We start from the raw sequence: 72,089 nt of genomic DNA on the forward strand, positions 1-72,089 counted from the left end.
CCGCAACGGTTCCTTTTAACTGTCGATTTTCTCGGCAACGGCTGAGAAGTGCATCTTGGTGCTTTGCCACATTACGCCTGTGGCCATGAGCTTTTATTATGCGCAGTATGAATCGAATCTGAATTTCACAATTGGCGGCCTCCCCTTGTAAGAAAATTGCGCCAGTGCCTCTCTCTTACCTTCCAAACTTCACAGGCGTTCTCCCGCATACTAGCGCTCCTGAAAGAAAAAGTGTAGCGAAGAAACGATTTGGGGCAATAGCCTGCTAGTACTGTGGAGCAGACCGTGAGCTGTGCTTGGATACTTAAGTCGGCACAGCACTTGCCCGCGAATGGGAAAGGTCCCACATTTGAGAGGCTGCAGTCCATTACCCATAACACTTCTCACGCGAAGGGAACTTGACACTTCATCTGAAGATGACGAGTGGAAAACTAATTGAAACGTTCGCTCAAAATGACTGATAGTTATTTCATTACATGTAATGATGTATGTGCCCTATACGCTGTCACAAACGAGAGTGGGCAATGATTTACAGCAGCTCGAAACTTCCCGTGGATTTCAATGCGAGATGACTTTAACGACTTACACAACGAAACTTTGTCTCAAAATTTTGTAGAAAATATAAAAGATTCTGGCCGTATGTGACTCTCTCAATATCGTTACAGAGCAATATCAGTGGTAATGTTAGCGATAACAGCGAAACTAAAATGGAGTTACTGAATACGGTTTTCCGAAATTGGCTCACAAAAGAAAATGTAGTAAATACTCCTGAATTCAAATAAAGAACAGCTTCCAACATGAGTAATTTAGAAGTAGATACACTCAGTGTAGTGAGGAAGCTTCAGTTGCTAAATAAAGGGGGCTCAGTTGGTCTTCTTTGAGAGTGTGTAGATGAAACAGCGCCATTTAAGCAATCATACGGAACCACTCTCTCTATGAAATATCCGTCCCTGAAGCTGAAACGTGGAACGTAGGGATTTGGCAATGTATGCTAATTCGAACGCTATGAATACCTCGAAGAAAATGATCTATTGACAGATAACGAGCACTATTTCAGAAGGTATAATTCTACTAAAAGACAACTGTGACTTATTCATACTTGATTACTATCACAGGAGCTCTCACCTTGATTCCATATTTCTAGATATGCGGAAGGCTTTTGGCACAGTTCCTCACAAGTGGCTTCTAATCAAATTGCGTGTGTGCTGGGTTACGTGTCAGTTATGCGGCAGCATTCGAGGTTTCCTGTCAGAAATATTACCGTTCGCAGTAACTGACCGGGAGTAACTACTAACGCAGAAGTGACACTCGAATGTGGGGTTCGCCAATGAAGTGTTAGACGCCCTCTGCTGTTGTCCATCTATAAGAGTTAGGGGGCAATCTCAACTGCACTCTCAGTGTGTTTAACAAATCATTCGGTCATTTATCACTTAGTTAAGTCATTAGAAGATCAAAACAAATTTCATAATTTTTAACATTTTTATGCAGCGACAGCAACTGATATTGTTAATATAGGAATATAAAGCCTACAGTTGCAGGTTAACATTAACGTTTACCTAGGTTTCAACGTTAGTAATAACGTCTTCTTCAGAACCTGCAACAAGTTAATATTAAAATGCGTTAGTGAATTGTATTAGATATGGTCATCCTACAGGATGAAACGTGTAGTACTTACGTTGCATCCTGTAGGATGACCATATCTAATATAATTTACTAGCGCATTTTAATATTAACTTGTTGCAGGTTCTGAAAAAGACGTTATTACTAACGTTGAAACCTACGAAAACGATAAAGTTAACCTGCAACTCTAGGTTGTATATTCTTATACAATCAAAACAAATTGCTAAACTATTTACGCAAGTTATTTATATGGTGCGAAATGTGGTAACTGACCACAAACAGTAGAAAGTATGAAGTCCTCAAATTTAAGAGTTGTGATTCAACTAAGGAGCTAGGGATTACAATTGCGAACAACATAAATCGGGCCTTCACATGGAAAATGTTGAGGGAAGCGAGACTATGTTTTATTTGCAGAACACTTACTAGATGCAGCAGCCCTACTAAAGAGGCTGCCTACACTACGCCCATGTGTCCTATTCTGCAGTTTGGGAACCTAACAGACAGGGCTGAAAAGGAGAACATCGAAAAAATTGGCAGAGAGTCACCTAGTTTTTAACATCGAGATATATGTGTCGCGGGTATAAAAAGCCTGTTGCAGAGGCACCATTAAAACAAATACTTTTTCGTTGCTGCAAATCTTTTCAATAAAATTCAAACAGAAAATTTCTTCTCTGAGTGAGAAAATATTTTATTTAGTGCTACCTGCGAAGGGAGATATTACCCGAATGAGATTTTCACTCTGCAGCGGAGTGTGCGCTGATACGATACATCCTGGCAGATTAAAACTGTGTGCCGGAGCGAGACTCGAACTCGGGACCTTTGCCTTTCGCGGACAAGTGCTCTACCAACTGAGCTACCCAAGAACGACTCACGGCCCGTCCTCTCAGTTTTACTTCTGCCAGTACATCGTCTCCTATTGCGGAGACATGGCTTAGCCACAGCCTGGGAGCTGCTTCGAGAATGAGATTTTCACTCTGCAGCGGAGTGTGCGCTGAATGAATCTTCCTGACTGATTAAAACTGTGTGCCGGACAGAGCCTCGAACTCGGGACCTTTGCCTTTCGCGGGCAAGTGCTCTACCAACTGAGGTACAAGCACGACTAACCCCCCGTCCTCACAGCTTTACTTCTGCCAGTACATCGTCTCCTAACTTCCAAACTTTACAGAAGCTCTCCTGCGAACGTTGCAGAACTAGCACTCATGAAGGAAAGGATATTCCGGAGACATGGCTTAGCCACAGCCTGGGGGATGTTTCCCGAATGAGATATCCACTCTGCAGTGGAGTGTGCGCTGATATGAAACTTCCTGGCAGATTAAAACTGTGTGCCGGATCGAGACTCGAACTCGGGACCTTTACCTTCCTCGGGCAAGTGCTCTACCAAATGAGCGACCCAAGCACGACTCACGCCCCGTCCTCACAGCTTTACTTCTGCCAGTACATCGTCTCCTATTACAGGAACATGGCTTAGCCACAGCCTGTGCGATGTTTCCAGAATGAGATTTTCACTCTGCAGCGGAGTGTGCGCTGATATGAATCTTCCTGGCAGATTAAAACTGTGTGCCGGACAGAGACTCGAACTCGGGACCTTTGCCTTTCGCGGGCAAGTGCTCTACTAACTGAGCTACCCAAGCACGACTAACGCCCCGTCCTCACAGCTTTACTTCTGCCAGTACATCGTCTCCTAACTTCCAAACTTTACAGAAGCTCTCCTGCGAACGTTGCAGAACTAGCCCTCCTGAAGGAAAGGATATTGCGGAGACATGGCGTAGCCACAGCCTGGGGGATGTTTCCCGAATGAGATTTTCACTCTGCAGTGGAGTGTGCGCTCATATGAAGCTTCCTGGCAGATTAAAACTGTGTGCCGGACCGAGACTCGAACTCGGGACGTTTGCTTTTCACGGGCAAGTGCTCTACCAACTGAGCTACCCAAGCACAACTCACGCCCCATCCTCACAGCTTTAGTTCTGCTAGTACATCGTCTCCTAACTTCCAAACTTTAGAGAAGCTCTCCTGCGAACGTTGCAGAACTAGCACTCCTGAAAGAAAGGATATTGCGGGGACATGGCTTACCCACAGCCTGGGCGATGGTTCCAGAATTAGATTTTCACTCTGCAGCGGAGTCTGCGCTGATATGAAACTTCCTGGCAGATTAAAACTGTGTGCCATACCGAGACTCGAACTCGGGACCTTTGCCTTTCGCGGACAAGTGCTCTACCAACTGAGCTACCCAAGCACGACTCACGCCCCATCCTCACAGCTTTACTTCTGCCAGTACATCGACTCCAAACATCCAAACTTTACAGAAGCTCTCCTGCGAACGTTGCAGAACTAGCCCTCCTGAAGGAAAGGATATTGCGGAGACATGGCCTAGCCACAGCCTGGGGGATGTTTCCCGAATGAGATTTTCACTCTGCAGTGGAGTGTGCGCTGATATGAAGCTTCCTGGCAGATTAAAACTGTGTGCCGGACCGAGACTCGAACTCGGGACGTTTGCTCTTCACGGGCAAGTGCTCTACCAACTGAGCTACCCAAGCACAACTCACGCCCCGTCCTCACAGCTTTACTTCTGCCAGTACATCGTCTCCTAACTTCCAAACTTTAGAGAAGCTCTCCTGCGAACGTTGCAGAACTAGCACTCCTGAAAGAAAGGATATTGCGGAGACATGGCTTACCCACAGCCTGGGCGATGTTTCCAGAATTAGATTTTCACTCTGCAGCGGAGTGTGCGCTGATATGAAACTTCCTGGCAGATTAAAACTGTGTGCCGGACCGAGACTCGAACTCGGGACCTTTGCCTTTCGCGGGCAAGTGCTCTACCAACTGAGCTACCCAAGCACGACTCACGCCCCGTCCTCACAGCTTTACTTCTGCCAGTACATCGTCTCCTAACTTCCAAACTTTGCAGAAGATCTCCTGCGAACGTTGCAGAACTAGCACTCCTGAAGGAAAGGATATTGCGGAGACATGGCTTAGCCACAGCCTGGAGGATGTTTCGAGAAAGAGATTTTCACTCCGCAGCGGAGTGTGCGCTGATATGAAACTTCCTGGCAGATTAAAACTTTGAGCCGGACCGAGACTTCAACTCTGGACCTTTGCCTTTCGCGGGCAAGTGCTCTACCAACTGAGGTACCCAAGCACGACTCACGCCCCGTCCTCACAGCTTTACTTCTGCCAGTACATCGTCTCCTAACTTCCAAACTTTACAGAAGCTCTCCTGCGAACCTTGCAGAACCTGCACTCCTGAAATAAAATGTTCAAATGTGTGTGAATTCCTAAGGGACCAAACTACTTAGGTCTTCGGTCCTTTGACTTACACAGTACTTAAACTAACATGCTAAGAACAACACACACACCCATGCCCGAGGAATTACTCGAACCTCCAGCGGGAGGGGCATCGCAATCCGTGACATGGCGCCTCAAACTAAGCGACCACTCAGCGCGGAGGAAAGTACTCGTCAAACATTTCAACGATTTACGTGGAACTGATAGTGTAACACCTGGACAACGTAAAAGAAGAAAATAAGCGAGGACAAAATAGGTCCCGCCTTTCCGTCAAGAGCTGCGTGGAAAAGATTATGAGAGTCGTGTTAACTTCTGTGCATGGGAATTACGACAGTATACTCTAGATGTCTGATGTATTTTGTTCAGTGATGAAGTCGCATTTACCAACCATGGCCATGTAATGCACCGAAACATGCACTATTTGTCTGTTCACAATCCCCGTTAGGTTCGTCAGGTAGAACGTCAGCGTCCATCGACTGTAAACGGGTGGTGTGGGATAATGAACCGTCCAGCTCATAGGCCCGTTATTCATAAACGGAACAATGAACACACACAAGTACTGCAGGCTCCTGATGGACCATTTCCCAAAGATGTTAGGAAACGTTCCTCTTTAGACTGGGAGGAACATGTTGTACCAACATGAAGGCTCTCCAGAAGTACTACGGCGTGTCTTCACGAATTGTTTCCAAATCGTTGAATGGGACGCAGAGGACCTGTACGTTGGCCGGCCTCTTACTTGGATTTGACACTTGTAGACTCTTTTGTGTGGGTAAAGGTGAAAGACGTTGTGTACAAGGACATACCAACTATTGCAGCCTGCTCGGACATCACTCAAATGTTAGCACGTATGTGGCAATCATTCCACACCAGACTGGAAGGGTGTACTGCCGCTGCTGGTGATCGTTTTGAACACAACCTGCGATAGTCAATTGTCTTACCAATGATCAGAATCCGTACGACCAGTGTATGCGGTTGTGTTGTTCTTTAGTGTATGCCACCATAGGTATTGTACAAGTGTCGCTGCGGGAATACTTCAAAATACGACAGCTCGTAAACGTCTCGCACTAGAATCCTGCATCAAACAATCTGATTTACTCTAATTTTAGTTTGTTAACGTCAATAGCCATTGTTCCATTTAAAAATGTATGTTTGCAGAAAAAATGCACTTTCTAAGTATTACTACAGTCTGTTGATCGGCTAACAATACGAGCCCCTACTAACACTCCATTATCAGCGTGGTGTGCGTACTGTAAGACCTTCGGTACACGCACCATCAGATTATTTGACTTGTCGCTCTAACGAAGTAGGCGAGTGTCAACAATATGTCTCGTGGTCTTATCGTGGCGTGTTTATCTTCTGCCGTTAGGTGAGACGATAGAAATGCCACTTGCACGCTTAGAGTAGCAGATTGACGGTGACGAACTTTAAACAGAACTTGATTAATTTTCACACACATTTATTAAAATAATAAAAATGATAGACATTACGTAACCTGATTCTGGGTGCTGTTTTCAATTGACAATTGCTGGAACAATATAATGTGATAGAGATGCTACAAAAATACTGGGTCATCAGTACAGGTACTGCAGTTTCTAGCCACCAGTTTATAAGTTTAGTGCAGTACTGCCCATAGTACCCTTCCCATGAAGTCACATCTTGGGTTGGCTACATGCAGGTGGCGGTGAGTAGATCGGCAGCACGGAAATTGGTGCAAGTGTGCTTCGTGAGCGCCACGCACATATAGACAATCACTACACACTCGCAAACATTTTGCTCTCACAACTACAGATCACTATGAAAATGAAACGTGCTATCAGTATGTTCCCCAAGGTCCGCCATTTCTTTCCCAGTTTCGGTATGTCGCTTTGAACAAAAACGTGGATGTTTGTTTTATGACTCACTGCTGAACATTCGATTTCTCTACCAAAGTTGAGTAGCATTTGAAGAAACAAAAAGAAAACTGTTATTTACAAAAATTGTTAAAGACTTTTTCCTATGACAGTACAAAACTTATTGGTACTTACTGGCTTAGGGTTCACTTGGCACTCAAACCAAACAGATGTTCTTTCTCTCTACCCACTTGGCGCAAGACACAAAGGATCTTCAAATTAGGTGCCACACTGTTATTTTCATGTACCACACACACACACACACACACACATACGCGCGCGCGCGCGCGCGTGCGCGCACACACACAGGGTCACTTATAATATCCATGAAAGATTTTAAGGAAATAATTACAATCAGCTGCACTGCTACGACTGACAGGAGCAGTAATGTCATAGCACAAGGATCCTAGGACAATAAACAAACTTCCGCAACCTGCTGGTTTTGTTTTTGAAGTTTTTCAAATATGCTTCACCACACAAAGTACCGTTTAAGTTTAAAGAAAGCAATTCATGATTTTATACTCTAGATAAAAGTTCAATTCATGTTACTGACGCGTTAAAATATTTTTTTATTATTTTTTCAGTTTCAAGCCTACGTGGTGTTATGTTCCACTTGTTACGTGCTGCTTCGTTATCCATGGTATGGAGATGTGGGCTACAGATTGGTGCAGCAGCTGTCTTTGTAGGGAAGGTTGACAGTAGCAGAAATGATACTGAACACCTAAATAGAGTAACCAGAAGCTTTCCTTAACTTACAGCTTTTAGAAGCATTGCGAAGAAACTTTACAGAAGAACAAACAGCGATAATCGATACTGCAGTGCCGGTGTTAATCTGATGACGGTGCACTGCGGCGACTTCAGCCGTTACTGAACATATCAGATGAATTCGCAGTTGCGAATAATCATTATCATCAGCTGTAGAGTGGAATGATGAAAAAAATGGTTCAAATGGCTCTGAGCACTATGCGACTTAACTTCTGAGGTCATCAGTCGCCTAGAACTTAGAACTAATTAAACCTAACTAATCTAAGGACATAACACACGTCCATGCCCGAGGCATGATTCCAATCTGCGACCGTAGCGGTCGCTCGGCTCCAGACTGTAGCGCCTACAACCGCACGGCCACTCCGGCCGGCAATGGAATGATGACAATGAAAATTTGTGCCAGAGCGGGATCCGGACCCGAGTATTCCGCTTATCGTTAACGGTTACCTTACCACTTGGCTAACCATGCACGACTCACGGCCAGACCCATGTATGGTTGAGGACATATGGAAGTTTGGGTCTGGCCGTAAGCTGTGCATGGATAGCCAAAAGGTGAGGCGACCGCTCGTGATACGTGGGAAATCCGGTTTAGAGTCTCGGGGTGGCACAAATTTTCATTGTAGTCATTATATTTGAAACATCCTCTTCGAAAAATTAATGAATTTCTCTGCTCATAAACCTCTGCGTTATTTGATTTTCAAACAGCTGAGCAAACCTGAACGTACTCAGACATTACTCTCTTTACTTATTCTGATCAGCACTAAACTGACACACAATATTTTTAGCGCAACCAATCTGACTTTCGATAATCCCTACAGAAGAATGGCCCTGACTAACAATAACCTATACCTTTCATGAATCACTTACCTCATAAAAATCTTCGTTACTCGAACTACTACTATACATCGAGCGCCAATACTGCCAGCAAAATAAAAGATTCTAACTACTGAAGGCACTAACTACTGATAGGCATAGTCAGCAAATGAAAGATTTTGAAAGGGAACAAACAATGTATTTACCTTAATAATGTTCCAAAGTCATTATATATATATATATATATATATATATATATATATATATATATATATATATATATATATATATATCAGTTCATGATATCCAGTATTACAAATTTACTCTTTCTGGCAGACACACGTCCAGATCGTTCGCTCTTAAAATTCTGCCATCTCTCTCCCCATATCCACCACTGCTGGCGGCTCACCTCCAACTGCCCAACGCTACGCGCTGTTCACATCCAACTGCCCAACTCTACAATAACGAATATTCCAGCAATGCCAACCAGCCACAGACTGCACACAGCACAGCCAGTGATTTTCATACAGAGCGCTACGTGACGTTACCAACATAAAAACCTAAACAGCCTACTTATATATTCTACAGCTGATGGTAGTGATTATTCGCAATAATTCATCTTATGTGTAAACATCAATAAAGTTCAGCTATTACAAGAAGCAAACTAAGGTCGTTGTGCAGTGTGAGGCTCCAGTTACTAATACACGAGAGAACTGTCAAAGGATGACAAAGGCTGAAGAGTGTTGAAGAGAGAGACTGAGACTGGGCCGTGTAGCTGTCAACTGCTATCCTGTTTCTTGGAGGATCCAGTGGAGCGGTGGTTGCGCCTCACTCGATCCGCTGGGTCCCTCAGAGGGCACTTCGGCAACTGTCAGAAACGTGGATTTCCATTGCCAATTGTGAGACGGTAGTGAGAGTGGTATCGATACTTGATACCACACCATGGTGTTTCAACTAATGAACTATTTTTCGGAGGTTTTCAATAATACTTAATGTCAATAGGTACCACTGAGGGGGGGAAGGTGGTGATGTATCGTGTTGTACATCACTAAAGAAAAAATGATAGTTTTCACTGATAGCTTTACAACATTTCTCTTCATCCAACCCATTGGCAATCACATTAGAAATTTACAAAGTTGTGTGTATGCAAGTGGAATTGCTATTACTATTTTTTTTTCATTCACTCTGTCGTCACATTACTGTTACATATTGCTATGCACTGTTAGTTCATTTTTACAGCAACTGTTTTGCAGTTTTGTTTGTAGGTACTGGAAGTCTGTGCTGGGAGAGAAAGACTTGCATCCTTCAAATGGTTCAAATGGCTCTGAGCACTATGGGACTTAACTTCTGAGGTCATCAATCCCCTAGACTTAGAACTACTTAAACCTAACTAACCTAAGGACATCACTCACATCCATGTCCGAGGCAGGATTCGAACCTGCGACCGTAGCGGTCGCGCGGTTCCAGACTGTAGAGCCTAGAACCGCTCGGCCACCCCGGCCGGCCCCTTGCGTCCTACTAGTAGTTCTGGTTGACCTACACTGTTTTTTGTCAGCAAAGGAGCAATCGGTAAATATCATTCTGATTTCCACGCCTCCTTGTGGTTTGGGAAAGCTGGATCTAAGTTAGGCTGTGGCCCACTCCACTGCTGTTGTGTGTACTTGGCCGATACTGGTGTGTCTGCTGGAAAGTGGACACCGCTTCCTAGATCCCACCTCTTGGAGCTAAATGTGGCTCACCTGCGCTTTTAAAGGCTGGACGTCGCAGCACCACTTGGATACCGTAGGAAGTTTATCTCTGTTTCCGCTCAAAAAATGTAGTTTACCCGACGACATTGTATGACGCTACCTAGTGCAGGGTATGGACGGACCGACCAATCAACTGCTTCTTCCAAGTGCCAAGCTCGTGACAGTAAACTGTGTACTGTATACACAAAGACGCATAAGTTTGTTATCCTTTCACCGATTGTTAGTAAATTTTGTGACATTTCTCGTCTGTCATTTTGGCAATATCATGGAGTTGTCTCCTCCCATTTAAGTTTTGAAAGGATGGAAGTTGAGCAGGAGTAAGAAATAATCAGGGACGGAGTATTGGAGGAGACTGGTGCTGGGAGCTATCTGGGGCTGCAGGGCGCGCTGTGCTGATTTTGAGCAGAGATAAGTTTTAGCAATCGACGGCAGTGTGATCCGTAATCTCAGCATCTGGCGTCTGACATGTTACGAATCTGCAGCCTGAATTACTCACTAAATTCCAGTTTGGATTTGGTAGCTTTAATCTTGTATCAGTGACCTGTATGGATAGTGATATCGTGGTGCTACAGCCTTCAGCCATTCTTCCCTCCTTCGGGTTCCTCTCACAGCAGTAGTTTCATTTGTTGTTAACCTAATTCACAGTTCAGTTAATCTCGCTCTTGTGATACCTTTTCATTAACTTTTATCGAACTTAAAAGGAAATGAAATTCTGTTAAAGACAGACTTCACTTCCAATTTAAGATCCTTATCTTGCCCTACAACTTTCCTGGTTAGGTCGCCTCCTGAAAGAATAAATATAACCCTGTATATCAGCTTGTGCTTTGCGGCGTTGGTGTTGCCATTTGCATACAGTGGCCAGATTAGACTCTAGGATACTGATATTTCACATTCTGCAATATCAAGTAGATTGATCGCTTGCCGTGCAGGTCGTTACATATTAAGGTGACAAAAGTCATGGGATGCCTCCAAATATTGTGTCAGACGTGCTCTTGCCCGGCGTACTGCAGAAACTCGACTTGGCGAGGACTCAAAAAATCGTTGCAAGCCCCCTGCAGAAATACAGCTGTCCATAATTACGAAAGCTTTGCCGGTGTAAGATGTTGTGCACGAGCTGACCTCTCGATTATGTCCCATAAACCTTCGATGGGATTCACATCGGGCCGTCTGGGTGGCCAAATCATTCATTCGAATTGTCCAGTATTTTCGTCAACAATCACGAACAACTGTGGACTGGTGGCATTATTGTTTGGGATCATGAAATCCATGATTGTAAATGGTGTCGAAGTAGCCGAACATAACCACTTCCAGTTAATGACCGGTTGAGCTGGACCAGAGCACTCAGTCCTTTCCATGTAAACATAACCCACACTATCATCGAGCCATCACTAGCTTGCACAGGACCTTGTTGGCTGTTTGGGGCCATAGTTTCGAGAGATCTGCGGTACATCAGCTGTTATCAACTGAAATTTGGACTCATCTGACCATTCCAAGTTTTTCCAGTCGCCTAGAGTTCCACCAATAGGATCACGAACCCTGGAGAGGCGCTACAGGCGATGTCGGGCTGTTAGCAAAGGCAATCGCAACGGTCATCTGCTGCCATAGCCCAGCAACGCCAAATTTCGCCTCACTGTCCAAAAAGATATATTCGTCGTACATTCCACATTGGTATCTGCGGTTGTTATGACGCAGTGCTGCTTATCCGTTATCACTGACAACTCTACGCAAACGCCGCTGCTGTCGGTCGTTAAGTGAAGACCGCCAAGCATTGCACTGGCTGTAGTGATATGTAGTACCTGAAATCTGATATTCTCGGCACACTCTTAAGATAGGGAATTCCTTATTTCCGAAATGGAATGTCCGATACGTCTAGCTCCAAGTAGCATTCCGCCTTCCAGGTTTGTTAATTCACCTTGTTGTGGCCATAATCACGTCGTAGATTCTTTCACATAATTATCTGAGTAGAAATGACTACTTTTCCAGTGCACTGACCTTTAATACCTTGTGTGCGCGATATTACCACCATCTGTACGTGTGCATATCGGTATTCCATGACTCGTCATCTCAGTGTAGATGAGTCCCCTTGTGTGTGTAGTACAACAAAGACCAGTCACCAAGTCACAATGCTAACATGACTCACATACAGCTGAATTACGTATCACCATCGTCATGATTATTGATTGTTGACTGATCTGAGTACATTGATATAAAGCTTACCTGTCGATGCTAGAGTTCATATGATGCTATCTTCCTTTATAATGGTTTTTTGTGTAAGTTTTTTGTACCACTAATTCTTTCAAAAGGCTGAACTACTGTATTCATTGACTGCTGTGTTGACGAATATGTCTCAACTTAATGCTCTTCTCCCATTAAATGGAAAATTTTACTTGGGATGGATAACGCATTTATCATGTGATGTTTGTTGTTCCATTGTTACTGTCCGTTTGCCTGTGACAATACGTCGAAAGACTGGGAAACAATGGTAAACCAAATGGGCATCAACACGCTGCAGAAAGAACATGGAGAAATCACATTTCCATCCCTCAATGAAAGCGCTGGCATTTGGACTGAGCGCAATGTTTGCAGATGTTAAAATCATCAATTTGTTAGTCGAGTTAGAACTAGAAACCTCTTCAATAATGTGTTTGGAAACAATAACTGCTATTTTTTCTCTCAGCAGCTATCTTATGTGCTTTGTGTGTGCGTGTGTGTGTGTGTGTGTGAGAGAGAGAGAGAGAGAGAGAGAGAGAGAGAGAGAGAGAGAATGAGAGAGAGCGTGTAGGAGGGGAAGAGGTAGAGAGAGACTTCTTCCTTTTATTTGTTATATTTCTTCGCATGCAAGTAGTACATTACGCTGGCAACATATATGAGAAAAACTGGTGATACACATAGTATTAAAACCAAGTCAGTCTTGGAATGGCTAAGTGCAGTGTAAGTATGCATTTTCTGAAGGATATTTCGGGTGATCAGTCATGTAGTATTAGTGACAATGAGCAAGCTGAGTTCATTCATATTCATCTGCCTGGGACTATTCTGACGGAGCCTGTAAGAATAGCTAAGGTTTGTTGCAGTTCAAAGGTGTCGTGATCTCGAAATCTTCAGCTTGAATATCCTTTATTGTAAGCTCAGCATCATGTTGAATATAGTGTACGATGTATTTATTATCTGCAAAAAAGAAAAAAAGTAAATTTGCATTAGTGTAGGGGTAAGAGAAATTAGTTACGCACAGAAGTACATAAAATATGACAAATATTTTCAGAATGTAAACATAGTGATAAAATATTATAAATCTTGTTTTAAACAAAACTACCATTGACTCACCACAAAATGGAAAGTTTCTACAGTAATTAAAGATCTCCCATTATCTAAATGTTGCATTTTCTCGATGTAGTGGCTTAACGCCTAAGACCACATACCAGGATGTTGCAAGTTTTCGATTTTATTGCATTCAGTTTTAATACATTTTTCGAAAAGAGGAAAATATATTATGCTGAAAAACTGGAATGAACAGAACAGACTGTGCGTTGCATTCATTAAATGATAAAACACAAAAAATAGGTAATTCGAACTACAGAATGAAATTTTCATTCTGCAGTGGAATGTGCGCTGATATGAAACTTCCTGATATATTAAAACTGAGTGCCGGACCAAGACTCGAACTCGGGACCTTTGCCTTTTGCACGCAAGTGCTCTACCAACTGAGCTACCCAAGCACGAATCACTACCCCTCTTCACAGCTTCAGTTCCGTCTGTACCTCGTCTCCTACCCTCCAAACTTCACAGAAGCTCTCCTTGCGAACCTTGGAAGAAGGGATATTGCGGAGACATGGCTTAGCCACAGCCTGGGGGAAGTTTCCAGGATGAAATTTTCGCTCTATAGTGGAGTGTTTGGGTAGCTCAGTCGCTGGAGCACTTGTCCGCGAAAGGCGAAGGTCCCGAGTTCGAGTCTCTGTGCGGCAAACAGTTTCAATCCGTGAGAAAGTTTCAGTACGAACTCTTCCTAAGACATCTCCAGAGGCCACAGTTTTTGGTAACTTACACATGTTCGATGTCAAACACACCCACGAAACCTAGGATGGTGTTTGCGGTATTTTCTGAGCACTCTGAACTAAGGATCTCGTGTTTGCTGTACGCTCATTTTATAGTAACCTGATTATGACTTATCCAAATTCTTAACCACATTACCTTTATTTTTGTAAAAAATCCTCCCAACAGTTTGTAATGAGCAATCATCAAACAGCACAGCACAAAATGCTGAGTAATGTAACAACCGTCAGACTGTACAGATTTGATGCGTCATTTCTGTCAGTGCGCAGCTCAGCTTGTAGTAAGTGAAGAACTGTCCCCTTATAGGTATTGTTCAAATGTTGTCCACCATGATAACGGCTAAATGTATAGAATCAGCTGAGGCTGGTCCCGGCGGAGGTTCGAGTCATCCCTCGGGCATGGGTGTGTGTGTGTGTTTGTCCTTAGGATAGTTTAAGTTAAGTAGTGTGTAAGCTTAGGGACTGATGACCTTCACAGTTAAGTCTCATAAGATTTCACACACATTTTTTTATAGAACCATCTGATATTTGTTTTATAGACATAAGGCTGTGGTCCAAGGCATATTTCTCTACCTGATGCTGGAGACATCATCAGAGTCTCTAATGCGGTTACAGACTCGAACAAGCTCAGCAAGCGAAACTGCAGTAGAAGACCAAACGTTAGTCAGAGAACTATGCCTTACACGACACTTACGCCCACAAAAGAAATCATCATCATTTTCTTTGAACCTTTGTCCCACTGCAACGTGGGGTCGGCCTTGTTACTATGGACTTGGCGATGTTAGTGACTGAGGGTGGCTGGATGCCCTTGCTATCGCCACTCTATAGCCCCCCCAGGACGGAATCAGTGTACCCCAGCCGTCTTCGTCTAATGTAAGCCATGAAACAGTGCAAACGGTTTTGCAAATATCGGCGAGTCGTGTAACTGAGGAAGACCGTGGGGACGAGCCCAATATTCGTCTAGTGGGATGTGGAAAACCGCCTAAAAACACATCTAGGCTGGCCAGCACACCGGGCCTCGACGTTAATCCGCCGGGCGGATACGATCCAGGGGCGGCGTGCCTACTCGAGTCCAGGAAGCAGGGCATTAACGCCCTCAGCTGACCTGGCGGCTCTGTGCCCATAAATGAAATATCAGGAATAATGGAAATACTGGCCGTGAAAGCCTGCGTGCTAAAAAGAAACCGTTAACATGAAATTCAAACCGCCAGAAAACAGACCCGAGACAAAATGGAGCAGTGCTGAATGCAAGCGTAGGGTGTAAAACGTGGCGGGCATCACTGTTGCCAGCAGAAAGTTCAAAATGGTTGAAATGGCTCTGAGCGCTATGGGACTCAACTGCTGAGGTCATTAGTCCCCTAGAACTTAGAACTAGTTAAACCTAACTAACCTAAGGACATCACAAACATCCATGCCCGAGGCAGGCTTCGAACCTGCGACCGTAGCGGTCTTGCGGTTCCAGACTGCAGCGCCTTTAACCGCACGGCCACTTCGGCCGGCCAGCAGAAAGTACCGCCACTAAGTGGAACGTATTTGTTTGCAAACAAGAAACACAGCGTGCACTGTCGATAATTGTACTGTAGCGTAGATATTTTTAGTCAAATACAGATACAGAGGTAATGGATTTAATAAATAAATGAAAGGAAACGCGTTCACTTTGTAACGAAAACACTCAGAAAATATACCAGAGCCATACCCGAAATTTTGTTTGTGGTTCATCCCGTACAAATACGCCTTCTCTGACATATTTGTAATCCGCGTATACAGGGTGAGGCCAAATAACTTATAGATTTAGCCTTATCGCTGGATTTAATATCACTCCTTTCGCAAAAATAGAAGGAATTACTTCTTCGATGTTGCCGCCCCAGTGTGGGTACTCTCATTATCCTCATCTAAAACAACACATACACACACACACACACACACACACACACACACACACACACACACACACACACACACACTCACAAATTGTTAATAATAATAAAAAAAGAAATCCATATGCTTCATATTATCCATGGCAGCTCCATCGACGAGGTAATATTTTCTACTTTATGCTCAATAAACGACATATTGTGGTGTATCAGTATAAGCCAGCTGTTGAACAGATGTAGGAAAGAGCCACTGGAGGGGTGAGTCATGTCTCACTGCTGCAGATGTCACACGTGTGAACCGATCTAGCACAGCTTCCAGATTTATTAAGCAAGCTTGCCGTAAACCATTTATGAGTCTGAGTTACGCGAAGTAATACTTGTTCAGTTTTCAAACCTATCCCAATGAAATTTTGTACATACTATTGTACTAACAATTACTTCATCCTCTGTGAATTTCAGTATTGTAACCAACTTACCGCCAAAATTACGATAAAGTACCTAAATCTCTATGTTATCGGCAGCAATTTAATCTGATATTTTCACCAAGAGAACAACAGATAGTTTACGGAGAGTGTAAGTATTTAAACAAAACAGTTGAAATTACTGCTCAGAGATATGTTTATTACTTTTGATAAAAACACGTTTTTGTCTCAGAAGAGTTATTATTGTACTTTTCGCAAATTATATTTGAAGGGTCAGGTGAAAAACCAGGTCGGTTGCCTTCTTTCGAAATAGAGTTGTTGGTACAACTCGATTCAGATTGATCGTGTGCATCTGTTGACAGGTAAAACTGGGAAAATTTCAGGAGAGTCCAGAGATACTAGCATTCAATGATTTTTATAATGGGAGAAGAACCAGGTAACTCAAGGGAAAGAAGTAAGCTAGTCAGTGGTAACTTATCCAGCCACAAAGGAAGATCGGAAATAAGGTGGCTATCTGCACACGCATTGGAAAAAAAAGGGTAGCCTATCACACATAGTAACGAATGACGTTTAGTTTAAGCGGCAGCTTTTGATGCATTCGTTAAATATCAATATTATAGCAAGAGACAATCCTTTTTTACGTTCATCAAGGTTGCAAATGAAGTGGCGTCATTCTTTTTCAGTTCATCACACATGACTTGGGAGAACACATTGAAAAGCTCCACACAGCGTGTCCCAGGGGGAATGATCAATAGTTGGGGATATAACAGGAACGACCATTAAAAGCAGAAACGTCTTGTAAACTTCAGCTCTAACATGCTTAACAGTTTCACGCATCGAATATGAAGAAGTGCTCGTAGCTACTAAGTATCCATTTTAGATCCCATGTTTCCTCGAGTTTTTCTGTCATATCCCTGAATGATGACCACTCCTCCTGCGACATCCTGCATATTTTACTGGTGGTCAAAATAAAAACTTCACCGTCTTCGCCTTCATTACGTAACTCCCAATCAAATTAGCGGCTTGAATAAGAAAAAAATGCATTCTCTACGCGGGGACATTCGTGGTTATAGTACTATAAAAATGTAGGATTATCTAACGGAAAGGCGCTGATGGCAACTCCTGAAGATTTTGAGGAAATGATCGAAGCATCCAGATGTAAGCCATCTTCTTTGACTGCGGTTGTTCAACAAAAGATGTGAAATACTGCTGGAGTAAAAGTACGTTGCAAAACATTCTTTCACAAACCCAGCCTATTAAGATCATCTGAATCAAGCCAGTGCAGTATGCTGAAATGTCAAACGATTTATCGCGAAGGAATGCAAACTGGTGTCATAAAGACGCCATGAGAATATGAACCAATGTGTAACCTGTTTGAACTGCCAATACCTGCTTGTTATGGCATATTTAACTTCATAATCCCTTTCTTTATTCTGGATCTCCTTCCAATTTCCACACTAAAATATAAAGATTAGCGAAGTATCATTAGGTTTTTCCCACCTGGTGATGTGAAGCTGCCACACAACTAAGTGTTCGTGATATGAGTGCTGTCGCTTTATTATCACAACCAGACATTGTAGTATGGTATTACTGCGTCTGTTTCGCTTGACGTACCTCTTTCTTTCTCCTTACAAAGTGAGGTTTCACTGCATTTTGGGAAACTGCTTTATTTTGGAAACACTCCGGATGCAAATAATTTATGAAATAAAACTGTGTATTCTTATATATTGATGTAAACAAGATCCGAACATTGAGATCACTCTTTCTGGAGTTTCACAAAAATTGACTCATCTGATTCGATCCCCTGACCCTTCATTTCATAATACATACAGTTTCATTTATTTATTTATTTTCTGAAATGTCTGAGAATGACAAGTATGAGACGGCTATGTGTGTGGAACCCGGATAAATGGTGATGTAATGAGTTATGTGTGTGTGTGTGTGTGTGTGTGTGTGTGTGTGTGTGTGTGTGTGTGTCTGTGTCTGAGCGTGGGAGCAAATTGCTTGTACGATGTGTTTGAATCACTTACATAGCGGATTTCTGATTTCTGCATTCAACCAATGTAGAGATCTAAATTTCAGATTGAGGCGATTCTGAATTTCTGCTCTTCCAATTTTGACACTAAATAATGATGTCTGGTAACGTTTAGACCAACTAGAGTGCTGGAAGTGAGATAGTCTGATTGGCTATAGTTGCCAGTATCCAATCAGAAGCAAGGCGGCTGGCGCACGTTTAGTGAAATGCACGGGCGTTTGCGTGTAACTGGAAGGCAGATGGTGCCCATCCGTGTTCGAGACATGTAAAGCTTTCGGCACATTTCTCTGCTGAAAAGATTAATTCTGAACGAATGTTTAGTTTCTCTACTTGGTATAGGCTCGGGAATAGTATGTGGAGCATGGGGATGTATGTTACGGCATTTTGGAGGGTTAAGTGACTTCGTGACTGAGATAATTAGAGTAGAAACTCCACGTGGTACACGGAGCGATAGTTACAGTGAACTTTCCTAGTTTGTTGACAGCTATTGCTGAATATGTACTTTTTCGGGTCAGGTCGGCGGTATTTGCTAAATAGTGGTTGTATGAGTGAATGCTTAAGTGTCAAAGGAAAGCGCAATGTTATACATAGATTCGGACTTGGTGGTGAAGCTGTATAACTGAAATTTGTAATATACTGAGGTGACAGAAGTCATGGGATAGTGATACACATTTATACAGATGTTGGTTGTATCGCGTACACAAGGTACAAAAGGGCAATGAATTGGCAGAGCTGTCGTTTGGACTCAGATGATTCGTCTAGAAAATTTTCTAAGGTAGTTATGGCCTAACGACCGGAATTAACAGACTTGGAACGCGGAGTGGTAGTTGGAGCTAGACGCATGGGGTTTTCCATTTAGGAAATCATTAGAGAATTCAGTATTCCGAGATCCTCATTGTCAAGTATGTGCCGGGAGTACTAAATTTTTGGCACTATCTCTCACCGCGGACAATACAGTGGCCGATGGCCTTTACTTAATAATCGAGAGATGCGGTGCTTGCAGAGAGTTGTCAGTGTTAACATACAAGCAACACTGCGTGAAATAAGCGCAGAATCCAATGTGTGACGTACGACGAAAGTTTCCGTTATGACAGTCCGGTGACGTCTGGCGTTAATAGGCTATGGCAGCAGACGACCAACGCGAGTACCTTTGCTAACAGCACGACATCGCATGCAGCACCTGTCCTTGGCCAACTCACCTGACAAATTCTCAGGATCCGAGATGACATGGACCCTGTGAACAAAGGTAAAAATTACCCCTTCACACTGAGCCGGATAGTGGTGACTATCAGACTGCAGATACAAGGCAGTGTGAGTAGTTTTCCTACAAACTGCATGTCCCAACGTATCATCCGTCCTCCTCCTGACCAACACATCGAGGCAGGGAAGACAGCCATTCCTTTTCACCTCCATAGTGAAACAAATGTCGTTCAAATTGTCACCACCAAGAGGCCAAACAACAAAGGTATCGTCTACATATCTGGAAAAAAGAGCGCGAAAGTCATAAAGCCGCCGACTTCAAGACATTATTCTCGAAATCTTCTGTAAACAAACAGGCAATAATAGGTGACAACGGGCTTCCCATCGTAACTGCATTATCTGCTCGTAGACTGCAAATGGTTCAAATGGCTCTAAGTACTATGGGACTTAACATCTGAGGTCATCAGTCCCATAGACTTAGAACTACGTAAACATAAGGACATCACATACATCCATACCCGAGGCAGGATTCGAACCTTCAACCGTAGCAGCAGCGCGGTTCCAGACTGAAGGGCCTAGAACCACTCGACCACAGCGGCCGGCTCGTAGACGAGAAACCCGTTGTCTGGTCAGATGAGTAACGATATCAATTGGTAAGAGCTGATCGTAGGGTTCGAGTGTGGTTCAGACCTCACGACGTTATGGACCCATGTTATCAACAAGGCACTATGCAAGCTGGTTGTGGCTCCGTAAGGGTATGGACTATTCTTACAAAGAATGGCTTGACTAGAAATGGTTATTTTCGGCTCCTTGGGGCTACTTGCAGCTATTCATGGACTTCATCTTCCCAAACAACGATGGAATTCTTATGGACGACAATGCGCCATGTTACCCTGCCACTATTCTGGACAATTCGAACTAATTATTTGACCACGAAGACCTAATCTAGAGGTCATTCCATGCTGAAAATCCAGCACCTGCAACGCTTTCGCGATTATGAACGGCTGTAGAGCCAGAAAGGCTCAATATTTCTGCAGGTGTTCTCGAACGACATGTTGAGTCGATGCCATGTCGATGTGCTGCATCACGACGGACGTAAGGAGGTTCTACACGATATTAGGAGCAGTTCCACGATTTTTGTGTCAGCAGTGCGTATTTGTGCCTCCAGAATTGATTTCGTCTCTTTCAGTAGTTATACGTGAACTTAAAACGTTAGGTACTCGCGCTCTGGTGAAACGTACGATAGAGTTCATTTATCGCCATAGCCTTGCAACTGAACAAGATTATAATTCGCTGAAGAAGACCATACCGAAAGATCACTGGAACAAGTTTACGAAACAGGGAAAGCGCCCAGCCGCAAAATGAATCGCGGATTGAACTGTTTCCATAACAAGTCAGAGATGTTACTCGATAAGTAGAAAATTGCGTGCCTTGTAATGATCGCAGACTAAAGCTGCGTGAGTAGACCAGTCACCATAGGAGTAATTGAGTCTCGACTGCAAATCTTGGAATGATTACCTGTATGAACGTGTTGCTGGAGAGCGTGAACAACTTGCCCACACGTATGACAAGCGGGCGCGACGTCTGCTGCATCACGATTATGAGCGACCTCTTGAACGGAGGGTTAGCGTCTGGCCAGCCACAACCGAACGCCGAGTGTGGCAGGCGCTCGCTCTGCAACATGGCGCAAACACACGTACACGCACGCGTGCACGCACACACACACACATACACACACACACACACACACACACACACACACACACACACACACACACACACACACAGTCAGCTTTAATATCTTCGCGATCTACATACACATCTACATGATTAATTTGCAATTTGCAACCATGCAACAGGCAGAGAATTCATCGAACCACCTTCAAATTATTCTTCTACCGTTCCACTCTCGAACAGCGCGTAGGAAAAACGAACCCTTCAATCTTTCCACGCAGGCTCTGATTTCTCACCCTCACCCACACCCTAAAATATTTTGGCGTCACCCTTGACCGTCGCCTCTTCTGGACCCCCAGCTCTGGACAATCCAACCCAAGGCACGCTCCCGACTCCATCTCCTCCACCTCCTTCCTGACCGCACATGGGGTCTGGACCTCTCCACCATCCTTCACACCTATAAATCCCTCATCCACCCTATCCTCTGCTATGCCCATCCCACCTGGATCTCCGACCCTCCTACCTTTTACAAATCAAATCCTGGAACGCCATGCGCTCTGCCTAGCCTATCGCATCTGCCTCCCCTCCCCCAAGCGGATCCTGTATGACCTTATTCCGTTCCTGCAACTCCTCCTTTTCCTTGAATGGATACGGATCCTCTACACCTCCCGCAAACTTGATCCCCATCACCCGCTTGTCTCTCCCTTCCTTTCCCACCCCCATCTGCTGCTACACCTGTATTCCGACATCCGACCCGCTCTCCATCTCTCCACTCTCCATACCCTTGCCCAACGTGGCTTCCGCCAGCTCCCCCTCCCTCATGATGTCCTCATCCCCTCCATGTACCGCTCCTACGAACTTTGATCGTCCCCTTCCACCCCCAGTGTTTTTCCCAAGAGCATCCCATCTCCTTTCTCTCTCTCCTCTCGTCCTCCCTCCCTCCTCTCCCACGGACTTCCCCTACCCCCCTACGTTCTTTCCTCCCCCTCCCTGCTCCTCTGCCACTGGCATCTACACCCTCCCCCTTTCCCTTCTCCCCCACTTTTTCCCCTTTGGCAGGTCCCCAGATTCGTACATGAACAGTGAACATTTGTGCGCTGGAGATCGTCGCCAGTGTTTGTGAGTGCATTCGTGTTCGTGATTCAGTGTTTCGTCGTTTGCGCTCCATCGTTCACATGTGTCATTTGTCATCTCTGTTCGTGTCCACGCTCTGAACGTTTTTTATTCGGACATTGCGCCCGTGAACGGCTCCATGTATTTTAATTTTCTCTGTCTACTGTTGTTTATCGACTATGTTTGTTTTTCGATGTCTCCATATGTACCGATTGTCTTATATGTGGCCGAAGAGCGGCGTAGTTTGCCGCTGCCAGCTTACCTGTATAAGGTATGAAAATAACAATAAAGGGAAAAAAACTCTGATTTCTCTCATTCTCATTCTCATGAACATTCCTCCGTAAGCAGGTGGGCATCAACAAAATATTTTCACACTCTGAGGAGGAAGTTGGTGATTGTAATTTCATGAGAAGATCGCCTCGCAACGAAAACTGTCGTTCTTTCAATGATTTCCTCACCATTTTGCGTATCATATCCTTGAAACTTTCTCCCCTGTTTCGCTATACTACAAAACGAGCTGCCCTTCTGTGGACTTTTCCGTTGTCCGCCATCAATCCTATCCGGTAATGATCGCGTATTGCAACAGTACTCCGGTAAAGGACGGACATGCGTAGTACATGCAGGCTCTTTAGTAGACCTGTTGCATTTTCTAAGTGTTCTGCCAATAGACCGCAGTCTTTCGTTTGCTTTATCCGTAACATTATCTGTCTGATCGTATCAACTGAAGTTATTAGGAATTCTAATCCGTAAGTATTCCGTTCAATTTGCAACCCTTATAGTTGTCTGATTTATCATCTAACAGAAATTTAGCATATTCCTTTTAGAACTCACGTTGACGTCTAACTTTTCATTATTTAGTGTCAACTGTCACTTTTCGCAGCATACCGATATCTTGTCTAAAGCATTTTGCAGTTGGTTTTGGTAATCTGCTGACTTAAGAAGATCTGCTAAATGGTCTACTCAGATTATATGCTCAATCTATTGTACAAATCAGGAGCATCAGGGGGCCTATAACACCTCCTTGAGGAGCGCCACAAATTACTTTTGTTTTACACGGGTGCAGGGAATGGCAATTTAATTTCAATGTAGACAAGTATAATGTGCTGCGAATACATAGAAAGAAAGATCCTCTATCATTTAGCTACAATATAGCAGGTCAGCAACTGGAAGTTAAATCCATAAATTATCTGCGAGTAGGCATTAGGAATGATTTAAAATGGAATGACCATATAAAATTAATCGTCGGTAAAGGAGATGCCAGATTGAGATTCATAGGAAGAATCCTAACGAAATGCAATCCGAAAACAAAGGAAGTAGGTTACAGTACACTTGTTCGCCCACTGTTTGAATACTGTTCACCTGTGTGGGATCCGTACCAGATAGGGTTGACTGAAGAGATAGAGAAGATCCAGCGGAGAGCAGCGCGCTTCGTTACAGGATCATTTAGTTATCGCGAAAGGGTTACGGAGATGATAGATAAACTCCAGTGGAAGACTCTGCAAGAGAGACGCTCAGTAGCTCAGTACGGGTTTTGTTAACGTTTCGAGAACATACCTTCATCGAGGTGTCAAACAGTATATTGCTCCTTCCTACGTATATCTCGCAAAGAGGCCATGAGGATAAAAGGAAAATCTATAGAGGTACTCAAGGTACCCTCCGCCACACACCGTCAGGTGGCTTGCGAAGTATGGATGTAGATGTAGACATAGATGTAGATCTTTGACCATTCTGAGAGGAAATCACTAACCCAGTTACATAACTGAGATGATATTCCAAGGGCACGCATTTGATTAGATGTTACTCTCCTGACATTAGTGCTCATTACTTCGTGAAAGTAAAGAGCTAGTTGCGTTTCACGAGAACGATATTTTCAAAATTCACATTGACTGTCAACAAGTGGTTTTCTTTGAGGTAGCTCATAATGTTATATGTTCCAAAATCCGACTGCAAACCGATATTAGCGATGTGGGTCTATAATTCAGCAGATTACTCGTATTTCATTTTTTTGATACGGGTGTGACTTGTGCAATTTAGGTACGGTTCGTTCTACCGCCAAGAGATAGCATATGACTGCTGAGGATTGAGCAATTATATCAGCATACTCTGAAAGGAACGTGACTGGTATACAATCTGAACCGGAAGCCTTGCCTGTTTTAAGTGATTTAAGCTGCTTTGCCACAACGAGGATATCTACTTCTAAGTTAGTCATTCTTGCAGCTGGTCTTGATTCGAATTCTGCAATATTTACTACTCCTCCTTTACTGAAGGAATTTCGGAAAACCCCCTTTTGGTAACTGAAGTTTAGAGGCGTTATCATCAGTGACATCACCATTGTTATTGCGCAGTGAAGGTGTTGATTGTGTCTTTCCGCTGTTGTACTTTAACATGCGACCAGAAAGTCATTGGATTTTCTACCAGATTTCGAGGCAGTTTTTCGTTATGGACAGAGAGAGTTTCGTAGTGAAAAAGTATCTCGCATCGAAGTTCGGGCTAAATTTCGAGCTTCTGTGAAACATCTCCAATATTGTTTTTTTTATTCTTTTAAATTTGGCATGCCTTTCTCGATGTTTCTGCAACAGTGTTGTGGACCGTTTTCTGTACCAGGAGGGATCAGTACCATTTATTACTAATTTATTTGGTATACGTCTCTTAACTGTCGTCGCTATTACTTCTTTATTTTTAAAACACATGTGGTCTACGTTTACATAATGCGTCCGGAAGGAGTGGAGACTGTTTCTTAGGAAGGCGTCAAGCAAATTTTTATCCGCAGTTTTAAATAGATGTATTTTGTGTTTTTTTTTGGCGGGTTTTGATGTTACGTTATTTAGGTTCACTACAACAACCTTGTCGTCACTAATACATGTATGCATCATGATACTTCCTATTTGCTCAGTATTATTTGCTGCTAAGACGTCAAGTACGTTTTCGCAACATTCACACTTCGAATGGATTCCTCAACTAGTATTTTCTAAGAATACAATCAGACGATTTCGGACGACGTTTTATGCCTACCATCGATTTTAAGTATGTACTATCGCCAATACATCGAGGGTAGATTGAAGTCATCACCAGCTATTGTTGTATGAGTGGAGTAGCTGTTTGAAATGAGATTCAAGTTTTCAGTTTGGCTTTAGGAAAGGTAAAGATACCAGAGAGGCATTTTTCATGTTGCTCTTGAGAATGTAAGCAAGTTTGACGGATTATCAAGACGCACACGTAGCATTCGTCGACTAGAAAAAGCGTTCGATAGTGTAAAATGGAGAAAAATATTCGAAATTCAGAGAATAATACTAATAAGCTGTAGGGAAAGATGGTAACATACAGTATACAACTTAACCAGAGGGATGGTAAGGCAAAATACGAAGTGCTCGGATTAAAAAGAATGTACGACAGGGACGCAATCTTTCGTTCCTGCTGTATAAGCTATACCTACATCGAAGTAACAATGACGGAAACAAAAGAAACGTTCAGTGTTGGATTAACATTCAGGTCGAAGGATATCAATGATAAGATTCGCTGATGATATTGCTGTCCTCAGTTAATGTGGAGAAGAGTTACAGGCGGACGAAATCAACAGTTTAATGAATGTAAAATATGGACAGAGAGTAAATCGGAAAAACACAGTTGTAATTAGATGTAGCAGAAATGAGAGAAAATTGGGGATCATGAAATAGACCAAGGTAAGGGGTTCTGCTACATTGGAAGCAAACTTATCCATGACGTAGAAAACGAGGAGGACATAAAAAGCTGACAAACGCAGGCAAAGAGAGCATTCCTAGCCAAAAGAAGTCTACTGGTGTCAAACATTGTCGGTAATTTGAGGAAGAAATTCCTGAGATTGTGGATGTGGAGCACAATATTGTTTGCTAGTAAATCAAGGACAGTGGGGAAAACGGAACAGAAGACAACCGAAGCGCTAGTGATATGGTGCTGCAGAAGAATGTTGAAAATAAGGTGGACTAATTAGACAGGGAATGGAAATCCTCCATAGAATCGGGGAAGAAAGAAACATATGAAAAACCCTTGCATGAAGAAGGGTCAGAATGATAGGAGATGTTTAGGTCTTCAGCGAATAACATCCATGGTAATAGAGTGAACTCTAGAGACTAAAAACTGCAGGGGAAGCAGAGATTTGAGTACATCCAACAAATAACTGAGGACTTTGGGTATAAGTGCTACTACGAGATTAAAAGGAGATGCCCAGGAAAGATATTCGCGGCGGTCGCGTCAAACCCGTCAGAAGACAGATGACTCAAAATAAACAAACGCACCTCACTTGTGGTAAAAGAGATGCAGGGATACAATTTCTTCTCAATATGTCAGTCATATGTCAGGTAACTGCTTGTACTAATCATTGATTCGGAACATTTTGAGGTGAAAAAGTTGTTTCTCGTCGGTGATATACAGCTGTTACGTTATGAGAATGTTTTGTGTAGTGCGTGAAGAGTGTACGTCAAGAACACATATAAAAATTGTTAATACGTCAGTACGTATAAAATTGTGCATAATGTTGTGCAATCATACAGTACATCACATACACTTGACGAATGGCATTTTTTAAATCAACTGCTATTTATGTCGAGAAAGTAATATGTTGACTTCAGTCTTTCACACACGTAAACGCTTCTTCGCTATAACTTGTTAGGATACTAAAATTATTTAAAGAATAATGACTGGTCGAGCTGGGAAAGTACCTAACTACGTGAGGGCAGCACCAATGCACATGATAACGATTTACCTCCTGCAGACAGTTGCTTGACTGTGCGTATTAACCTATTGAGGAGATGGGGTCGAATCGTCATTCAGAAAGGACTTTGCTTTGAACAGTTCGGTAAAGTCTTCTTAGAAAAGGAACAGTAAGCGGCGAGCATGAAGTGGAGATATTAATGTACGATTTATATGATTTTTCTCCGAGTTTTTGTTAGGTAAGTTGAAAATTGGGTTTTTAATAAAAGTCGTAATACCACTGGCGTATTACAAATATTTTACTTACAGACACAAGCCTGCTGAGAATTTACCTTCGTAATATTCTGACAGATATACTTAGTCACTAAACACAGTGTGAAAATTTGAGAGTTAGCAGGTTTATTTCTCTTATGGTTTGCAATCGGAATCTCATTGATTCGCTGTGGTTGCTGACTTTTAGGAAGAGTGTGCAGTTTGAGTGAACTAAATTGATAAAGTTAATATTTATAGCAGAATCTGTGCGTTAAAATCGTATACATTCGATTTAGTACAGACTTGATGGGAGTATTAGTGAATTTTCGATACGAAGATACATCATCATTTATTTTCAAAGAGCTTACGTCATTTACTCCTGAACTTTGACCTGAAGTGTAGAAGGAACTCACAGTAGATTAAATCTCCATCCGGTCATACAGATTGAGATTTTCGGTGATTTCCATAGTTCGCTTAAGTAAATGCCTGGATTGTTTCTTTCTGCTTGTGCTCGGTCTCTAATGACCTCGATGTCGACAGGATGTTAAATATTAGTTTTCCAGTGATATTTCAATGCCTGTGTTATTAAGAATAACTCTGCAATGTTCATTCTGACATGCAAGAATGTCCGAAGGGACAGGCACTGCGGTGACGGCAGCGGTTATGGAATATGTGAAACGTATTCGTTTTTTCGAACACTAACAACCATCAGCTGTGTAAGGGAATGATGACAATGAAAATTTGTGCCCGCCCGAGACTCATACCCGCGTTTCAGGCTTTGGTTATCCGTTCAGGACCCTCGGCTAGACCGAAACTTCCATGTTCTTCGTTTCTGCCTGACAGTCTCTTCTTGTACACATATTATGTAATTCCCGTACAGGGGAGGACATTTTTTAATTGGAATATGATATAGTAGTGCTTGTGTCGTTAAGATTAACGATGTTAGGACACGCTTGCATGTGCCGGACCAGGAGTCGAAGTCGTGTTTTCCGCTTTTTCAGCCCAGATAGGCCATTTAGAATTGTTGCTGTTTCAGTATATGCAAGTCCGAACAACGGAGATATTTGGTATTTTGTTGCCACTCTTCCCGAATGGTTATTAAGTGGTGTCTTAATTTCTCGACTGTATGAAGGGCTTAATCTTTCCATATGAAATGAAAATATATGTCTGCAATAAGGGATAATAATCAAGTTATTAGTGACAAAAATAATCTATAAACTGGTGTAAAATAATTGTAAATGCTGTATGTAATTAACAAATTGTGGTTATTATAAAGTGTACACACAAGTAGCGTTCGGCTAAAAGCATTACTTCTGTGGTCACACGTATAAGTTATATATAATGGGCTCGCACAGCTAATTAAAATATCAAACACGATCCGAAGCAACTTTGACGGTGCCGTTCTCAACTTTCGAGGTCTCACGGTGCTAAAACTGTATATTAAGGGGCAGGAATACCTCCCTAGAAAATTTACGCATAGGTGTTCTGCACAACATACTAAGTATTGACAGTGTACTTTCGTACATCCTGCACAATGCTGTATATTCCTCGGATGTACACCCGACGCCGCTCCCAGCGCTTTCATTCGATTGTCCGGATAGCTTTGGCCACATGCAGTTGCGTTCATGCTTTTTACAGTACGTCCACTGTAGAAAGAGTGAGATGACAGATTGTAAAGATTGTGTGCGATTAGTTTGCTGCGTGGCAAGTGGCCGGGTCGTGCAAGTGTTGGAACTTCGATTATTTTGCGAGTCCAGTTAACATCGTGACAATCCACAGATGAGAGCATGGAGCTGCTAAAGCCTTTATAGGGAAGTATCAAATACGCATTGTAGAACTAACTGATCGTTTAGTCACGGATTGCGAGTGAAATTTTGAGTCAGTTTTTGTGCGTTTCGCCGCCTGCTAGAGTTACTGAGGTAACTGCTGGTGATACAGTAAAGTTATGTTTTAGTGAATTAACTGTTGAATTTCAAAGTAATCCCTTGTGTCATCTAGCTGAGTTGATAAAATCAGGCCCAGGTGCATTCTTTTAATTATACTGTAGTCTGCAAGTAACTTTATAATCTTGCATTTTTTTTAAAAATAGGAACTGTTTTGTAGTGGTAGGCGACCGGTCTCTATACAACAATTCATAGAACAAAATTAATTCAGCTAAATCCGATCGTGCATTTGTGTTTCCTTTCCAAGAAACGTATGTTAAACAGGGCAATAGCTATCAAATGCTATACGTAATGCATTGCATACTACAACGATGAAGAACTGAAGCGTTAAAATGATAAGCCATATTGTGATCGTTATACGTGCCGAAATTGACCTTTCCACATACCTGGTCAGTGACTGCCTGTCCGAGGAAGCAGAAGAGGCCATTGTGCGCCACGTAGACTAGGAAACCAACTATCCTCTTCACAACCGCTCCTCGTGATGCAGCTCCCTGGAACATCTGTCAAACGAATGCAAAATATCGAAAAACGAGTTTGAAATAAAGTTGCAAACAGTTCGCGACTCACTAAGATATGTTTCATTTAATTTAACAAAAACCAAGTTTTTCAATGAATTACCTTTGGTTACAGACAAAATAAATCAAATATCCTAAATGAGGCACATGATATTTTGGTCCAGGTATCAGAAGTTATTGACTAATACACTGACGGAAGAAAATCACAATACCAACAATGGTTGTGTGACAGAAGCGAAAGTTGGTAGTTGTGTTTCTACATCTGAAACACGCTGTCTATTCAAATTTCACGCCATTGCCTAAGAGTCGCTCCTAGTAGCGCCACGAAGAGGATGTAAATCATGTTTCCTTTCAATACACGCTGTAGCGGTCGTGAACAGGAAGGAAAAGAAAGGAAGACTGGATTTAACGTCCCGTTGACATGTACTAGAACCAAGGGGGAACAAGACTGGAGTACCAAGAACTAAGTGCTCGTATTAGAAATGGTGCAAGACAGGGATGCAGCCTTTCATGCCTAGTGTTCAATTTATACATCGAAGGAGCAATGATGAAAGTAAGGGAAAACTTCAAGAATAGGATTAAAATGTAGGGTGAAAAAATATCAGTGATAAGATTAACTGATAACATTTCTATCCTCATTGAAAGTGAAGACGAATTACAGAATCTTTTGAGTGGAATTAACAGTCTGAGAAATACAGAACACTGATTGAGAGTAGACTGGAAAAAAGGTAATAGTAATGGGAAGCAGCAGAAATGAGAAAAGCGAGAAATTAACATTGTAATTGGTGATCACGAAGCAGAGAAAGTTAAAGTATTTTGCTACTTTCGAAGCAAAGTAACGCATGTCGGACGAAGCAAGGAGAACATAAAAAACAGACTAGCACAATCAAAGAGGGAATTTATGGCTAAGAGAAGTTTACTCGAAGTGAATTGATCCTCAGTTTGAGGAAAGGAATAAATTTATAACAATGTGCATTTGGAGGGCAGCATTGCATGGTAGTGAAACATGGATGGTGGGAAATTGGAACAGAGGACAGTCGAAGCATTTGGTATGTGGTGCTACAGAAGAATGGTGAAAATTAGGTGAATCATAAGATAATAATTACAGAGGAAAGCAAAATGTTAAAGGCACTGATACGAAGATGGGACAGGATGCTAGGATATATGTTAAGACGTCTTGGAATATCCTCTATGGTACTAAGGCGAGGTATAGAGAGTAATAACTCTAGGGAAATACAGAGACTGGAATACATTCTACAAATAATTATGGACGTAGGGTGCAAGTGCTACTGCGAGATGAAGACGTTATCACAGGAGAGGAATTAGTGGCGGGCTGCCTCAAACTACACAGAAGACGGATGACCCAAAACAATAAATAAATAAAAATAAAAATAATGGCTCTGAGCACTATACGACTTAACTTCTGAGGTCATCAGTCGCCTAGAACTTAGAACTAACCTAAGGATATCACACACATCCATGCCCGAGGCAGGATTGGAACGTGCGACCGTCGTGGTCGCTCGGCTCCAGATTGTAGCCCTTAGAACCTCACGGCCAGTCCTGCCGGCAAAAATTAAAAAAGATTATGTTCTACTGTTCATCATTCTTTTTAGCTAGAATGATTTTCAGACCTGTTCGTGTGCAGAATGGATTGCAAAAAATAAGTGGTTCTTTTGATAACGATCTACTGTATGCAGATAATGAATATATTGGCCTAGGTCCAGACTTGTCACATTTAAGCTCGGAGAAAGCATGATGCGTCAGTTGCAGAACAAAGCAAAGCAATAGGTTAGGATGTACATTTAGCGACCTAGCAGGGTTGCATACAAATTTGAATCATTTTGAGACACTCCAGTACGTCAGTCCTAAGACATGCCTCTCACAATCATCAAAAGAAAATTTCAAAGATTTGCCATTTGTACATATTTACATAACAAATGATACGGATGTTACTTAGTGTCAATGTAGCTCCATCGTTCAAGTTAACTGTGTTGAGTTACTAGGACGCGACATTTTGACAAGTGTGTACACATTTTGGCCAACAGTATTGCACCTTATAAATCCTGGACGCTGTTTAATTTTCAGAAAGTTATCTGCATTTGTATTACTGCTAATGTCACTAAGTACATCTAATATTATAATGGAAAGAATGTTCAACGTTATGTATGCAGCAAAAACACAAGTCAGAAATAGAATGAAATCAAAAATAGCTAGTGAATTCCCAACTCTAAGTGTTGTAACCGTCCTATGTCTACTAAAGAAAAGTTTGGAAGTTTAAATAGCTCGGTTCATTCAATTTCTTTAAACCGTAATACTGAAGAAGATGAAAGTGACTGTTTTATAATCGAAGCTAGGGATGAGATTACACCATGCGTAATTTTGGTATAACGATTCATGAACCACTTCATGTTATAAGTTCTTGCATTAATAAATATGATAATTACATGTCACTGTATTTGAATTTAATAACTGTTCTATCTTCTAGACCACATTTTGGTGTCCGTTGGTTCAGTTCCACCTGGACTCGAGAAGTTTTTCTTTGAAGAAGAATGTACCTCGGCATGTCCAGCCTCTCACTTGTGAATGTGAGTGGGTTGGAGTGTGTGTTTCCGGTTACTGAATAACCAGCACGCTTCTGACCTTATTTCCGAACTTTCGCTGTCGAGTCACATGACAGTTTAGTCTAGAATTACAAAATTAAGTTAACTGAATAAAAACGGCGCTGTTTTGGCTATTTTCATTGATAACAATATAACTATTTTGGTTCTTTTTTTGTTCAACAATTGGCTCAAGAGAAATGGAAATGCCTCGTAAACACTGACACGAGCTGTATCGTCATTTAACTGTGTTCAGGCAGAGGCGTGACGAATTTATTGGGTGTCTGGAAACGAACTTTGAGATTGACAGCTCGTTTCGAGAATTGATGCACGGTTTCATGATCCCATTTTGCATAAATTACATTTCGTAACTGTTTTAGTTAACCTGTTTCGTCTCTTTTTAGAGTCATGTATCTCAAGGTGTGAAAAACTAAACCCTTTTACTACCATTATGTTGTCCATTTCTTTGTCTGTCTGTCTGTCCGACTGTTAAGAACCTCTTTCCTCAGGAATGGCCAGACGTCTCAAGTGGAAATTTATGTCACTTACTAAGCTCTACGATCCATTCGTGGTGTAAAAAATATAAGCTTGTAAGTCAATGCAATCAAAAGATACGACCCTCTATATCATAAATTTTGATACTTACAAACTCACTCATCAAAATATATAGGATACTTCCCGTTGACCTAGAATGAAATTTGTCAAGAAGCAAGATTTCACAGTAAAAGTAAAGGATAAAATCCAAAAATTGTTAATTTATAATTATATCACACGAAAAAAAATTTTTCATTCTTTTAACTATGAGTGTCTCTCCGTCTGGTAAGACCCCTATTCTCAGTAACAGGTTATCGTGTTAAGTTCAAATTTATGTCAAATAGTAAGGTGTACGGCTCATTCGCGGTGTAAGCTTCTAAGCCAATGCAGTCGAAAGAAACAACCATTTATGTCACATATTTTTGTACTCAAAAACTCACACCAAACCCTTTAGGACACTTCCTGTTGACCAAGAATCATGAAATTTGGCATGAAGCAAGTATTAACAGTAAGAGAAAAGGAAAAAAAAAATACAAAAATTGGTAATTTGTAATTACATCAGACGAAAAAAATTTTTCTTTTTCATTTTTGTAGGACTGTCTGTGTATTTTTGTTAAGACCTATTTTTCTGAGCAACGAGATGTATCAAGTTCAAATTTATGTGAGATTGTAAGGTCTGCTATCACTAGGTGGTGTAATAAATTTCGGCTTCTAAATCAATGCCGTCATAAGATGCGCAGTTTACGCCACATATAATGATACAAACTCACTCATCAAAACCTATAAGGTACTTCCCAGTGACCTAGAAACATGAAATTTGACAAGAAGCAACGTATCACAGTACAAATAAAGGAACAGTCCAAAATTGTAAATTTGTAATTATATCATCAGACAAAAATTTTTTGTAGTTTGTTGTAAGTCCCATTTCTCTAAGGGACGGGTAAAGTAACAAGTTGAAATTTATCTCACATATTAAGGCCTACAGTCCCCTGACGTTGTAAAACAGTGAAGTATCTACGTCATTGTAGTCAAAAGATACGGCAGTTTACGTCGCATATTTTGAGACTCGCAAATTCATTCATCGAAACCTATAGAGTTCTTCTGATGAGCAAAACTCATAAAATCTGGCAAGAACCAATTTTTTACTTTACAATTTAAAAAATCCGAAGATTGTGAAATTCTAATTATATCGCATGGAAAAATATGTTATCATTTGTTGTCAATCTGTCTGTATGTTAGTCTGTTAAGCCCCTTTTTTCTCAAGAACTATAGACATATTACGTTGAAGTTGATGTCACATACTAGGGTCTGTCGTCACTTGGCAGTGTAAGAAATGTTAAGCTCCTAAAGTCAGTGCTACCAAAAGGTAACGGCCATATGTCACATATTTTAACATTCGTAAACTCATTCCTCAGAACCTAAAAGGTACTTCCCGTCGACTTCGAATCATGAAATTGGCTTATCAGCAAGGTTTCAAACTGCAACAAAAGGAAAAAATTCGAAAATTGTGAATTTTGCAACTATATGAAAGGAAATTTTTTTTGTCATTTATTATTCATCCGTCTGTCTGTCCCTCCCTCTCATAAACCCCCTTTCTCCTCAGGAAGGCGTAGATACGCCTATATCAAGTTGACATTTAGTTCACATACTGGGGTCGATAATCTTTTAGTGATATAAAAAGGTTAATCTTCTAAGTTCACAATCAAAAGATATGGCACTATATGTCAAACACTTTGATGCTGGCCCACTCACTCATTAAAATCTATAGAGCACTTCCCTTTGAAGTGGAATCATAAAATTTGGCTAGAAAGAAGGTTTTACAGCACAAGTAAAGGAAAACAGTCAGAAAATGGATAATTTGTAATTATATCACACGAAAGTAATATTTCTTTTATCATCTATTATCAGATTTCAAACCTGATATTAAAACATTGTTGAGAGTCTTGGAATCCCTGGGGACCGATATCCTGCCAGTATCAATGTCGATAACAGGCAAAAATCATCGAAATCTTCGATTCCCGAATGGATTCAGTTTCTAAGAAATCCACAGTGCAGAAGTCCCATTCGCAGCTGCCCAGTTTTTTGCTACGGAAATATTTCTAGATATTGGGATATAGGCTCAAGGGAACGACACAGAGTCACCCCACATAGACGTCAATGAGCCACGTAAAAGTTTGAGGCCACACTGTACCCACATTCACTAGCATGTTTTATCCAGTAATAATTAAGTGTGACTCCTTCAGGGATTGTGTAACGGAATTTTTAAGTTACGTTGTAAGGTTCAGGTAAAACAAAGATAGTTTGAAGTGGAATGGTCGTATTTAAAAAGCAGTCCTCAACATGATTCAAATAATTTAACCTCTGTATTCTAAGTAAACAAATCCGTATACACTCTTCGTTTTGTCTCTCCTGTGACATCTCCTTTACTAATTTTACTGTAGTTAAAGGCCTTACCATTTTCAAATACTATTGCTTACCGTGTAACCTGCTTACCTCCACAAATCCGAAAGCATTCAAACAAATGACAAAAGTGCTAACCACCAGCACAATCGTGATAGATTTACTCATCGCTCCCTCCAGCTCGTCGGTGCATCTGTAACAGTAATATTTCATTCCATGAGAGCTCACATTGCTCCAGAATGAGTTTAGATGCTACGTTCTTATAAATATTTAGAGAAAATAAGAAGTTAATCAATATTTCTGTCTCACCGTTTCACAGACAAGAAATTTCACAGTGGTTACTCTAGATAAAAAAACGAAATTCCTACTACACTGTCGGATAAAAAGTCGCAGCACCAAGGAAGCGTTCTGACAAGAGGAGGCCACGACGTTTGGAACGCGCATTTACTGAAAACTTCGTACACCCCTAGTACTCCATTAGGACAACAAAATGTGTAAGCAATAGCGCGTACTTCTCAAGCGTTATTGAGAAAATCGCAGAATAATTTCGACCGTCAAATGTCAAATATGTACACCTGTGCGTGGCAACTTTTACCAGGGAGCACCGGCTGCACGGTCATCAAAGGTATCTGTTCTTTCGAGAACAATTACTATCTCCATATACACAGGCTGTTACAAGAAGGTACGGCCAAACTTTCAGGAAACGTTCCTCACACACAAATAAAGAAAAGATGTTATGTGGACATGTGTCCGGAAACGCTTAATTTCCATGTTAGAGCTCATTTTAGTTTCGTCAGTATGTGCTGTACTTCCTCGATTCACCGTCAGTTGGCCCAATTGAAGGAAGGTAATGTCGACTTCGGTGCTTGTGTTGACATGCGACTCATTGTTCTACAGTACTAGCATCAAGCACATCAGTACGTAGCATGAACAGGTTAGTGTTCATCACGAACGTGGTTTTGCAGTCAGTGCAATGTTTACAAATGCGGAGTTGGCAGATGCCCATTTGATGTATGGATTAGCACGGGGCAATAGCCGTGGCGCGGTACGTTTGTATCCAGACAGATTTCCAGAACGAAGGTGTCCCGACAGGAAGACGTTCGAAGCAATTGATCGGCGTCTTAGGGAGCACGGAACATTCCAGCCTATTACTCGTGACTGGGGAAGACCTAGAACGACGAGGACACCTGCAATGGACGAGGCAATGCTTCGTGCAGTTGACGATAACCCTAATGTCAGCGTCAGAGAACTTGCTGCTGTACAAGGTAACGTTGACCACGTCACTGTATGAGGAGTGCTACGGGAGAACCAGTTGTTTCCGTACCATGTACAGCGTGTGCAGGCACTATCAGCAGCTGATTGGCCTCCACGGGTACACTTCTGCGAATGGTTCATCCAACCATGTGTCAATCCTTATTTCAGTGCAAACGTTCTCTTTACGGATGAGGCTTTATTCCAACGTGATCAAATTGTAAATTTTCACAATCAACATGTGTGGGCTGACGAGAATCCGCACGGAATTGTGCAATCACGTCATCAACACAGATTTTCTGTGAACGTTTGGGCAGGCATTGTTGATGATGTCTTGATTGGGCCCCATATTGTTCCACCTACGCTCAATGGAGCACGTCATCATGATTTCATACGGGATACTCTGCCTGTGCTGCTAGAATATGTGCCTTTACAAGTACGACACAACATGTGGTTCATGCACGATGGAGCTCCTGCACATTTCAGTCGAAGTGTTCGTACGCTTCTCAACAACAAATTCGGTGACCGATGTATTGGTAGAGGCGGACCACTTCCATGGCCTCCACGCTCTCCTGACCTCAACCCTCTTGACTTTCAGTTATGGGCGAATTTGAAAGCTCTTGTCTACGCAACCCCGGTACCAAATGTAGAGACTCTTCGTGCTCGTATTGTAGACGGCTGTGATACAATACGCCATTCTCCAGGGCTGCATCAGCGCATCAGGGATTCCATGCGACGGAGGGTGGATGCATGTATCCTCACTAACGGAGGACATTTTGAACATTTCCTGTAACAAATAGTTTGAAGTCACGCTGGTACGTTCTGTTGCTGTGTGTTTCCATTCCATGATTAATCTGATTTGGAGAGAAGTAATAAAATGAGCTCTAACATGGAAAGTAAGCGTTTCCGGACACATGTCCACATAACATATTTTCTTTCTTTGTGTGTGAGGAATGTTTCCTGAAAGTTCGGCCGTACCTTTTTGTAACACCCTGTATAGTTAAAGGCTACCCAGCCACTGACCTTCGTCTGTGCGAATGCGAGCAGGTTGCCCGAACTCTTACGGGAATCGCCGAAGTGTGCGCGAGTAATGGGTGGATGGGCAAATATCTATTAGGTTCATTACATATGTAGAATTGTGGACAGTTGGGAATGTGGGTCTCACGGGAAGTGTGCAAGGGATTATTCCCTGCAGTCGCACTATTGATCTGTGTCCTCGGTGGCTCAGATGGCTAGAGCGTCTGCCATGTACGCAGGAGATTACGGGTTCGGGCCCGGTCGGGGCACACATTTTCAGCTATCCCTATCGAGGTATATCAACAACACCTGTCGGCAGCTCAGGGTTTCAATGAATTACCAATTAGTCAATTAACTTGATCTAAGAATATGGGAGCGAATTAAATGCATGTGATGGTGCAGATCATTGGAGCTTAAGGAAGGCGGTACGGAATGAAAATAAGTGCAAGGAAAACAAATATAATTCCATTAGGAGGGAATATAAGATAAGGTTAATTATGATTAGAGAAACATTAGAACATGTGCAAATTAATATAGAAGCCAGCTAAAAGCGCTGCGCAAAAATGAAAACCGGGATCGAAATGGCCAAAGAGGAATTTGAGTTTTTCTGCAGATATATGGACAAATATTTGGTGTGTAAACGTGTGAAATGAGGAAAAACAGCACTGCAGGAGACATTTGAGATGTGCGGGTGGGAATTGAGGAGGTGCTGAGAACAGTACGAGAGCAGAAGGAATGAAGAATGATAAGAGTTTAAAGTCCCGTCGACAGTGATATAATTGAAGATGCAGCAGAAGATCGGATTTAAGAAGGATGGGGAAGAAAATCGGCAGCGACCTTTCTAAGGAAGCTTCCCGGTGTTTGCTTGAAGCAATTTAGGAGGTTAACTGAATACTTAAATCAGGATGGTCGCACGCGGATTTGAAATGTTGTCCTGTCGAATGCAAGTCCAGTACGATAACCACTGTCCCATTCCGCTCGGTGAGAGAGCGGAAAAATCCATTTGACTGGACATATAAAGAAGGGAGGCGCTCTTAAAAGCAGCTGTGGAAAGGAAAGGGGGGGGGGGGAGACTTCAGACCTTGGTCGATATACAGGAAGACAGCACGAACAGCCGTATTAGAAAGGCACCATTGGATATGGAGATGCGAAACACTGTCTGATATGGGACAAACCTCAAGATGATGATGCCTCTAATCTTCGCAAACCTGAATTCTCCTCCGATCAACATTGTATTCTGGAAAACATAAACATTTACCGACAAAAGGCAACGTTTCCGTCTTCGAATCTCGGTAGGACCTACAAGTCTAAACTGCCAAGAAGTTTCAAATCAGCTAACACTCCACTGCAGGGTGAATGTTTATTCTGGAAATAATCCCTTGCGCTGTGGCCATTTCTCCGCAGTTCCCTTTCTTCCAGGAGTGCTAGTTGCACAAGGCAAGCAAAAGAACTTCTGTGAATTTTGGTAAGTAGAAGGAAGGTATTGGAGGAAGTGATGTTACACGGGCGGGTCGTAAAAGGAGTAAGGATAGCTCAGTTAGTGGAGCACTGCCAGCGAAAAGAAAAAGGCTCCTGGTTCGAGTTTCGGTAGGACACACAGTTTTAATCTGGGACAAAGTTTCACATCAGCCCAAATTCCGCTGCAGAGTGAAAACTCATTAAGAAGAAATACCACCTTTTACGACAGACAGAGAAAAATGAGACTCACAGAGGGATGAGTAGGAATGGAAAAGTAATTTTAATAAGGAGTTGACTGCGTATACATTTGTTGATAGGATGGTATGAACTTTTTCTAATGTATGCGCAATCAAAGTCTGAAAGAGAGCTATACAATCTGAGAAGAATTTTATGTATGTCAACGGTCGCGACCTAACACTGTAATCATGGTTACTGGATACGGGCGTGAATGAGAAATCTTGCTCTTCTTCCTTTCGTTAGCGTTTTCCCCGTTGTAGATACGGGCGCCGCTATACTGAAGATTTGGCAGTTTTTAATTTATTTAACTTTGCAGCCGGATGTCCTTCCTACCGCTACAGACGTGAGTTACCTAGGTGAGGGAGGCGTGTGCACCCCCTGTCTGTGAATTGTGTGAACTTTGTTGTGCGTGTGTGCGTGTGTGATCGTATTGTAACTGTTTACGTATCGAATTTCATGAGGCGGAAAGTGGAGCCCTGCGTAAACTAGCGTGGGAAACACAAACTAGGATGTTCATATTTTTAAAAATATCTGAAATCCGATATATCGATATTTAAAAATATGTCACTCCCGGTCTTCGAAGTACCGAGAATGTTATCGATACATCGATTATCGACGGAACAAATATCGACATACCTGCCTATAAATATATCGGCTGTACATTTGCAAATATACTGCCAATTTTAGAGCTGAATGTTTAAGTATTGATTTATTATTAGGTATTCTGTACATCAGCAAGCTAGCAGCCTGACTATCCCCTTAGCGCAAGAATTGAAAGGAAAACGATGCACGTTCACGCTTGGCGATAACCATTTTGCTAACAATGGAAACTGCATCTAAGTGGCACAATAAATGGCGTCCGATTGGTCCGCGTTCGGTTTCGCCACGTATCGGATTTGTCCGGAAGACTTCATGTCGATCTTCCTGTTTTTTTTCATTTCTGCCAAAGCTAGTGACCTAGCAGTTGTAGTGTGAAAACTGTATGGTGGTCTAAACGTGTCAGTTTCTGTTGGTAGAGCCGACCGCCAATTGCTTCACCATTTTCACTCACACGTCCCCGCCCACCGGAAAGAACAGTCTTGTCATTTAGATTTATGTCCATCATTTACAGAAGCTGTTTTTGAAGAATGCCGATGTGAAGAAATAGTCCGATAGCTGCGTTAAAAATTGTTTTTAAATGCCAGTGGTCTGATATTTGTTCACCTCGTAAATGTTGTTATTCCATTCACACCGCCACTCCGCATTGCAATCAGACTTCTTCTTCTTTTGTGCCACATGTACTTGCTTCACACAGTCAAAGTGAAAGACCTGTTGTGATGAAAGCTCAAAAAGTAGGAAGACTACTCCACACAGCGAGAGTAAAATTATGTTCTACAACAATTTCTAAAGAACAACTTCAGATATCCAGAATGAGATTGTCACAATGCAGCGGACTGTGCGCTAATATGAAACTTCCTGGCAGATTAAAACTGAGTGCTGGACCGAGACTCGAACTCGGGGCCTTTGCCTTTCGCGGGAAAGTGCTCTAACATCTGAGCTACCCAAGTACGACTCACGGCCTGCCCTCACAGCTTCAGTTCTGCCATCACCTCGCCTCCTACCTTCCAAACTTTACAGAAGCTCTCCTGCGAACCTAGCAGTACTAGCACTCCTGGAAGAATGGATATTGCGGAGACATGGCTTAGCCAGAGTCTGGGGGATGTTTCCAGAATGAGATATTCACTCTGCAGCGGAGTGTGCGCTGATATGAAACTTCCTGGCAGATTAAAACTGTGTGCCGGACCGAGACTCGAACTCGGGGCTTTGCCTTTCGCTGGCAAGTGTTGTGCCATCTAGCTTCAGATATTTACCGAAAACTGTGAAAAAATATGATATAAAATCAAAATATCGGCGCTCGATATAGCCATTTTGATATCGATAGATCGGTGGAAAAGCATATTGCCGCTATATATTAATATTATAGGGAAAAAATATCGATCTATAGATGTTTTATCAACAACTCTCACTCAGACTGGCCAGTGCACTGGCAACGGTCGATAATCAGCCTTGTTGATTCTATGCTGGTCTCCCTGATCTTCCTATCTCCCATCTAGCGCGCTGCACGTCACGCTATATGTGTAAGTACGTAAACGGCAGACGTACCATTACAACCTTTTCGAAGTAGAGTGTATACCGCACTTACATCATGATCCTCTGATGATGGCGAACATTCTTCACTATGCTCTTGTAGAGTTCTCGACATGCGTCGCTTGTGCTTTCGTAGAGAGGTACACTGTTATGTGTCTCGTCTTCTGCTATTTTTTTATTCTTGTAGAAATGAATTCCTTTAGAAGGCTCTCTGTCTGTACCAGAATATTCCAGAATGGTCATGTTTCCCATCGACTGGCTTTCCATCCGTGCTGCCGCTGTCAATCGCATACGAGCGATATTTGCATTCAGGACATCCAGTTCGGCGGCTAGCAGCAGCAAAACGTGAGAGAAGTATATGTCCATCATGACGCTAGTTTGGACAGCGATCAGAATGGAGACTGCTTGGAGGACATACACTATTTCGTAATTCGGTGAGGCCTGCCCGTCCCCAGGCGTCAACATGTACAGCACGGGGCGCCGGTAGAGCTCGGTAATGTTCCCAGTCGTCACATAACGCTGTTCCAGCATCGGCTGTGCTATCCACGCCGGTAACACCAGGACTGGAGCAGCCTGGAACAAGCAGGAGGCATCCATATTGCGCTTTAATAGGTTATTTCACTATGGGATTAGGGAAAGAGTTCAGCACTGGTTCGCTTGAAATCTGGGAGGTGGGAAGCAGAGAGGTGCCTTCCAGTGTCAACAAAGATTCAAAAGATTTGTGTCAGACTGAAATACAAAGTGTCGCGTGGCATATTGTTCTTCTATGAGTCAGTTAGTTTTATTAATAAACAAGTTGCGTCTAGCAAGTAATGCAACACATTTTTTTCTCGGCCAGTTTCGGTTGAAAAAAAAATGGAATTTGAAACTTCCTGGCAGATTTAAACTGTGTTCCGGACCGAGAACTTTGCTTTTCGCGGGCAAGTGCTCTACCATCTGAGGTACCCAAGAACGACTCACGCCCTGTCCTCACAGTTTTACTTCTGCCAGTACCTCGTCTCCTACCTTCCAAACCTTACAGAAGCTCTCCTGCGAACCTTGCATAACTAGCACTCCTGAAGGAAAGGATATTGCGGAGTCCTGGCTTAGCCACAGTCCGGGGGATGTTTCCAGAATGGGATTTTCACTCCGCACTTGCCCACGAAAGGCAAAGATCCCGAGTTCGAGTCTTGATCCGGCACACACTTTTAATCTGCCAGGAAGTTTCATATCAGCGCACACTCCGCTGCAGAGTGAAAATCTAATTCTGAGTCCGGAATTTGTTGCAGTGCATTGTGGAATACTCCTGCTTCAGCCCCTATAATTTCTTGAATAATTTGAAAATGGCGTCTGTACCGTAGGGGCGTACCAAATAGAGAGCTCTCATTGAGTTTCTTTCGGCGGTAAACCAGAGCATCGCATATATTCTTAGGTGCTTCCAGAATATCTACGGAGACCTGGCAGTAAGCAAAAGCACCGCGAGTCGTTGGACAAGGCGTCTGGTATCATCGCGACTATGTCGCACAAACTTGTCCCATCTCCCGCATGCTGACCGCCCGCACACGGCTGTCAGTCGTGCTGTATTGAGACGTGCGGACAAACGAGCAGAAGGACCGTCTGTGCGGGGGTGCTTGCGCGTTGCGAAACTGATGGTGACTGTTTTACGTTGAACATCACCACACGCTGAACCATGGATTTCTTTTCAAAGAGAATTCTTAAATTTTAGTTTTATTTGCTAGCGATTCATCAAGAAGATTAACACATTTAATCACACTATGTGAGCGTGGAAGTAGTTGCCAGAGAGTAACTGATGAAATCATAATCAAAGTGCTTGCAACAAATGGGAAATTTATTCCTAAAAACTTTTTTTTAAGAAACAGATTTAAAATTATAAGCAGAAAGCACCCTCTAAATATCAATTACAATTTATTCAGAGGCAAAAAGAAACAAATTTTTGACTGTATGAGCTCTCAGGCTGAGAACCTTGCCGCTCTCTTTTGACACGGCCGTAGTCACGACCGCTCACAACAACCTCTGAAAGACTACACTGATGCAAATCTGCAACACACCAGATTACTTTAAACTAGAAGTTTTAACAACTCACATAAGCACACAAACTATGCACCCCGTAGGAGGGATGGAAATGGTACAAAACACTAAAATTAAAAGATTAACTTGCCTCCGAAGGTGCAACTTGATTTTAACTTCTAAGAAAAGTCTTAGGTGAAAGGGTGACAACTTTATATACCAAAATGACCATTTAAATAAAAGCCCATGAAATGCAATCTTATATAAAATTATACAAGGTTGGCCAAACGAGTTAACATGCTCTACAGTACACATATACCGCCTCTCAAGATGATAGTCAAGATAAAAACATATTTCAGGAATTAGGCCGTTACACTCCAAGCAATAAATTCTTTTACACGACAAATCCGACAAACATGACAGAGGCAGCTCCGAACGACAAACATACTAGCAATCCGACCGACAATCTGACCGATTTGCAACCGTCAGATCCAACTGCACAAACAACAGAGAATATCGGATGATCTCGAGTAAACCAAGACACCTAGACCTTCTAACTCGGCCTCACCAAGATCAAGGCATCAAACAACACTCAAGACAAGTTTAAAAGAATACAGAAAACACAAGTCACAACTTTCAAATCACTACAGAAGAAGGCTGCGGGTTCTAGACGACAACACACACCACTTGTTATCACACGCGAGAACGGCTGACGAAACAACAATCCACAAATAACGAACAAATCGTAACAGTAGAGATTTAAAAAGAAGTAACTAATTACTCAACTTGAGGATCCCGTTTCGGAGCAAAGCGAAAAGTTGCTCTCGCAGATAGCGCCTCCAAATGCAACAGCGCGTGCCCGCCGCCAAAAGCGCCGGCCTGGCTTTGCGCTGTGGAGACTGCGTCGCTGCTCAGTTCCGACGAACTAGCAAGGTCCAACCACATCCCGACTCGAAAAATGGTGTTCGTCCTGAGGATCCAAGACGTCGTCGGCTAAGACGACCGGCCGAGCAAACGACCAACGGCAGCCCACTTTCGCCGACAGCGGTCCCAGCGAATACTAACACCACACGGACCCGACTGTTGCTGGCTGCCAACTGTGAACTGTTCCCCGACTGATACTGGTGTCTTGCTCAGCAGACCACATGTCGCCATCCGGCGACCAGCCAACCGATCGACCAACGGCCTTCCGTCTGCGTCGACCACGGTCCTTGCAACGTGCGGACCTGCCTGCTGCTGACTGCCAGCTCGTCCAACAGCGGAGTAACGACGAGCCCGACTCATTCCAGAACCCAACAGCGACTGAGACTTAGAGCCGACTGACTAACATGCGAGTGTCTGCCTTCCGACTGACTCTGTGAACTCACTGCACCGACTCCCAGACTGACTCCGACTGTCCCACACTCCACTCCAGACTGACCAACTGGCGAGCTCATAGCGCCCCTTAAATGCACGTGAACAGGTAACCTTTCCCCTTTCCCACCAGAGGGAGTCACCAAAGCTGCGATTGCCACAGCGGCGCCACCGCCAGAAACGGATGGCGACTGCTTCACACTATGCACTGCGACGCGCTCTTCAAAACAAAAATTTTTACCACGGCTCACACGCGATGAAACATGGGTTTATCACTTCGCCCCGGAAACAAAACGTCAATCCATTAAGTGACGCCACACCACCTCTTACCGAAGAAAAAATTCAAAGTCGCATCTTCAGCCGGTAAAGTCAAGGCGAGAGTCTTCTAGGACTCTGAAGAGGTTATTCTGTTTGGCATCTTCCACCATGGTCCAACCAACTAGTGTATTGCTCTACCCACAGGAAATTAAAGAAAAGACATCAACGAAAACGAATTTCTCCTTCTCCATGACAACGCAAGGCCACTCACAAGTTTGCGAACCCTAGAGGATCTTACAAAACTTCATTGGACTGTTCTTCATCATCTACCCTACAGCCTGGATCTCGCTCCCTCCGACTTCCTTCTCTTTGGAGCAATGAAGGACGCACTCCGCGAAGAGCAGTACGTGGACGATTGGGAGGTTATTGATGGTGCAAGACGTCGGCTGCAACATCCAGCAGTAATGTGATACCATGCGGGCATGCAGGACTTCCCAGCAAGGTGGCGTAAGACCATCTCATTGAACGGGGATTATTTTGAAAAACAGGTTTTTGTAGCCAAAAGAATGAGGAATGATATGGTGTACTGGAATTCTGAATAAAACCAACCCGCTTCCAGAGACAACTTGTTGCATTACTTGTAACGTCCCTCGTACACCAATGATATGCCACTAAGCATGACATATGCAAATCACACAAGCATTTTTGTGGAAAATGTAATGTAACTGATATGGTTAAAAGGGTAGTTGGTACATCTACATCTGTATCTATACTCTGCAAGGCACTTTACAATGTGCGGCGGAGGCTACTTTGCGTTCCAGTGTTACTTTTCCAGTTGTATCATGTAGTGTTCGTGGGAAGAACGATTGCTCGTAAGCCCCCGCGTGGCCTCCAATCTTTCACGTTTTACCTTCACGGTTTTCCTTAGCGAGATATATGCAAGTGGAAGCAATGCATATGTTGATTCTTCTACGAACGCACGCTCTCGAAATTTTTAATAGTAGACCATACGATGGTGCAGAACGCCTCCGTCCCAAACTCTAGCATCCCAAACTCTAGCACCGCATTTGGCTGAGCATCTCCGTGACGCTATCGCGCTTATTACACGAATTTTTGACGAAACATGCTGCTCTTCTTTGGATCTCTCTTTTCTCTAACATCTCTATCAGGTTCCAGTAAGACGCTGGAGAGAAATATTCAAGTATTGGTCGGACGAGTGTATTGTAAATTTTTCCTTTGTTGACGGAATACATCTACTGACAAGGGAACCTGCCCATCGCACCACCCTCAGATTTAGTTATAAGTTGGCACAGTGGATAGATATTGAAAAACTGAACACAGATCAATCCAGGAAACAGGAAGAAGCTGTGTGGAACTATGAAAAAAATAAGCAAAATATACAAACTGAGTAGTCCATGTGCAAGATAGGCAACATCAAGGCCAATGTGAGCTAAGGAGCGCCGTGGTCCCGTGGTTAGCGTAAGCAGCTGCGGAACGAGAGGTCCTTGGTTCAAGTCTTCCCTGGAGTGAAAAGTTTACTTTTTTTATTTTCGCAAAGTTATGATCTGTCCGTTCGTTCATTGACGTCTCTGTTCACTGTAATAAGTTTAGTGTCTGTGTTTTGCGACCGCACCGCAAAACCGTGCGATTAGTAGACGAAAGGACGTGGCTCTCCAATGGGAACCGAAAACATTTGATCGCAAGGTCATAGGTCAACCGATTCCTCCACAGGAAAACACGTCTGATGTATTATATTCGACACTGGTGACGGCACGTGCGTCACATGACAGGAATATGTTGTCGACCCGCCTAACTTGTACACTTGGCGAATGGGTGAAAAGATTCCTTTACCTTGCCTGATTTATGTTTTCTTGTGGATGTGATAATCACTCCCAAAAAAAGTGATCGCATCGGACGGACAGATAATAAATGTCTGAAAATAAAAAATTAAACTTTCCACGTGAAGGAAGACTTGGACCAAGGACCTCTCGTTCGGCAGCTGCTCACGCTAACCACGGGACCACGGCGCTCCTGAACTTACATTAGCATTGATGTTGCATGTCCTGTTGGTATATTTTGCTTTTTTTTCATAGTTCCACACAACTTCTTCCTGTTTTCTCGATTGATCTGTGTTTAGTTTTTCAAGGCCTGTCCACTGTGCCAACTTATAACTAAATCTGAGAGGGGTGCGTTGGGGAGGTTCCCTTGTGAGGATTCTTCCAATGAATCTCAGGCTGGCGTCTGCCGTATTCGCGATTATTTCTATGTGGTCATTGTATTCCAAGTCGCTCCGTACGCCGACTCCTAGATATCTTCAAGGACTGCTTCCAATGATTATTCTGCAATTGTGCAATCATAATTCGTTCTCTGTATGTATTCGCAGTAGCCACATTTGTTTATGTTGAGGATCATTGGCCACGCCCTGTACCAAGTGCCGATCCGCTGCACGTCTTCCTACATTTCCCTATAATTTTCTAGCGTCGCAACTTCTCTGTATAATACAGCATCGTCCACGAAAAGCCTCATGTACCTTCCGACGTCATCTACTAGGTAACTTTTGGTATTGTGGATGGTTGTGGTGTCATAACACTTCCCTGGGGCACACCCGAAGTTACTTTTACGTCTGAAGACTTCCCTCATTCCGGAATGATATGCTGTTTTCAGATTGCTACAAACTCCTCAGTCCAATCACAGGGTTTGTTTTATATTCCGTACGCTCGTATTTCTTTCATTAGGCAGTAGTGCGGAACCGTACCGAATGTCTTGTGCAAGTCAAATAACACGGCATCTATCTATTGATTTTTAGATATTGTGAACTAATAGATCGAGCTGGGTTTCACACGATCGTTGTTTCCGGAATCCATGTTGCTTCTCACAGAGGAGATTTTCGATCTCCAGAAATCTTATAATACACGAGCATAAAACGTGTACCACGATTCTGCAAAAGATCGGCCTCAGAGATGTAGACCTACAGTTTTATACTTCTGCTGGACGACCCTTCTCCCAAACGAGAATGACCTGTGCTTGTTTCCAATCATTAGGAACACTTCCCTCCTCTAGAGGCTAACGCTACAATGCTGCCAGATGAGGGAAAAGTTCTTTCCATACTCTGCGTAGAATCGAATTGGTACACCATCGGTCCAGTAGCCTTTCCTCTGTTGAGCGATTTCAGTTGGTTTTCTATTCCTCTGTTACTTGTTTTGATATGTGTCTTTCTGTCTCTCGTCTGACGATTTAAATGAAGAACTACAGTGCGATCTTCCTCTGTGAAACAGGTTTAGTATTTCGGCCTCTGGATGACCGGAGTGGCAGAGCGGTTCTAGGCGCTACAGTCTGGAACCGCGCGACCACTACGGTCGCAGGTTCGAATCCTGCCTCGGGAATGGATGTGTGTGATGTCCTTAGGTTAGTTAGGTTTAAGTAGTTCTACGTTCTAGGGGACTCATGACCTCAGAAGTTAAGTCCCATAGTGCTCAGAGCCAATTGAACCATTTCGGCCTTTACTGTGTCATCCTCTGTTCCAAATACCGTTTTGGTCACAGAGAATCTGGGCAGTTGGCTTCGATAAGTTTACAGATTTAACATAAGTTGGCAGACAGAGTTTTACTTTCATGTTCGCTGAACATGGGCCCGTGGCATTCAGGGAAGAAATTAATGCTTAACTGTACCAAAAAACAATACATTCGGTTTCTGACGTAGAACTCTTGTGAAAGCGAAATTTTACTGTCCCAAACTTATCAGTCAGTGAGTTAAGTCGAGTGTTGTAACTTCTTAGTATTTTCTTGAAAGAATCACGTTTCGAATCTTGAGTGGAAACAATTGCTACTTAAACTTTACAAATAATTTACTCAGTCTCTGACACTGAAACGCGAAGATATTTTTATTTTGCTTTCTTTCACTCTATTACCTTCTATGGTGTCATATTTTAAGGCAATTCCATGCATTCAAAAAGGATGTCCTTAGTCTGACTCACTCTTTCCGCTAGTACTGACTCATTCACAAGAAACTGCAACATCCATTTCGAGAACACTAGACGAAAAGCTGATTTGCACTTGGGTAACATGTCCTTAATCATCTTACTGAAAGATTTGCGATAATCAGCTGCTTTCATTTTCAATAGGCTTCTAGCAGAACTGAAAGAGACTGCGATAAACTTCAAGTACCCAGCTCTAGGTTGAAAGATTTTCTTGTGGCACACCCCCGAAACAGTTAAGAACATTTCTCTGCAATCTTTTATTTATTCGTATAGTCTGTTATAAAATCTTTCGTGTTTTATTAACTGTTCAGTTTCTTTTCTCCATATCTAAATATTCGGGAAGGATTTTCTTTAGAAAAAAGGTAACAGTATGCAGAAGGCAATAATAATCACTATTCTTAATCCAAGGACGAGTGTTTAATCCAGTACGTAAATTACAGAAGTAATTAAAGAAAGGACTGTGACCTTAATTAACAAGTGGAGAGAGTACGTAAACAGTGATGGTAGTATGTGTAGTTTATTTAATGTAGTGTTACCTTAGTAACTCATGAATTAGTTGAAAAAGTGGTATTAATTAAAATTACATATAGATAAAATTTTTCGACCTGCTTGAGTTTCTATGTGTATGGTATCAGCAATAAAAAATTATGTAAGTGAAATAGATAATAATGGCCAGAAAATTTTAGATGTCTTCAGCTTTAGTGGACTAGTATTACTATCGCATATTTTCTATTTCTGTAGTGCCTGATATTTAAGAAGTTACTCTGTTACGATGTCTAATTGCGATATCAGTAAACTAGGTTTCGTATTATCGGAGAAATAAGCTTACGGAAAAAGATCGCATATTGAGGCCTTACAGCTACTTAGATGGAGCTTTTATCCAACTTTGAACTAGCAGCGATAGATGGAGTCTCTTCCCTAGATAACAAATAGCCAAACGTGTGGTTATATTTAGAGTTCAATCGTCAGCTTTAAATACTTAAATTTTTTAGTTTACCATTTCTCATACAGCATTAGAGTATTATATGCGTCTGCTTTAGATCCATAGTCTTTTCATAAGTAACTCCTTCATCCGTGAGCCATTTTTCACCGTAGCCGCCTAACCAGGCAGCGCCGGGCCTGCCGCCAGACGTCTTGGCAGCCATTTGTGAACAGAATAGGCTCTGCCGTGAATTGTGGTTAACAAGGTACCCGCATCTGTATCGGCAAATCAACCAGCTGAGAAGAGACATCATAGCCGAAATAGTGACCCACATGAACCGACATTGGGCAGAGAAACTCCGTCCATTCAATCAGACCTTATGCACTGGCATTCTGTCAGCTTCTTCACTAACAGAAGCGCAGCAATCACACCGCTTCAGTCCCAGGATAGAACTGCATACTGGCCTGAAGACCAAGTGAACATGCTGGCGGACGCCTTTGAGGCCAACTTCCAGCCGTTGCAAGACAGGCTGGACCCTCATCGCACAGACACCATCGGACGTGCAGCAGACGCCCTACTCTGGGAACCTGGTGGAGACGACGATCCCATCTCCCCACCACTGCTGAAGATGTTCAGGAATGCATCCAAGCTTTACCCCAAATAAGGCCCCATTCTCTCACGACATCCGAGGTCATGTACCGGAAGCAACTTCAGTGGTCTTCAGTACTATATCTAGCAGCAATATTTAACTGAAGTTACAATCTTTTGAGGAATTAGGCCACGTCATATTTCCCCTAAAATAATAGACGTTTCGACCCCTCTGCTGGGGTTTTCCTCAGGATCTTCCGACGTCCACTACTGCTAGAAACTGTTGAGAAGGACGACGAGACCATGATATACAAACACAGCTAATGGAGGGAGGCCCTTGCGTCCCATCTTCAGTGCGACTGCAACGCCCTCGAAGACTGAGCAGCCATGGTGCGCATCGGCTTCAACCTGCGATGACACAAGCTGACATCTTCAACCGCTGGCGGCGCGCGCGATTAGCCGAGCGGTCTGTGGCGCTGCAATCATGGACTGTGCGGCCGAGGTTCGAGTCCTCCCTCGTGCATAGGTAAGTGTGTTTCTCCTTAGGATAATTTAGGTTAAGTAGTGTGTAAGCTTAGGCACTAATGACCTTAGTAGTTATGTCCCATAAGATTTCACACACATTTGAACATTGTTTTTTAAACACACAATAACATAAGCAAGAATTAAAAACTCTCAAGGTTTGACGAAAGAGCTCCTTTGATTTAATTTTAATCGGCTGAAGGCCACATACGAAAATCCAAGCCCCAAGGCCTAAGCAAGGAATTAAGGTACAGGAGTTCTTCCAGAAGTTTCACTTCTGTTTAAATTATTTTTTTTTACTTCAATAAAATAGGCTGAAATCCACACATTAAGCAAGAACAGTGTTACGGCTTAAGGTCAAAACAAATATTTTCAGTGTTGATTCTAAATAGGCTGAAATCCGGCTGAAGACCGGATATCAACCAAACAATTTAATGCCTTAAAGTCTAGGAACAAGGGCTTTCAATTGAACAGGGTGAGAGCCTTAGCTTAAAACATTTCATACAAACTCGGATGGAGGCCTCATGCCCAAGAAAATAACAATCTTATGACTTGAAACTTCCTGGTAGACTAAAACTGTGTGCCCGACCGAGACTCGAACTCGGGACCTTTGCCATTCGCGGGAAAGTGCTCTACCATCTGAGCTACCGAAGCACGACTCACGCCCGGTACCCACAGCTTTACTTCTGCCAGTACCTCGTCTCCTACCTTCCAAACTTTACAAAAGCTCTCCTGCGAACCTTGCAGAACTAGCACTCCTGAAAGAAAGGATATTGCGGAGACATGGCTTAGCCACAGCCTGGGGGATGTTTCCAGAATGAGATTTTCACTCTGCAGCGGAGTGTGCGCTGATATGAAACTTCCTGGCAGATTAAAACTGTGTGCCCGACCGAGACTCGAACTCGGGACCTTTCTGCAAGGTTCGCAGGAGAGCTTCTGTAAAGTTTGGAAGCTAGGAGACGAGGTACTGGCAGAAGTAAAGCTCTGAGTACCGGGCGTGAGTCGTGCTTCGCTAGCTGAGATGGTAGAGCACTTGCCCGCGAAAGGCAAAGGTCCCGAGTTCGAGTCTCGGTCGGGTACACAATTTTAATCTGCCAGAAAGTTTCATATCAGCGCACACTCCGCTACAGAGTGAAAATCTCATTCTGGAAACATCCCCCAGGCTGTGGCTAAGCCATGTCTCCGCTTATACTTTCTTTCAGGAGTGCTAGTTCTGCGAGGTTCGCAGGAGAGCTTCTGTAAAGTTTGGAAGGTAGGAGACGAGGTACTGGCAGAATTAAAGCTGTGAGTACCGGACGTGAGTCGTGCTTCGGTAGCTCGCAGTCCGCCTTTAGCCGCGGAGCAGCTCGGACTTGTTTACGTCCCGGCTGCGAACGTTCGCGGAAGAAGCGGTGTTTACACCGTCGTCACTCGCGTGTGTTACTGTTTGAATCGAACGCAATGGCACACAATTTCCGAAAAACCACGATACAGTTCACGTTCTGTAACGAGTATGCACGACCGAAGGCATTCGAAATCGAACGTTTCTTGAGGGACGAAGTGCAACTTAATTACACTGAGGTTATTGGAATTCATTTATCGATCGTGAGCAGCACTCTTTACGTAAAGATGATTGACGACGCAGCATGCGATAAGATCATTGAAGCCGCCAAACGAGGATTCCAGTTCCGACATTCCGATGGTCATATTGGCGAAGTATTAGTCGCTCATTCGGGCCTGGGTGTGCGTACGATTCGAGTCTTTGAGCTGCCTTTCGAGGTACCAGACTCCTTGGTCACTGAATCGCTCCAGCCATATGGCAGAGTTATTAGTCATACGGCCGAACGTTGGGCAAGTTTTAGCACGTATCCAGTGCTCAATGGTGTCCGACAGGTGCGCATTGCGCTTACGAAACATGTGCCATCGTACATCAACATCGGCGGCTGTCGAGCTATTGTCATCTATGATGGACAGCCCCGGACATGCTCCGGGTGTGGTGGTGAAGGACATCTTCGATCTGCGTGTATGCAGAGGAGACTCGTGCAACTCCCCAGCGGAGACCTCCAGACTCCGACTACACCAACGTCACTGCCGATGACTTACGTGGCGGCGCTTCGCGGGGAGGTGACGCCGAGGTCGGAGCGCACTATCGAACCGACGCCGCAGTTGATTGAGGCGCCTTCGGACCCCACTGAAGAAGGAACGGCTCCCACCAACCCTCAGTGCCAGACATTACAGGTGGTGCAGAAAGAGGATGACAGCATCACAACAGGCATGGAAGCTGAAGTGGAACGGCCCCAGGGCGTTGTAGCGGCGGCGAGAGCGCAGGTGATGCAAGATTCGCCAACACCAGAGGCCGAGGTTAGGGCCCGCAAACAACGCTCGCCAAAGCGCCGCAAGAAGCGCCGACTAAACTCTGCGGAGACGCTCCCTTCTCTTCTTGGGAGCCCAGATGAGTCTAACACTATGGAACTGTCTGACTTGGAACCACAAGCTTCGGATGTCGCAGACCATATGAATTCGGACAGTGAAAAGATGTCATGTCGCTCGGAAGACGCATCCGCTCAGGGGCCTGCTACCCCTTCTGCGGTGGAGTCTAACGCTGCGAAAGAACAACAGATGTCACACATCAATGCCGCACAGGAAAATTTGGAGCACCCCAATAATATCAGCTGGTATGAACAGGACGACGAAATCACCGATGCGGACCATTCTATTGGTGGGGACTTGCATCCGTCCGCATCTCAAGAAACCTAATGCCGCAGGGACACGTCCGTCGGGCGACCCTATGCGGATGTGCAAAGGGACTACCAATACGGTGAAACTTTGTCATTTTAACATCATGTGGAGATGACAGCTACTCGACCCCAGGCATACAGAATAGGGACAGTGAATGTAAATACCATTAGATCGCCCGTGAAACAGCAGTTGTTTAGGGACATGATATACGCGTCGGATGTGGATATACTTATGGTGCAGGAAATTTACATTCCTGAGTTCCAGGAAGTTCATGGATACATCTCCTACACCTCGCCGCACTCGAACAACGACAGTGGAACGGCGATATTGGTCCGGGACGGGATTCCGGTCCGAGACCTGGCTTATCTACCTTCGGCACGAGGACTGGCGATAACTGTTAATGGAATTCGCATTCTCAATGTTTATGCCCCTTCCGGCACAGACAACAGACGGGCGCGTGCTAGATATTATTCGGAAGAGATTGTGCCCTTATTTACCGGCAGATTCGATCATTTCATTATAGGTGGTGACTTCAATTGTGTTTTAGCGCAAAAAGACCAGACTCCACATTATAATACCTGTCGTGAATTGCATGTGCTATGCCGGGATCTGGAGTTAAGCGACACCTGGGACATGATTCATAGGAATCGTGATGGATACACTTTTTATACCAGTCACTCGGCGAGCAGACTCGATCGAATATATGTTTCGGTTGGCCTACAGGATAAGGTGGTCGACGCGGAACGATGGCCTGCGGCATTTACTGATCATATGGCTTACATTTGTACCATATCGCTCCCTAGGCAAAGTGTGTGGAGAAGCCGCGGGACATGGAAGCTCAATTCGTCACTTTTGGCGGACCCCGAATGTCGTCAGAGAGTCGAGGAGGTATGGGTCACATGTCAACGCCGTCTACCAACATATACCTCCGTGCTTCAATGGTGGCTCGAGTGTACTAAGCCGGCAATAAGAAGAGCTCTCATACAGTATGGTCGGGATAAGACGAGATGGCAACGAGACACTCTTGATTATTATTACACCATGCTTCGTGAGCTGTCCTTCCAGGTGCCGTCTGCAGAACATCATGCGGAAGCTCATCGTGTCAAGGCACAAATCCTATCGATCACGCGACGACGACTGGGTGGCATCCCAATACGGGCAAGATGTCTCGACACCATCACTGGGGAACGTACCTCGATGCACCATGTGTCGTGGGAACACAAACGTTACCGCCGGGCATTGGTAACAGTGCTCCACGGTTTAGATGGCCGTCAACTGACAACACAACAGGACATTGCAAACGAATTTTTAGAGCATTTCCGCCACCTCTATGCCGGTACACCGACGGACCGTCTGATGGGGGAAGAGATACTGCAACACCTGCAAACGACACTGACAGAGACGGATAAGGCAGCGCTTATGGAGCCACTCACAGAAGACGATATAAAGGTGGCACTCACAAAAGGAGCGGCCCATAAATCACCAGGTCCAGATGGGATTACGCTAGAGTTTTATCGAGAATTCGTGGACATGATGATGCCACAGTTGGTGTCGATGTACAATGAGGCGATGCGTCCGGACATGCGCCTACCGTCGGATTTTGTGACGGGCTTTCTTATTCCCATCCCGAAGATGGCGGGGAGTCATAGTGTTAATCAATATCGGCCTCTTACTATGCTAAACACCGACTATAAAATCTTTGCACGACTACTAGCGTCTCGTCTCAAGCTGGCGATATCCAGGACAATATCCCCTGATCAGGCTTGCCTAGGGGTGCGAAGCAACATATCCTCGGCGTTAAGTGAATACCGTGACGTTATCGCCCTTGCGGAAACGTGTAAAATGCGAGCAGCGATGATATCTGTGGACTTCGATCGTGCGTTCGACAGGATAAACCATGACTTCTTGGTGTCAGTCATGAGCCGAATGGCGATTCCTCCGGTTTTCATCTCCATCGTTATGAGGGTAATACGAGGGGCTACATCGAAGGTGATTGTAAACGGTCGGGAAGCGGGCTCGATTCCTATTAACAGCTCAGTCCGACAAGGGTGCCCACTCTCCATGATGCTGTTTGCGATAGCGCTTGAGCCGCTGATGTGTGTTATGAGGCGCTCACTTACTGGGATAGCGCTTCATGAGAACTCTTTCATTTGTCGCGCATATGCGGACGACGTGATCCTTCTTGTCAGATCTGTACATGAAGTTCGTCAGGCTGTTGAACATCTAGACTCTTACGGGACGGCGGCAGGCAGTGTCGTTAACATGACGAAATCCAAAATTATGCACATTGGACGGGGTCTCGGAGACGTACCGGGACCGTTCCAGACGGTGGAATCGCTGAGATGTCTGGGGATTACATTTACCCGTTCACTACGGCGGTCAGCGGCGGCGAGTTCTCGGCGGCTTCTGCAGAATGTTCGTCTGACGATACGCAACAACTCACTGAGAGCCTTTGACATGATCCAACGTGTGGCATACACCAACGTTCACATAGCGTCACGACTGCCCCATTTAGCGCAGATCCTACCAATACCGAAAGGTATCGCCGATCGCCTCATGGCTGCCTTTGGTTACTATGTTAGTACTGGGATGTTATTTAAGATCAAATATGATACGTTAACGCTACAGTTCCGGAACGGTGGCCTCAACCTCACAAACGTGCGAAACAAAGCTCTGGCGCTTTACATGCGAGCGATGATACGAAATTGGCAACAAAGACAGCATACCATAACGTCAGCTCTGATAGAAGCACTTGTTCCGCCTTCGTACGAACCCCCTATTGCGGTGGGCAATATTTCGCCTTCTCTTGCACACATTGCCTCATTTCTTGTTGATTACAGTTATGTTCGTCTGAAAGTACCTTCGACGAGAATACCCACGACTCGGGAGATCTATAGATGCTTGATGGATCACCATGGCCGCAACATAATGGAATTCAAATACCCGTCGAGAACGTGGAAACACATTTGGTGTGCAGTGCATACTCCATTACTGTCAACAGCAGCGAGATCGATGTGGTATATTCTTATAAACCGTAAACTTGTGACCAGGAGTCGATTACATACAATTCATATGGTCGATTCTCCTCTTTGCACCAACTGTGGACTGTTAGCCACGGAAGAACATGGTTTAGTGTGTGGCGCAGCGAGGGACGTCTGGATGCTGACGCGTCGAATATTGGCCTTCCTTCGGCGCACTAACTACACAGAAATCACATCGGATGTACTTTTTCTACCGGACAAGACCTTTTTTCCGAAACAAAAGACGTATGCGGTCAACTGGATCGCTGGACATGCGACGAAATATTTGTATTCGTACGATATTAAGTCCATGATGGATTATTGGATGTATTTACAAGAACAATACGAGCTCATACGGAGTCATACGAAATACAGGACTTACTTTTCCAATTTTTTAGGAAGTGTTTTTCACAATCCGCCCGACAGCTGGGGTGTCCCAGAACTGGGAAGACTCCTGCAGCAGAACGACTAGAGACAGTACTGTTCGGTTCGATTATATTGGCCTATAGCACACTGAGAAGAAAACTGGCCCCAACCTGTTGGCGCCAGTTATGACTGCATTATGTTAACGTGAAAAAAAAAAAAACAAAAGAAAAACACCCACACACACCACGATGGTAAACACCGAATCCGCCTCCGATAATGGTGCTTCGAATGGTCGACGCAGGAGAAATAAATACCGCCCACACTGCAGAAATGGTCAAGATTATATGGCTTTCTGCCAGGTTTATGATGCAACACCGCATGCTGCAGGGATTGTGATGCAGATGATAACTTTATTTTCACTCCCGCCCGTGACTAGGATTGTCATTTACTTTATTCCTGTTACAAAAACAAAAAAAAAAAAAAGAGGGCGGCCTTTGCGTTGATTTTATGGTTTCCCAATTGTTTTTGCTGTCTCGATACTTTTCTTATCCCTAGGATAGCACAATTGTACGAATAAAGATTGTTTGTTTACCCTGCCTTCCTGTTCCCCCCCCCCTCCAAAAAAAAAAAAGTGGTCGCGTTGTTGGACCATAAAGCGGAGGAACCGCGTTTTTATTTTTATTTTATTTTATCAACAAAAAAAAAAAAAGTGGCTAGCGTCACGGTTTCTTAATTTTGCACCCTGTGTTCGAAATCCGGGTACTGCTTTAAAAAAAAAAAAAAGACACAATAACAAGAAAAAAAAAAAAAAAAAAAAAGATGGTAGAGCACTTGCCCGCGAAAGACAAAGGTCCCGAGTTCGAGTCTCGGTCGGGCACACAGTTTTAATCTGCCAGGAAGTTTCATATCAGCGCACACTTTGCTGCAGAGTGAAAATCTCATTCTGGAATGTTATGGCTTAACGGCAAGAGAAATATATTGAATTTTCAGTTTAAGAGAGTTTAAAACTAGGCTGAAGGCTACACACCATGGACAAAGCAATTTCACGGCTTAAGGCCTAAAGAGAAAAAGCTTACAATTATAATAAGCTAAAACTCCGCTGAAGGCCACACAGAGTACTTAAGATCAAATGGAAACCACTACGTAAAACACAAGGAGCAGCGCTCAGAAATTTCCAAGGCTCGGCCTGGGAAGTAAAACAAACGCACGTTCACGTGAGACAGGCAGCCAGACCGACAACCTCTTATCGGAAGGCAACCGAGCCGAAGGCTAGCTGACAAACCAACGAACAAAATCACCCGACGAACAAAACGACAACAAGACGACAATAGTTCAATGTTCTGGATACTGGTGCCCAATCCAGCCAAGTCAATATAAACGCCCAAGACTACCAATACACCTCAGCTGTTGAACTGCACGCCGCGCTGGACAGCAACAAAACGATGAGGAAAATACACTGCCGAAAATTACGTCAAACCCCAGGGCAGGTAACCGGAACGATAACTGCCACAAGGCAGAAGATACTGCTGGTGCACTTCATTAATAAAGGAATGAATTAAATTAAGCCCCACCCAAGAAAACGGCTGCAATTCTAACCGGCTTCAATGCACACAGGTTGTTACTCGTGGGAATCTCGCAGAGAGAAGCCACCAGGATCAAAATGGTTCAAATGCCTCTAAGCACTATGTGATTTAACTTCTGAGGTCATCAGTCCCCTAGAACTACTTAAACCTAACTAACCTAAGGACATCACACACATTCATGCCCGAGGTAGGATTCGAACTTGCGACCGTAGCGGTCGCGCGGTTCCGGACTGAAGCGCCTAGAACCGCACAGCCACACTGGCCGGCTAATATATTCTTCTATTTCCAATACGGTACGCACATTTTACCAATTGTAGGGTGTGGACAGCAAATATTCTTTGCATTTCACAATATTGAGTCTGACCCATTGAATCGGGTGGAAATTCGTATATATTTGGATTTTTCAAGACATGAGCCATTGAAATAACACGAGGGACCTACACTAGCACCACACTGATCGCTAATAATTTTTTTTTTCTATTCTCGGTAGGCTTACAGTCGCGGTATTGACGCCACTCAGTAATTCGCATTTCGTGTGAACGCTGACAGAAATCAGTGTCCCCGTAATTTGAAAAAGTTTTTGTACTTTCATTTATATTTCACTCGCAATACCGTCTGGTCTAAAACGTTTCTCGTAGTATGCTATTGGCTATAAAACTTTTTCACTATGGGATTTGTAAATCAAGTGCCCGTAATTTGGTACGAATTATGAAAAGGTATGGGGTTTACTACGAGGCTAAGATGTGAGACTACAATGCGCACAAAACAAATCAGATGTTTTAAGGGCATACTTTTTTTCAAGATCGAAACATTAGGGAACTAAATAATCGCGCGAAACGAAAAGTAGCTTTTCCTTTTCTCACCAGGAAAGAAAGCTTTTAAGGAAAAAAATAAGTCTATAAAGCAGAGAAACCTTTAGTCTGCGCCTTTCTTTGTGTGGCCTCAAGACATAAAACTTTTACGTCTGTTAGTGGTTTTCTTACAGGTACGTCTCCTATCACATCTTTCATTATTTGGTACTCCCTGAGACGCCTTATAGTTGCAAGTTATGGTTTAATATAGACAACGGTTTCCTCTAGGCATACTAGTCTCAAAGTTTGCACTATGTTATAAACATGTTTTTGAATGTATTGAGACAGCAGTTGTTGTACTGTCCCATCTTCTCTTTCGGCAAATTTCTTTCGATTTATGATGTTTCCATTTTCCGTTTAGCTGATGTGCTAGCTAGACGACTAAAGTGAATGTATTTGCGAATCATGGAACATCTCGTTTTCCATACTTTTCTCTGTGTTATGACATTTTGGTCTTCTAGGGCATAATGAGTAGTTGTAGGACTGTTCAGTAATGTTTTGTTTCTTGCTACTACGAACATACTAAAGAGGCAAAATACTTTAGGCAAAATGCTAATTGGTTTTACACATATGTAAAACTGTATCTTAGAGGAGGTAAACTTGCCTACATGCATGCAATACACGAAGTATACTGTAATACCGGCAAGGTTCAAATGGCTCTGAGCACTATGCGACTTAACTTCTGAGGTCAACAGTCGCCTAGAACTTAGAACTAATTAAACCTAACTAACCTAAGGACATCCCACACATCCATGCCCGAGGCAGGATTCGAACCTGCGACCGTAGCGGTCGTTCGGCTCCAGACTGTAGCGCCTAGAACCGCACGGCCTCTCCGGCCGGCAATACCGGCAAAGTGGCGACAGTAAATCATTGCGCGTATCTCTCCATATACGACACGCTGTCGTAATTTTTGGTTGGTAGCATTTCGCCGGATTATCTACAGATACAGCCATTGTTCATTCGCCAGCAGTTGTGACATATCCGTGAGTCCATTTTTCAGCAGCCTGTGATATTATCACGTGCGGAACTGTGATTTATGACTGTGTAAACAGCGGTTATGTTCAATGAGAACACTCCACTTTACTGAAAAACGATATCACCCGTAATGACGTAATATCTCTTTCCCCTGCACAATTTACCTCGCTACCACAGAGGCCGTCTCAGAAACATGCTGCAATTCTAAATCCAAATATTGACTTTTTTGCCCCCCGAATCGTCAATCATCAAAAAGTGACACACGTCTGCATATTTCCGCTTTCGTTTCTTACCGCCGAATGCAATGAACAAAGTGACGTCGCTGAACTGTAATTGCTGCATATGTTTTCTGCATACATCAAAAAAAATGGTTCAAATGGCTCTGAGCACTATGGGACTCAACTGCTGTGGTCATAAGTCCCCTAGAACTTAGAACTACTTAAACCTAACTAACCTAAGGACAGCACACAACACCCGGCCATCACGAGGCAGAGAAAATCCCTGACCCCGCCGGGAATCGAACCCGGGAACCCGAGCGTGGGAAGCGAGAACGCTACCGCACGACCACGAGATGCGGGCGCGTACATCAGTATCATCAGTAATCACCTCGTTCCACATTCAATAGTAAGTTGATGACGTTTCACTTGATTGTCACCGAGATGCTTGGAACAATATAACGAAAAAAATACTCCGCCCGTTATGGAAGATTTGTGATACCGGTGAAATACACTCAGACTTAGAGAAAATGTAACTGTTCCAATTCCACCGCCAAACAAGGCAGACTCTGTCATGCGTGAAGGTTAACGAAGATGAGAGACAATACTGGGCCTAAGACTTTACTCAGTTTTAAGGATAGGAAAACGTACGTTTATAACTGTTCTAGGTTTATAGAAGGTGCGAGGGGGGGAGGGGGGGAACAGAAAGCTGCCCACAACTTGTACAGAATCGAGATTGCACATATAAAGAGCAGAAGTTGGTCGAACGTATAGTTAATAATATGATGTATACTTCTTGTGTTTGTTGCTCCAGGACCGTGCTGTTTGCTAGCTCTGTCCAGCTCTACCTAGACAATGAAGTATGTTTATTAGCTGTAGAAATCTAGTGGCTATGACGATCAGTGTGGAAAATTATGTTTACGATTGTGTAGTGAACTAGGCCTGTTAAATACAGAGGAGAGAGCGGATAGGTGGAAGGGGTATACTGATGGCCTCTATCAGGGGGAAGACTTGTCTGATGACGCCATAGGAGAAAAAAGCAGTTGTCGATATAGAAGAGATGGGGGGTCCAGTATCAGAATTTAACAGAGCTTTGGAAGACTTAGGATAGAATAAGGCAGAAGCGATAGATAACATTCCATCAGAATTTCTAAAATCGTTGGGGGAAGTGGCAAGAAAACGAATATTCACCTAGGTGTGTAAAGATGTCTGACGATATAAAGTCTTGAGTTCGGAAAAATATCATCCTCACAATTCCCATGACTGCAAGACCCGATAAATGCTCGAGTTATCAGTTTAACGGCATATTCATCCAGAAGAACTGAGGATGTGTTCGATGACGATCAGTTTGGCTTCAGAGAAGATAAAGGCACAAGAGAGGCAATTCTAACACTGCGGTTGGTAATGGAAGTAAGACTAAAGAAAAATCAAGACACGTTCATAGCATCTGTCGACTTTGAAAAGCGTTCGAGAATGCCAAATGGTAGAGGATATTCGAAATTCTGGGGAAAAACTGGTGTAAGCTATAGAGTAAGGCAGGTAACATACAGTATGTACAAGAACTAAGAGGGAACAATAAGACAGCAACACCAAGAACGAAGTTCTCGGATTTAAAAGGTGTAAGGCAGGCATGTAGCCTTTCACCCCTGTACATCGAAGAAGCAGTGACGGAAATAAAATAAAGGTTTAACAGTGGAGTTAGAATTCAAGGTGATATGATATCAGTGATAAGATTCGATGGTCACATTGCTATCCTCAGTGAAAAAGAATTATATGATCTGCTGAATGGAATGAAGAGCTTAATGAGTACAGAATATGGATTGAGAGTAAATTGAAGGTCGAAAGTAATGAGAACAGTGAGAAACTCAACATCATTATTGGTGATCATGAAGAAAACGAAGTTAAGGAATTCTACTACCTAGCCAGCAATAACCAATGACGGACGGATCAAGGAGGATATCAAAAGCAAACTACCAACGGAAAAAAGGACATTCCTGGTCACGAGAAATCTACTATCAAACATAGGCCTTAATTTGAGGAAGAAATTTCTGAGAGAGTACGTTTGGAGCACAGCATTGTTCAGTTTTTAAACATGGATCGTGGGAAAGCGGGAAAATAAGAGGATCGAATCATTTGAGTTGTGGTGCCACAGAAGAATTTTGAAAATACGGGGTTGAGTGATAAGGTAGGGAATGAGGATGTGCTCCGGAGAAATGGCGAGGAAAGATGTATACGGAAAACACTGACAAGAAGTAAAGACAGGATAGTAGCACATTTGTAAAGACATCACGAAATAATCTTCATGGTACTAGAGGGACCTGTAGAGTGTAAAATCTATAGAGACAAACAGAGATTGGAATACATCCAGCAGAAACTGAGGATGTAGGTTGCATGTGCTACTCTGAAATGTAGAGGGTGGCACGGGAGCATAATTCATGGTGGGCCGCATCAAACCAGCCAGAAGACTGTTGACTCAAAAAAAAAAAAATTTTACTAGACATTTATCAATTGTTATGACGAGACTGCTGTGACTGATAAAACTGTAGCATAGCCTGAAGTCTAAGTTCTATTGCAAGGTAATTGTCTATTTTTGTGTCGGTAGATCCAATCAATGTGTCGTGCCACAGTTTTTGTTTACATTGCACATTCCAAATTAACGTTCATGCCCCTGTCAAAACCCCTGGTTTACTACTGTGGCACGACATTTTCAGAACAGTACATTAAAGAAACAACAAGAAGTACTGAAACTTACTGGCAGATTAAAACTGTGTGCCGGACCGAGACTCGAACTCGGGACCTTTGCCTTTCGCGGGCAAGTGTTCCACCAAGTGAGCTACCCAAGCACAACTCACGACCCGCCCTCACAGATCTTCTTCAACAAGAAGTACTAGCGAGATAAACGTATGTTAAACACCATTTGCGATCAACTGATCAGCAGCAGCCTGTATGGCAATGTTCTTGTTGTGACGTTAAAGAGAAAATTATTAAAAGCCTTATTGCGCCGACATTGGTGTCATCAGCAAAATAATTGGAAACAGCAAAGTGTATAATGAATTATTGTAATTAAATAATTCTCGTACATATTTAACTATATTAACGCTTTCTGGAAAATAGCACCCATGACAACGATTAAGATGACGGACTGGTTAACATTTCGTGTGACTTTCATTGATCTGAACAGGCAATACGCCGATATTAGGGAAATCGATTGCCTATATTTATTAATTAAAGATCATTGAAATGTTGTGACGAATGCAACAAGAGAGATTGAATTGCGAGCCTTAAAACTCAAGGCACTTGCGATGCAGAAAACTAGTTCAATAGTAATTGTATGAATAGATCAGCATAGGTATAGACAGTGATTGAGCGGTATATGGAAAATCATGTAGAGTTACTGCTGCCTGTAGTACGAATGCACTTTTTGGAGATGCAGTTTATGCGATTGCAGCATTGCGTGTGACGCCTTACAGGGGCTTAAAGCCTTTACAAAAATGGCGTCACAAAATCGGCATCACAAAGGGGTGTATTATAACTATGTACAAGTTTGGACAGGTACAACACAATTAATCAGATACTCTATAAAAATTTGATTGTTAAGAGTGAAAGTATCTTCAACTTTGGTATCGTGTAATTGGATTAATGACGAAGACTAGACAACTGTGTACCTAGGAAAGACAGGGAAGATGTTAAAGCATCAGCAAAGAACGTGCAGTATGCGTAGTGTGTCATAGGGCAAGGAAACCGAGGAGGGACCGAATCGCAAGACTCGCTCCAAAGTATAGAAACTAAGAGCCTTCCCCCCTTTTCTTCCTGAAGGAATAAGTCTTTCTACGCTTAACTAATTTATTAAAAAAAAAAAGATTCGATATTTTGGAGTTATGTTTCGTTTTCTAAACAAAAAATTTAATGTTTGTCTTTAACGAATCTTTATTACTTATGATTATATTCTCAGTTTCATATGTCATAAGTCTTAAAGGAGGAAATATATTTGTGATTGCACATTGAACTGTAGACACGAAATTGTTTAAAGAAGTGTATTTTACACGTTTAGCTGCAGAAATTTTAAGTCTGCTACATAATTTCGGTGTTAAGCTATTGTCAAGCATTTTCAAACACACTGTACAATGCACCAAGGAAATGTAACTGAGTGACTACAAATTCTAGAATAACCAATCCTAGAACCCTCAACCATGCACTTATTTATAGATGGGCAGTCACGACGAAGGTATAAGCGACGATGGCCTTATGTGACCCACAGAAGCCTACATGGTACCGGTAATTGCATCTATACAGTGAAATGGCGTCGAATATTGTTCACGTGCGAGCTCGTTGGAAGAAACCCTAGTTGGTTGTTCACATTATGGTTGTCTCCCCATGACGTTCTCCTTATACATTGTATTGAATGATTTGTATTGTATGTTTGGCATTGAAGTAGCGCTAAAATTTCAATAACTTAATCAAAACTTGTACCGACATAAGCAGAAGATGGCATCCTTTAAACCAGGATTGGTCAGGAATTGGTGTCGTAAATCGTGCCTGGCATGGATGTCGTAGCGCTCAGCCTGGCTGCCAAATTTCCCCCACCGCCACGCCACACTGTTATGGCTGTCAGTTGCTGAGAAAGGAGAAGACGGGAGGAAACTCCGAACGCGCCGCATTCAACTGGCAGTGCAGTCGGACTGCATCCGACTTGGTTTTGTATTTCACATTTCTCAACAACATAGATAAAAAAAAACATATTTCCACTGTTATTTATTTTTGGTGCACTGAAGATACAGGGTGTTTCAAAAATGACCGGTATATTTGAAACGGCAATAAAAACGAAACGAGCAGCGATAGAAATACACCGTTTCTTGCAATATGCTTGGGACAACAGTACATTTTCAGGTGGACAAACTTTCGATATTACAGTAGTTACAATTTTCAACAACAGATGGCGCTGCAAGCGATGTGAAAGATATAGAAGACAATGCAGTCTGTGGGTGCGCCATTCTGTACGTCGTCTTTCTGCTGTAAGCGTGTGCTGTTCACAATGTGCAAGTGTGCTGTGGACAACATGGTTTATTCCTTAGAACAGAGGATTTTTCTGGTGTTGGAATTCCACCGCCTAGAACACAGTGTTGTTGCAACAAGACGAAGTTTTCAACGGAGGTTTAATGTAACCGAAGGACCGAAAAGCGATACAATAAACGATCTGTTTGAAAAATTTCAACGGACTGGGAACGTGACGGATGAACGTGCTGGAAAGGTAGGGCGACTGCGTACGGCAACCACAGAGGGCAACGCGCAGCTAGTGCAGCAGGTGATCCAACAGCGGCCTCGGGTTTCCGTTCGCCGTGTTGCAGCTGCGATCCAAATGACGCCAACGTCCACGTATCGTCTCATGCGCCAGAGTTTACACCTCTATCCATACAAAATTCAAATGCGGCAACCCCTCAGCGCCGCTACCATTGCTGCATGAGAGACATTCGCTAACGATATAGTGCACAGGATTGATGACGGCGATATGCATGTGGGCAGCATTTGGTTTACTGACGAAGCTTATTTTTACCTGGACGGCTTCGTCAATAAACAGAACTGGCGCATATGGGGAACCGAAAAGCCCCATGTTGCAGTCCCATCGTCCCTGCATCCTCAAAAAGTACTGGTCTGGGCCGCCATTTCTTCCAAAGGAATCATTAGCCCATTTTTCAGATCCGAAACGATTACTGCACCTCGCTATCTGGACATTCTTCGTGAATTTGTGGCGGTACAAAATGCCTTAGACGACACTGCGAACAACTCGTGGTTTATGCAAGATGGTGCCCGGCCACATCGCACGGCCGACGTCTTTAATTTCCTGAATGAATATTTCGATGATCGTGTGATTGCTTTGGGCTATCCGAAACATACAGGAGGCGGCGTGGATTGGCCTCCCTATTCGCCAGACATGAACCCCTGTGACTGTGAAAGACCAGGTGTACCGCCAGAATCCAGAAACAATTGAACAGCTGAAGCAGTACATCTCATCTGCATGTGAAGCCATTCCGCCAGACACGTTGTCAAAGGTTTCGGGTAATTTCATTCAGAGACTACGCCATATTATTGCTACCCATGGTGGATATGTGGAAAATATCGTACTATAGAGTTTCCCAGACCGCAGCGCCATCTGTTGTTGACAATTGTAACTACTGTAATTTCGAAAGTTTGTCTGCCTGAAAATGTACTGTTGTCTCAAACATATTGCAACAAAAGGTGTATTTCTATCGCTGCTCGTTTAGTTTGTATTGCCCTTTCAAATATACCGGTCATTTTTGAAACACCCTGTATATTATAAGTTTTATCTGGTACAAACTGACAACATGCGGATAGATGCAGTGGATATCACGGATTTTCTCACTCAGGCTGCCACATAATAGTGACTTATTTCGTTTCATAATCGAGAAAACGCCGTTCACAGACATATATTGGTCGAAATATAGTAGCACATTTGCTACCTCATTATAGACACGTGGAAACTTCACGTGAGGAAAGCAATGTAGACGTCCTGGAGAGGTTTAAGGTTAAATGCATTTGGCTTTAAAACGGGAGTTATCTTGCAGGTCAATGATTTACATCTGCACATGCACAGGGACGCTTTCATTTTAAACGACAAAGAACATCGAAAATAGCTCAGAAACAGATGTAAAATTGGCAGTGCCCTCAAAATGTTAAGGAAACTGCAATTGTAATTGTTTCAAAGCCAAAATGAAGTCTTCGAACTTCGCGTTTTCGTTAATGCCGGTGACCTTAGGGAACTCGACTGTGTTTGTCAGAGTGCGTCGGTTCTACAAAGCTATTTTCTTTTTATATGACTCTCTATCAAATCAGAAAGTGGTTCTTTCTCACCATCCAGTGCCTTATTGTGGGCACTGTGGAGTCAAGTCCACTTAAAATGCCAAGTACGCAATCCATTACGGATGTTATAATTGTCGTTCCTTCAATCTTTTAGTTCCTTAATTCCTTTTTCCTTAATAAACTCAGCAATAGTGAGTTTGAAATGGAAAAATAGTTTCGGGCATGCTCCTTGGTTTAACCAATGTACTTGGCAGTAATGTATAAGGTCTCCATACTCTTAGTTCAGTATCATCGAAAACTGGTGCGCTGTGGAATAATGCATGCAACTTCATACATTTTACAGTTCGTACCGCCAATTTCTTCACGTGCTCAAAGGCGCTGAATTTTGAAAATTTGCGTACAGGCGCATTACAGAACAGTTGTTATGAGACTTTAGAAGATATTTTAAAATTTGCGATCAGACGGTTGAGAATTGATTTCTTTATAATTCGTGGAGGAGTAATTCATTTTCTGTTCCTGATTTCTGTTTTGTTTTGTTATCATTCAGAATACTATCACTGTCAGAGACGGAACGTCAAACGTACATATCTTTAAACATTAATTATCTAAATCTTTTCGTGCGAGCTCTGATTTCCCTTACTTAATTATGATGACCGTTTCTCCCTGTGTAGGTCGGTGTCAAGAAAATATTTTCGCGTTAGGGGTACAAACCTGTTGACATTTCGAGAATATTCCGCTGCAACGAAAAACGCCTTTGTTTAAATGATGCGCACCCAAAATCCTGTATCATGTCAGTGACACTCTCTTCCCTATTTCTCGATAATCCAAAACGTGCTGCTTTCCTTTGAGCTTTCTCGATGTACTCCGTTAATCCTACCTGATAAGGATCCCACACCGCACAGCAGTACTCCACAACTGGACGGACAAGCGCAGTGTTGGCAGTCTCTTTAGTAGATCTACTACAGCTTCTAAGTGTTCTGCCAATAAATGGCAGTCTTTGGATCGCTTTCCCCACAGCATTTTCAATGTGTTCTTTAAGTTGTTCGCAGTTGTAATTCCTAGGTATTTAATTGAATTTTCGGCCTTTGGATTTGATTGATTTATCGTGTAACCGAAGATTAACGGATTTCTTTTAGCACTCATGTGGATGATGTTGCACTTTTCTTTTTTTAGGGTCGATGGCCAATTTTCGAGCCACAAAGATTTATTTTCTAAACAGTTTTGCAATTTTTTTATGTTCTGATAACTTCACTAGATGATAAACGTACATCATCTGCAAACAACGTAAGACGGCTGCTCGGATTGTCTCCTACATCGTTTATGTAGATAAGGAACAGCAGAGGGCCTGTAACACTACCTTGAGGAACGCCACAAATCTGTTCTATTGGACTTGATGACTTTACGTCAGTTCCAGCGAACCGTGACCTCTCTGACAGGAATCCACGATTCCTGTCACATATAGTAACTGAGACGATATTCCATAAGCAAGCAATTTCACTACAAGACGCTTGTGTGGTACAGTGTCAAAAACCTTCGGTAAATCTAAAAATACGGAGTCAATTTGAAATCCCTTATCAATAGCACTCAACACTTCGTGTGTGTAAAGAGCTAGTTTTGTTTCTCTGAAAGAAATCTTGTAAACATTTGACCAGGGCCTTCGAAACAATTTTTTTCAAAGCAATGTTTTAAAATATTCTTTAACTGGCTGACACCTAGTACAACCATACCTTTCCGTACACCACATAAAAAATTCGAAGATTACTGGCCACCCGACAGAATGATAAGAGTGTTGCTATCACACTTCCCCAAGGCACTCCTGATAACACCCTTCTCTGATCACCAGTTGCCGTCGTGGTCAATGTACTGATTTCTATTTCATAAGAGGTCTTCTTTTACGATACATCTGGGATGTGTGCTTGTAACTGTTTGGAGTGGGACACTGTGTGAAACGGTTTCCTTTTTGTTTTTTGGTCATCAGTCTACTGACTGGTTTGATGCGACCCGCCACGAATTCCTTTCCTGTGCTAACCTCTTCATCTCAGAGTAGCACTTGCAACCTACGTCCACAATTATTTGCTTGACATATTCCAATCTCTGTCTTCCTCTACAGTTTTTTCCCTCTACAGCTCCCTCTAGTACCATGGAAGTCATTCCCTCATGTCTTAGCAGATGTCCTATCATCCAGTCCCTTCTCCTTATCAGTGTTTTCCACATATTCCTTTCCTCTCCGATTCTGCGTAGAACCACCTCATTCCTCACCTTATCAGTCCACCTAATTTTCAACATTTGTCTATAGCACCACATCTCAAATGCTTCGATTCTCTTCTGTTCCGGTTTACCCACAGTCCATGTTTCACTACCATACAATGCTGTACTCCAGACGTCCATCCTCAGAAATTTCTTCCTCAAATTAAGGCCGGTATTTGATATTAGTATTCTCTTGGCCAGAAATGCCTTTTTTTGCCATAGCGAGTCTGCTTTTGATGGCCTCCTTGCTCCGTCCGTCATTGGTTATTTTACTGCCTAGGTAGCAGAATTCCTTAACTTCATTGACTTCGTGACCATCAATCCTGATGTTAAGTTTCTCGCTGTTTCATTTCTACTACTTCTCATTACCATCGTCTTTCTCCGATTTACTCTAAAACAATACTGTGTACTCATTAGACTGTTCATTCCGTTCAGCAGATCATTTAATTCTTCTTCACTTTCACTCAGCATAGCAATGTCATCTGCGAATCGTATCATTGATATCCTTTCACCTTGTATTTTAATTCCACTCCTGAACCTTTCTTTTATTTCCATCATTGCTTCCTCGATGTACAGATTGAAGAGTAGGGGCGAAAAGCTACAGCCTTGTCTACACCCTTCTTAATACGAGCACTTCGTTCTTGATCGTCCACACTTATTATTCCCTCTTGGTTGTTGTACATATTGTATATGACCCGTCTCTCCCTATAGCTTACACCTACTTTTTTCAGAATCTCGAACAGCTTGCACCATTTTATATTGTCGAACGCTTTTTCCAGGTCGACAAATCCTATGAAAGTGTCTTGATTTTTCTTTAGCCTTGCTTCCATTATTAGCCGTAACGTCAGAATTGCCTCTCTCGTCCCTATACTTTTCCTAAAGCCAAACTGATCGTCACCTAGCGCATTCTCAATTTTCTTTTCCATTATTCTGTATATTATTCTTGAAAGTAACTTCGATGCATGAGCTGTTAAGCTGAGTGTGCGATAATTCTCGCAGTTGTCAGCTCTTGCCGTCTTCGGAATTGTGTGGATGATGCTTTTCCGAAAGTCAGATGGTATATCGCCAGACTCATATATTCTACACATGTAAGTAGTCTGTTTATGTTTTTTTATTGGTAACGCCACCTCTGTATGAAAATCACTGGCTGTGCTGTGTGCAGTCTGTGGCTGCTTTGCATTGTTGTAATACTCGCCATTGTAGTGTTAGGCAGCTGGATGCGAACAGCGCGTAGCGTTGCGCAGTTGGAGGTGAGCCGCCAGCAGTGGTGGATGTGGGGAGAGAGATGGCGGAGTTCTGAAATTAGCAACACTGGTTGTCATGAACTGCTGTATATATTATGACCTTTGAACACTAGTAAGGTAAATACATTGTTTGTTCTCTATTAAAATCTTTCATTTGCTAACTATGCCTATCAGTAGTTAGTGCCTTCCGTAGTTTGAATCTTTTATTTAGCTGGCAGTAGTGGCGCTCGCTGTATTGCTGTAGCTTGAGTAACGAAGATTTTTGTGAGGTAAGTGATTTGTGAAACGTATAGGTTAATGTTATTCAGGGCCATTCTTTTGTAGGGATTTTTGAACGTCAGATTGCGTTGCGCTAAAAATATTGTGTGTCAGTTTAAGCACAGTCTTGTATAATTGTTCAGAAGGAGACGTTTCATATGTCAACCCTTAGGCGAGGATACCTCACTGGAATCTTCTGATTTTTTTTCTTGTAGTTTGTGTAATTAGTGTAGCTATTGTTTATTGCTAGCGCATAATAGTAGAGAGAATCTCCTTTGTAGTTGCAGTCTTTCATTGTTGTTGTGGCATGCATGTAGATTTGCACCAAGTATTTCGCAGCTGCGCTTACAATTAACTAGATATTATTTTCAGTGTTTTCTTATTTTTCTCTTCAAATTGTGTTTTTCTGTGTTATCGTGTGAAATATTGTGACAATAATGGCGTGTGAAAAACGTAACACTAGGCTCCAAAGTAAACTGAGAAATGACAGCGAAGACGAAAGCAGTGTGTTAGCGCCACTGTGTAATGAATTAACTAATGTTCAACATAGTAACTTGGTAATTGTGCATAGGGAAATGGAGCGGGCGGCAAACAATGGCGTTGGCAATGAAACAATTAGTGAACAGGGAAGCATTATCGATCGATCGCTCGGCAACAGCTCACTTCAGGAAT

The 72,089-nt window shown here is 43.0% G+C and overlaps 1 long non-coding RNA gene across 1 annotated transcript; it reads right to left on the bottom strand.

Moving 5' to 3' along the window:
• Positions 1-29,748: 29,748 nt before the first annotated feature.
• Positions 29,749-41,633, bottom strand: LOC126416658 (uncharacterized). The gene is made up of 3 exons (XR_007575488.1): positions 41,554-41,633; positions 35,502-35,601; positions 29,749-29,862 (listed from the first exon to the last, which is right to left on the bottom strand). It is a non-coding gene; the product is annotated as an uncharacterized LOC126416658 (long non-coding RNA).
• Positions 41,634-72,089: the final 30,456 nt, after the last annotated feature.

Source organism: Schistocerca serialis, chromosome 8 (assembly GCF_023864345.2).
Source record: "Schistocerca serialis cubense isolate TAMUIC-IGC-003099 chromosome 8, iqSchSeri2.2, whole genome shotgun sequence".
Taxonomy (NCBI): domain Eukaryota; kingdom Metazoa; phylum Arthropoda; class Insecta; order Orthoptera; family Acrididae; genus Schistocerca; species Schistocerca serialis.